Source organism: Homo sapiens, chromosome 4 (genome assembly GCF_000001405.40).
Source record: "Homo sapiens chromosome 4, GRCh38.p14 Primary Assembly".
Classification (NCBI taxonomy): domain Eukaryota; kingdom Metazoa; phylum Chordata; class Mammalia; order Primates; family Hominidae; genus Homo; species Homo sapiens.
The window spans coordinates 182,834,671-182,889,815 of record NC_000004.12 but is presented as its reverse complement, the minus strand read 5'-3'; the positions used below and the strand labels follow the sequence as shown (position 1 = coordinate 182,889,815).

At 48.0% G+C, this 55,145-nt stretch overlaps 1 long non-coding RNA gene across 1 annotated transcript, besides 2 other annotated features; it reads left to right on the top strand.

Annotated features, from left to right (window-relative positions):
* Positions 1-10,278: 10,278 nt before the first annotated feature.
* On the top strand, positions 10,279-18,693 carry LOC105377576 (uncharacterized). The gene is made up of 3 exons (XR_007058403.1): positions 10,279-11,161; positions 12,056-12,305; positions 14,938-18,693. It is a non-coding gene; the product is annotated as an uncharacterized LOC105377576 (long non-coding RNA).
* Positions 26,719-27,292: an enhancer, noted in NCBI's record as "H3K4me1 hESC enhancer chr4:183783677-183784250 (GRCh37/hg19 assembly coordinates)". NCBI's record gives its function as "activates a minimal SCP1, AML or CMV promoter by ChIP-STARR-seq in naive H9 embryonic stem cells {active_cell/tissue: H9 hESC(naive)}" and the evidence as "EXISTENCE:reporter gene assay evidence [ECO:0000049][PMID:30033119]".
* Positions 27,293-27,868: an enhancer, noted in NCBI's record as "NANOG-H3K4me1 hESC enhancer chr4:183783101-183783676 (GRCh37/hg19 assembly coordinates)". NCBI's record gives its function as "activates a minimal SCP1, AML or CMV promoter by ChIP-STARR-seq in naive H9 embryonic stem cells {active_cell/tissue: H9 hESC(naive)}" and the evidence as "EXISTENCE:reporter gene assay evidence [ECO:0000049][PMID:30033119]".

Genomic DNA, 55,145 nt, shown 5'->3' with positions numbered 1-55,145 from the left:
CCCGGAAGGCTTCAGTCCTGAGTTCTGCCCTTTGCTGACTTCTCACCTTATCCTCTTTCCAAGTCTCTCTTCTCTTCTCTCCTAAATTTCCTTCTCTTTTCTCCTCCAAACTCCTCGCCCTGTGTTTGCTCCAAAATACATAAAACAAAAGGTATGTGGAAAAAAGAATCAGTAGACTTAAAGGTAGAAAATTAGAGATTTCTCTATTGCCGCAAGTCACAAGAGTTGTGAGTCCTGTTAGGATGGAGTGTGTCATTTTCATCACATCACATTGATAAATATGTCTAGGGGCTGATAAGCCAGTAGGGCATCTAATTTATGTAATTTTGATACTATCTTATATCTTGTCTGGTTGTTACATTCAGTTTCAGTGAAAAAAAATTGACTTTTTTCTTTTTCTGTCTTTGAGGGGAGGTTGACAGGAAGGGTCCTTGCTAAAAGGGGAGTCCTGGTACTGAGGTCAGTTGTGGGTGTTTATTTGGGGGCAGATGCTGTCGCTGGGGGGTTGTGATGCTTCCACCTATGAACCGACCCTGGTCTCCTGGTGACTGGAGTGTGAGTGATTATGTCTTCGTTTCTAGGATCACTATAAGAATAGTAGAATTGTCCTATCCAGAGAATTCTGCAGATGTTCATGTTCCAGTTAATAGAGGTTTGCTTTGAACTGGTGCCTTGGGGAGAAGCTTTCCAGAAGGAGGGAGTTTTGTGCAGTCTTTTGCCTCGCAGGCATTACTAGATAATTGTGGTGAAGGGAGACTGTATCTGAGCCAATGTTGCTGCCTGTCATGGCTAATAAATGACAATAAGGAAACCATCTTTCACTGAACCGTTGGTAGAAGGACTACATTTAAAAGGCAGAATTTGTGAGTGAAATGATAGGAACTCCATTTCCCTGACACATTTTCTGCTTTCTTCCCTTTTACTCTTTTAGCAGTCTGTCCTTAAAGACTTCTGAAGCCTGACAAGACCCAGCAGTGAAAGTGATCTAATATATTAGCCATCTTTTCCTAAATTAAAAATGAAGCAAAATAAGAGAACAAGCATACAAGCTGAGCTCATGAATACAAATGTAGGCTTGCAAGCCCGGTGAGCTGAAGTTCCTGTGGCCCTGGTGTAATTTTTGATCTTCCAATGTCTGTATCTACCTGAGGATTAAAAATATTTAGGTTGTTGCAAAAGGGCCTGAGGAATGCAGGGAGGGAGTTTTCTCATTGGCGAGGCTGATAAGAAGTTTTAATATTTATAGTTCACTTTTGTTGTTGTTGTTAAAGTAAAGCCACTCTAAAAATGGTAGTTTCTACAAATCATTAGCCAGGAAGCCTGTCTAAAGCTCCAGGGAAGGACCAGAACTCAAGGTGGGGGTGCTTTGCAAGCTCTCTTGTCAGGGAACCGTGATGACTAGAGTTATGGATTACTGGCTGCAGAGGTGCCGGCAAAATAACCCTGGGCCCAGGAGTCACATTTAGAGCAGGGTGCCCCAGAATTGTTCTGGAGATACCTTTAGCTAGCTCGACTTTTATTTCGGAACTGTTGGAAGAATCTAAAGCCATTTCATCGTGAGGGTATATGAATCTCAAATAGTTACTGAGTACCTACCAGGTATTGGGTTCTCTGATGGCTCTTGGGTGAGAGTTAGAACAGAGTGGATAGCTAGATATTAGACAAGTTCCTTAGATGAAGCCCAAACTTGCCACCCGCATCCCTGAGCCGTGCAGGTGCCACCTGTACTTTATTTTCTGTGTGATTGGGTTGTCTATTATTTTGTGTCTGTATCCATTGGAGTAAGACCCTGGGGAGAGGGCAGGGACCAGACACGAAGTCCGCAGGAGCTGGGTTCTTACCCTGATTCCAAGGCCGAAGACTTTAAAAAATTCTACAAGTCCTGGCCGGGTGTGGTGGCTCGCACTTGTAATCCCAGCACTTTGGGAGGCTGAGGCAGGCGGATCACCTGAGGTTGGGAGTTCGTGACCCGCCTGACCAACATGGAGAAACCCTGCCTCTACTAAAAACACAAAATTAGCCAGGTGTGGTGTCGTGTGCCTGTAATCCCAGCTACTCAGGAGACTGAGGCAGGAGAATTGCTTGAACCCGGGAGGTGGAGGTTGCGGTGAGCCAAGATCGCGCCATTGCACTCTAGCCTGAGCAACAAGAGCAAAACTCTGTCTCAAAAAAAAAAAAAAAAATTCTACAAGTCCTTCATTAAATTAAAATGAGTTCAGTATTTCCCAAGAAAATCAGGGGAAGGGTTCTCTGTTGATGAAAGAAAAGCATACCGTCTGCTCACCGCTCGGGTGTGGAGCCCGAGGGTCTCAGGCCTGGGGCCTGAAGAAAGGTATTGCCCTTATTTTTGGTAGCCAACTGCCAATCTCTTCTCTGGAGCCCACTTTACAACTTCGCTTGGCTGCTGCCATTCTTAGCCATTTTTAAGATCAGTGGTATTAATTACATGCGTGTTGTGCAGCCATCACCACCATCCATCTCCAGAGCTCTGCATCTTGCAAAACTGAATCTCCATACCCATTGTACAGTAATTCGGTCTTCCCCCTTCCCAGAAATGACAACCACCATTCTACCTTCTGTATGAATTTCACCACTCTCAGTACCTCATATAAGTGGAATCGTACAGAATTTTCTCTTTTTGACTGGCTACTTAGCATCATGTCTTCAAGGTACATCCAGGTTGTAGCCTGTGTCAGGATTTCCTTCCATCTGAAGGCCGAAGAATCGCCCATTGTGTTCACATACTGCCTTTTGTTTAGCCATTCACGCACCAATGGACACCTGGGCCGCTCCCATCTTCTGCAGCCATCCTTTCCTGAATGTGCAGTGTGCCTCGCCAACCTGGCCCCGTCTGCCTCAGCCACCCAGCGGCCTTCCTCCCTGCACCAGTCACCTACCTTGAAGGATTTTTCTTTTTTAAAAATCAACATTTTTTTTCCTTCTTTTTTTTGAAACAGGGTCTCACTCTGTCGCTCAGGCTAGAGGGCAGTGGCGTGATCATATCTCACTGCAGCCTCAACCTCCTGGGCTCAAGTGATCCACCCACCTCAGCCTCCCAAGTAGCAGGAACTATGGACATGCATCTCCACACTAATTCCCTGGCTAATTGTTATTTATTTTTTATTTTTTGTAGAGACGGGATCTCACTGTGTTGCCCAAGCTGGTCTCAAACTCCTGGGCTCATGTGATCCTCCTGCTTTGGCCTCCCAAAGCGCTGGGATTGCAGGCGTGAGCCACTTTGCATGGCCTAAACCCAGCATTTTTAAGAGCCTCTTCCTGTGCTCCCTTTGACCATCCACAGTTTCCATGCATGTTTCAACACTGAGTTGGATCCCGCCCTCTCTGTAAAGTCTCCCCAGACCTTCCTGAGCTTGAAGTGATTTTTTCTTCTTTGAAATCCTGCAGCAGTTATTGTCAGCAACTGTCTTTCTGGCAATGAATCGTGTACTGTTTTATGATATCTCTTCTACTGTCTAGAACTGTTACTGAAACATGTCATTTAACTTTTCATATGTATCTTGTCCTGCTCTAACGAGGTTGGAAACTCCACAGAGCGCATGTGGCATCCTGTGTATCTTGGTGCCTGGCTACCATTTCTCTCCATGTCTGCACGGGACCCTATGCAGAGGGGCTTCATACACATTTTTAATATTTCCACTTAAAAGTTATAAACTTGATTGCACTTTAATTCAGTGAGGTAGCTGAGCAGGAGCCAACCTCCTAAATTATTTTTTCCATGCTGATTTCTTTGTGAATGGCTTGAAAAAAATTGTCATCTGGAATGTAAGAGAAAGAAATCTTCCTGTTAGCAGCCAGGGCTAATGGGCACATTTATCTTTAAGAGAGACAGGAGATTACTGTTTAAATGTCTTATTTTTGACTTCTGCGTTTCAGTTAAAGCATTCTTATATATGGGTTTGAATGAGGAATTTGGCAATAACAGACACTCTTGGCAGAACACCCAGAGACGATGTTTCCACTGAAACCCATCCGATTAGTGGATTTCTTGACCTTTCCAGGTCTTAAATCACTGTTGAATGCTTTCTGTTGTAGGAGTTCTGTATGTTAACTTTTGTTAATGAAAACTGTTAGAAACTTAAACATGCCATTTGGTCCAGGTTTTAAATGGGCATTCTGTTCTGGAATTGCTTCCTCTGCAGGGGTGGGCATGGTGTGCAGCCTTTTGATTTATTCTGCCTTTCCCCAGCCTCTGAATAAGTAGGCATTAGTAATGCATGTAGCTGTAAGTAACAGGCCCCTGACTCTCAGTGACTAAACAAGTAGCATATTTTTCCTCACATAACAAGTACGGTGGTAAGCATTTGCTGGAGTTGGGTCAGCTGGTCCATGATGTCTGCAAAGATCTAGGTTTTTTTCTTTATTTCTGTCTTTTGCTTTATATCTTCAGGCTTGTTTTGTCAAAAACTTCAGGCATCCCATTCACACTAAATGCAAGAAGGAGATGGGTGGCAGAGTGGGGATGAGGCTTCTCTGCTCTTGGCTATCCCTTTGATCAGAAAAGCAGAAACTTTCTCAGAAGCCCCAGCAAGTATTCTCTTCCATCCCTTGGGCCATAGCCAGTCACATGGCCACCCCTAGCTGCAAGGGAGGCTGACAGGGTCCTTGGCATTCCACATTCGATAGAGGAGGCTGCAGGGGAGAAAGAGGCTAGTAACTGCTGTCATTCATGCTGTTGGCCACAACATACCCCTTGCTTGGAAAATTGTATAACAGTTTAATTGTGTAATTTCTACTCAGTGGTTCTTCGCATCCTCAGTGTTAAAGTTGTTGTTGAGTTGAAAAATGATACTTGCTTCATAGGAATTTTGTGACCTTCACGTTGACTTTCAAACTCCTGTGCAGGAAATCTTAGTTTCTTAGCTGGTCACAGCTATGAAAGAGTGATATATATACATAGGCACGCATACCACTTGAGGGTCAGTTACAACATGGTCTCTGGCCCCTAAATACTCAGCGTTTGTTTCCTAAGAATAGGGACATTTTCATATCCAGTATAGTTAAGTATAGTTATTGACAATAATATGTTTAACATGGTTAGAATATTTTAATTTATTATTCCTATCCCAATTTTGTCAGTTGACCCAATACGTTTCTTTCTGGTGTTTTCCATATGGGATACAGTCTAGAGTTTGGTATTGCATTTTGTTGTCATGTCTCGTTAGCCCCTTTAATCTGGAACATTCCCTGTGCTACTGCTTCTTCTGGAGCCTCTTTCTCCTGCTGCCTCATGCTAACATTTTTTTTAAACATTTTGGTCTCAGGGCCCCTTTACACTCTTAAAAATTACTGAGGACCCCAAAGAAACTTTAGTTTCATGGGTTATATTTATCAATATTTACATTAGAAATTAAAACTGAGAAATTTAAAAAATATTTTAATTCATTTAAAATACCAATAGTAAACCCTTTACATGTTAACATAAATAACATACTTTTACGAAAGAATAACTATTTTCCAGAACAACAAAAAATGTTTAATGAAAAAAGCAGCATCGTGTTACATTTTTGCAACTGTTTTTCGTGTCTGGCTTAATAGAAAACAGCTGGATTCTCATTTCTGTGTGTTTTCTATCTGTTGCAGTAAGTTGTTTTGGCTGAAATATGTGGAGAAAATCCAGCCAAACCCAGATATATAGTTGGAAAGGGGAGGCATATTTTAATAGCATTTTCAGAAAATTGTGGATAGTCTTTGATACCACACCACAATTTGATATATGAAAGTTTCTTAAAAGCTAGTTGCAATGTGAAATCTGAAATCATATTAATGAGTATTTCCTATTATCTTACATTAAAATCATTTGGTCTATCTTGTATTTTGAATTGATGTTTAACCCATGCATGATACTATTGGTCATTTGGAAACTACCAGTTCATTGAATGATGCAGATCTTTCAAGACTTGACACATTTCATTATACAACGTCCCCAAATCACTTTTGTAAACATCACCACTAATTTGAGAAAAATCTCTCTCTTTAAGTACTGGGAAGCTGTCAAGTTCACAGTGACCGATAACAAGTTTTCCAAAATTCGGATTTTATCTTGAAAGCGTGAATTTTATCATTTGATCACTTCATTTCCCTCAAAGTGATAAATAGCTTACTTTGTTCATTTTCAAGAAAATGTCTGTCATGTCCCCAAATCTGAGTATCCACAGTCACTCTTTCTTTGAAGTAAAAATGGCATCCCATGAACAAAGGGGCTAGTTGAGCTTGCAACTCAAACAGGAAGAGCGTGGCACTCTTCCTAAGGACAACGTGCAGAGGTGCTTCATGCACGCTTCCCATCTCACCCAGGAAGTGTGAAAAAGATGACTCGTCAACGTGGAGGTTCCCTACAAGTAATACTTTTTCCTGCCGGCATCGCTGAGGACATCTTAAGGGAAATGGTCTTTTTACTTCTCTGCCTTTGTTTTCTTCCCTGAGCATGTGGTGGTGAAGAGTGCACGTGGGCGCCACTGCCTCTGATTCCTTCACCCTCACTTTTCCTCACCATTGCTTTGGTTGCATAGTGCAAATGTCCACACAGTGAAAAAAGGCAAAAAACATCTTAGTATTATAATGAAGATCATTTTGACAGGGTAGACCCCATGAAAGAATCTGTAGGCTCATGCTTTGAGGTGCCAGCTGCCTTAGATGACAGTACGGTTATAGCCCGAAAGGCACTTTGGAAGTGTCTGTTCGCTGTTGACTTTGTTCGTTCGTTCTCTTTCTTTCTTTCTTTCTTTCTTTCTTTCTTTCTTTCTTTCTTTCTGTCTGTCTGTCTGTCTGTCTGTCTGTCTTTCTTTCTTTCTTTCTCTTTTTCTTTCTTTTTTTTTCTCTGTCTCTCTCTCTCTCTCTTTCTTTCTTTCTTTTTGACAGAGCTTCACTCTTGTCACCCAGGCTGGAGTGCAGTGGCACAATCTCAACTCCCCACAGCCTCCACCTCCCGGGCCAAGTGATTCTCCTGCCTCAGCCTCCCGAGTAGCTGGGATTACAGGCACGCACCACCAAGACTTTGCCCCTTTCTATGTCTGCATTTCTTGGCCCGGATGACATCACCTGATGGGGGAAGAATTAGATTTTTTTTTTTAAAGAATTGATCATTTTCTTTTTACCTCTATTTTTATCTCCTATAATATAGTGAATATGCAAGGTATGATTAATATCATTGCTTTAAGAGAAGAAAAAAAATAGACAAACTCTTGGTATATACCAGGCTATCTTGGTTTGCTGCAGCTGATCAAATGAAACAGTTTGTTATGGTTTTACGAATGAGAATATCACAGACTCTCTTCTAATTTAAAGCCCCTGTGTGAAAATGTTCAGTCAGGTCGCAGCAGTATATTTCAAGAGGATGAAATATTCAGCCAAGGTCTCTCTGCAGTCCAGGCAGACAGCTGGAAAGGTGCGCTCTGAGTTCTGATTAAACTGTGTCCCCATACCAGGGGCTTCCTGTTTCTTGCATCCTTTACACTGAGAGGGGACAATAGTTCTTTCTAAGCTTAGCTGAGGCTGATTGGCCATCTTCGCGGTAGAGCTTTTAATTACGTGTGGCAGCCCTAGAAGGGGTGATGAGCAACAGAGCAATCAACACCTGAGCAGCACATGTTGGCGCTGATTAGCGCGGCTGGTTAGAGCCAGGACTAATGAGGCTGAGGTCACGGACTCGGCCCCGTAGCCCAGGTAGCCCGGCCACCCTCCAAACGGCCGCTCCGCCTGGTCAGCTGCCTCACAGATGCTCGCTGCTGTCTGGAAAGGGGCCAGGGAGGCTCGAGCCAGCAGCCAGCACGGGCTCTTTGTGTTTAAAACCAAACAAAATAAAAACAGGTTCTCTAATGTACCACCCCCTGTGATCCTCTCTAGGAATATCAGACTTAATGATTTAAATTTAATTTGTTAGCCATTTGGTGGTTAATTTTTTTTATTAAAAAAACTAATGATTTATTAGCATTCTTATAATAAGCAACATTTAATATCTATTCATGAGAGTTCAAATGGATCAACTATTTAATTTTGTAATAAAATGAATCAGAAAAGTATTACTTAGAAGAAACTCCATACTGTGAGCGTGTTCTCTGCATGTTTTCTGACCTTGATTCTCCTGTATTGTTAGAGTCAGGAATGGAGGGAAATGAAGCTGATTTCAGCCTTTCCCCCCGCAGCTCTGCCTTCCAAGAGGGAGAGGCTGAGTGGAGGGCACAGTGGACTTTTCATTTAATTTCCCAAATTTCACAGACTCATAACGACTCTACGTTCCTCTCCTTTCTACTGTTTCCCTGGTGCCGTTGACAGAAACAGGCTGGCCCCAGGTCATACCCAGGAGGCAGAGGAAGGCGCACACTGGCATAAGATAAGTGCCTGACAAAAATACACATATAAATACATCCAGCCCTTTGCTACCGACTCAGAACATCAGTGCTCATGGGCACATTTTGATTAAGCAGCTACTACTGTCTTTAAAGGGGTGGGAGCAGGGAGGAGAGGGTTCTGAAAGGTTCTTACGAGAATCACAGGAAAAAGAGGTGAGGAGCAGCGTGGCCACACATGCCTCCCCCCCCCACCCACGAAAAAGTGGGGCTCTTTACCAAACAGCAGCAGCAGATTGATGAGAAGCGTCATGGCCGAGCATCTCTGAGTCACGGTGAGCACGCACAGAAGAGACCAAGGTGGAGTGTGCCCCTCCTGCCCCAAAGCACCTTTGGCTAAACATTGTCTGTTGGGTCGTGAGTAGGGAGGAGCAAAGTGAACAGTCACTAAATCCATAGCAGGGCTAAGTCCAAGCAGCACATGCTGAGGCCTGGGCGGGGGCTCCAGGCTTGCTGGGTTTGCAGCCCCAGCTGCGGGTCTCAAAGCCAGCACAGATCACAAGAGCAAGGCCAGCAGCTCCTCCAGGGAAGAGCAAAACGCTGCCTTGGAAACACATTTTAATTGATGAAAGGATTCTTTGTTTTAGCCGCTGATGGCAGTGCAAGTGAACTTCAGGGCACTCGAGGTGCTTTGGCCCAATTAGGAAGTCAGCCGGAGCCTCCCGTCACAGGCAGCCATGGTACCTGCTGTCTGATGTTTTGCCAACTTGCTTTAGTGCAATCACCCCGCTGCACCGGGATGTTTCAATTTAGACTTCTGCTACGTCAGGACTCTGAAGACGCTCATTGTCTGGGAGTGGGCTTCCTGCCTGTTACCTCTTTCCTCCTGCCTCTCCTCTCTTGGACACAGCTGTGACATTGCTCACTGGCCAAGTGAGTTGTTACTGTCCCTCGGCTGCGGGTTGGCAGGTTTCCACTCTCGGAGGAGCAGCAGCAGGGTTTGCAGGCGAAGATCCTGGACTCTGTCAATGCAAGCCCGGCACCTTGGCATTGGGAGTGCTGGAGTTCTTTGTGAGTCATCTGTGTGGCCGGCATGGCACAGTCGTTGCTGGAGAATATTAGAGTTTAGAATCGTATCTCCAGCATTGCTTTGTAGATAAGGACATGCAGTTAGGACTTAGGCAGGCTTGCACAGCTCTAGAGGTAGAACGGGGCTGAGAACTCAGGTTCCCCAGCTTGGAGGCTGGTGCCCATACCAAGACACTGGGCCAAGTGACATGGGGTCTTGGGACAGCTCATGAAGCTGGGTGCTAAGGCAGGCAAATGGGAGCCGTAGTCTGTGGCCCTCCACCACAGCTGGCTTTCCAGCCTCTCTGCTCCTGCCTTCCGATTCCTGATGCCCTAGCCTTGCCGGCCTGTTTTCCTTCTCGAGCGTTCCTTTCCAGATCGGCAGCTGCACTTGCTATTTCTTCTTCCCAGGTGAGAATTCTCTCCGCCAGCTCTTCCCACAGTTTCCTCCTTCCTATTTCCAGCACTTCCACTCAGAGTCCGCTCCTCAGAGGGGCCCACCCTGGCCCACCCTGTCTACCAGCACCCCCAAGACCCCCACCTCCCAGTAACCATCAGGTCACCCAGTTTCTTTCTTTACATAACTCTTTTGTCTATTTGTCTTACTGTTTTCTGTTTGTGTCCCCCCAAAACAGCAGGGCCAAGCCTGCTTTATTCCTCTTGACTCTCTAGTGCCTAGAACAGTGCCTGGCCCAGGGGTTTTGGGTTTTTTTGTTAGTTTGTTTGTTTTCTGAGATGGAGTCTCACTCTGTCACCCAGGCTGGAGTGCAGTGGTGCGATCTCAGCTCACTGCAACCTCCGCCCCCCGGGTTCAAGCAATTCTCCTGCCTCAGCCTCCCAAGTAGCTGGGACTACAGGTGCGTGCCACTACACCCAGCTAATTTTTGTATTTTTAGTAGAGACGGGGTTTCACCATGTTGGCCAGGCTGGTCTCGAACTCCTGACCTCGTGATCTGCCTGCCTTGGGCTCCTGAGTGTTTTCAGATAAGTAGATATTAAGTGACTGACTGAGTAAAGGGATACACTGGATCTATGGAAGTCTTGATCCAAAAAGCTCTCCATTGTCCAGTCAGACTCCCTTTTCCATCTCCAGGGCAGACCAGGGCATGGTATAAACTGACTCCACTCCTTGTGTGTAATACAGTGTCTTCCTAGAGAGGGCGTCTGTCATTCCACCCCCAGGGACTGCTTGGCATCTGTGTGGCAGGGGCCATGCTGTTCCCCGCTGGGAGCACCATCCTACAGTAATCTCTGTGCAGGATGCTATTATAAGAAAGACTTGGGACTTTGTCCCCACTCTGCAACCTCACACCCCAAACTGGGAAGGTGCTGAGAAACCGAAGATTGGCTCGGACAAGTCCAGCTTGGCCAGTAGATGACTCTATTGAGGGCCCTCCTGGGTGGCGGCAGGACAGCTCTAGAGGTTCGCACTGCTGCCATCACTAAGCAAAGTCTCTGGTTCCTGGCCTGCTGTGTGTGATGGGACTGCCTTCCTGGGTAGGTTCCCAGATACTCCCAGGGACACACGCTCCTCGCTGGGCCCCCCTGGCCTTGGCTCCTTGCCTGGCCTTCAGGGTTCAGGCAGTGGACATCCACCCCACGTGACATGGTGGGACACCTGTCACACCACCGATGCCCCTGCAGATGGGCCACGCAACAGCCCTCGGGCCTTCCTGTCTCAGAGCAGGGCTGATCACAGTCAGGCCCACTGCAGTGGAGAAAGACTGTGCAGAGCTAGACGCTGGACTCGGATCCTCTCTAGCGTGGGACAGGCACTGGGCACCCAGGTCAGCTGCAGTTCCTGAGAGAGGGCAGCCCCAGAGTCAGAATCAAGGTGTCAATAATAGGAGAAACGATGGTGGGGAGGAGACCAAGGCATTAATATAGGAACTCTGTATACTTTCCAGTCAATTTTTCCATAAAACTAAAACTGCTCTAAAAAAGGAGTCTGTTAATTTTTTAAAATCTCAAAAAGAATGTGGCTGGTGCCACAATGAACAATTTGAGTGAGAAGCTACTCAACGAGGTCAGAGGCATCAGAGAGGAAGAACACAGCAGCCTGTTTTCTTTGCTGCTCTTTACCGTTAGAAAGAACACTTTTACAACAGACTCTGTTTGAGGACAAACGCTCCACATTTTTGCCCGCTGGCAGCAGTCATAAATTATGAGATTTCTGAGGGGCACAAAACTGCAGCGGTCTAAACCAGGCAACAAAAATCAGCCAAGTCCTTATCAGGATCCCCTACAAATTCTATTGACTTTTTTGGATCTGTTTGTCCCTAGGTGTGAACTAGGGAAAAGTCAGGCGAGTCTGCCTTGCTAGTATATTTAAAAGAGGATCTTGGAGAATTTGAAAGAAAATGTGGAAGAAGAAATGACAGTGCTTGGTGAAAGTCAGCAGAAGGGCTTGATAATGGAACAGACTAAGGGTGGTGGATAGTTTTAAGGTTGAGAGAGAAATGGAATTAAAAAAAAGGGAGATATTCCTGGGGGCTTGAAGCAAGAAGCAGCAGCCGAGAGCAGCGCTGATCAGGATGTGAAGGGAGCTTGGTGCGGAGGGCAGTGCTTCCTATGAGAAAAAGTCCAGTGGTCAATCTTTTGGGAAGGAGCTGGTGGGATGAGGGGGCAGCTGGACTGACCTGAGTGCTGTTGTACTGTCTGACCATCTCCTTTGTAAACAGACGCTCCACACTCATGCTCAGAGCAGCATTATTCACAGCAGCCAGGAGGGGGACGTCGCCCAGGTGTTCCTCGGTGGATGAATGGATAAAGAAAATGTAAACACACAGTGGAATCTTACTCAGCCTTGAAAAGGAAGGAAAGTCCATCCAACACATGCTACTGCATGGACGAACTTTGGACAGTGAGCTAAGTGAAAGGAGACAGTCACAAAAGGACAAATACCAGATGATCCCACCTGCGCGAGATGATGTGAGTGTCAAATACATAGAGACAGAAAGTAGGATGGTGGGTGCGGGGCCTGGGAGAGGGGAAAATGGGAGTTGTTTAACAGATACAGACTTTCAGTTTTGTGAGATGAAAAGTTCCGGAGGTTGATTGCAAAGCAGTGTGCATATAGTTAACACTGCTTAACTGTACACTTAGAAATGGTTAAGATGGTAAATTTTATGTTATGTGTTTTTTTTGTTTTGTTTTGTTTTGTTTTTTTGAGATGGAATCTCTCTCTGTCGCCCAGGCTGGAGTGCAATGGCACGATCTCAGCTCACTGCAGCCTCCACCTCCTAGGTTCAAGCCATTCTCCTGCCTCAGCCTCCTGAGTAGCTGGGACTACAGCCTCACGCCACATGTCCGGCTAATTGTATTTTTAGTAGAGACAGGGTTTCATCATGTTGGCCAGGCTGGTCTGGAAATCCTGACCTCAAGTGATCCACCCGCCTCGGCCTCTCAAAGTGCTGGGATTGCAGACGTGAGCCACCGTGCCTGGCCTTATTATGTGTGTGGTTGTTTTTGTTTTGTTTTGTTTTTTTGTTTTCTTACCACACACACACACATACAAAACAGCTGCCCTGGCCCCTAGAGTAGTGAATTTTCACCAGCAGCCACCTAGGGGGTGAATTTTCTGATCATTTTGGGCTCAGTTCTGAAGTTCTGACTTTGAGCCCCACCTCACTCTGAATCTACAATCATTCTCTCTCCTGTCATCCTGTTGCAGTCTGCTCAGCTGCCCATAACTAAATACAAGGGACTGGGCGGCTTAAACAATAAGCCTTTACTTCTCACTGTTCTGGAGGCTGGGAAGTCTGAGATCAGGTGCTGGCATGGCCGGGTTCTGGTGAGGGCTCTCTTCCTGGCTTGTGGACGGCCGCCTTCTCACTGTGGGCTCACCTGGCAGGGAGTGGGGCCGGGAGCAACGGCTCTGGTCTCTTAGAAAGCTACTAATCCCATCGTAAGGGCGATACCCTCATGACTGCATCCAAACCTAATTACCTATAAAGGCCCTACCTCCAAAAACCCTCACATGGAGGGTTAAAGTTTTGACATATGAATTTGGGAGAGGGACACAGCTCAGTCCCTAGCACACCTTTCCTCCAACCCCAGAATTCAAAGGAGCAGCACACATTCCTTCAGCTCCGTCCATTGTAGCCTCCATTCCTCCTACGCTGTCTGAGCATCCTGGACTGTCTTGGGAACACCTGTCCTGTTTCCACCAGCTCCCTGGGATCTGCGGTGCAGACACCCCCTGAGAATGCCCACTCGGCTCCCCTGGGTCTTTAACCCAGGGACCGGCCAGATGTCTTGCTCACATGTCATAAATATGATTGCAATGTGGCTGTGCGTGGAACCCTGGCCCACTCTGGACCCTGAGCTCCAGAGACTCCGAGGCAGAGCTGCATTTCTATTATCACTTAGTAATTGGAGTTTTGCAGGCTTGGGATTACTGCTAATGGAAAGCAAATGGGCCAAGAATCAAGAAATAAGCACTTGAACAGCCAGCAGCACTCGGTAAAGCAAAGAGGCTATTATGCCACTTTATGTGGATAGAGATCATCATTTGCAGAAAGATTTGCAAAAATCTTTCCAGCCCATGGAAACAATGCCCACCAGGCCTTCTGGTGGCCCTGCCCTCCCTGCCTGGTGCAGCTAAGTGGCCGCCCAGGTAGGGAGCCTCACCTGCAGCACAAATTACCACCCGAAGCCAGCCTCTCCCGCTTGGCAGGAGCAAGGTTTGATCTTGCCTTCGCTGCCTGCTTTCTCGCTGGTACACAGAGCTCAGAGAAGCTCTTGGAACCAAAAGCCCTCCCACACACCCTGCCTCAGACTTCCTCGGCCTTCTCACCAGCCCCAGCCCAGAGAACAGGCGGTGATAGGGCTGCCATGAGCTGCTGTGACGGAAAGCTCGGAACAGTGGCTCTTGACTCAAGGAGAGAGAAGTGGCTGTAAAGAGTGACGTTTCCCGGGGTTTGCTGACCCCTGGTCTCCGGGTTAGTCTTGCCCTTTCTCCTCTGTGGGGTTGTGTCACCATCATACATTTACATGAGGGTCCTTTTCTCCATAGATCACGCCACCCCCTTCCCAGTGGCTAAAAGGCAATTTAATATGCAGAAGCTCTGCTAGAACAGCATTAGGTTATGACATGAGGAAATGGAAAAAAAACATCTAAGCCCAAACTCTGCCCTTCAGCCGTCCTCCTGAGACAGCGTGCTGCTGTCAGCCAAGGACAGAGTGGGCACGCTGGGGTTCTTGGGCTCAGCAAACAACAGGAAAACTGAGGCAACTTCAGCTGCTTACAAGAGAGAGACACAAGATTCACATGAGTTCCTAAGTTCAAGTTGGCTGAGGGGCTCAAGGGACTCACCGCGTCCCTCCCTCACTCCGGCAGATGCTGGGACGCTTCCAGACAGCCCCGGACATAGGGGGAGAGGGAGAGGCATGGAAACCCTCTTACCTTAGCCCCTCAGAAAGGTGCCTCCACTCATTGGTGACTCCCTCACTTAGCCATTAAATGTCACTACAGCCCGTTCGCACAGGGGAGAGAATCTACATCTAGCAGTAAAAAAAGGTGATGAAATGAAAGAAGTTGTGAAATGACATTTTTTTCCAGCAGGTTTGTCATATCTCCTGCATGGAGGAAAATTGCTTTCTGTAAATCTTGGTCCAACAGAACAAAACACCTATTTCTTTCCAGTTGGGAGGACAGCCATTCTCATCGGTATAATGAACGTATTGTAAGCTGTGACTTTTACAAAGTCTGAGGGAAACCAATCTGCAATCTTGACAGATACGATCTTTCCAGATGCACTGTTCGTTTACGGCGGCAAGAGAGCTCAATTAATTTCTGAGGGAGGACGGCAGGATGCGACCCCTTGTGCGTGGCCTAGGAGGAACTGTCCCTGTGTGAATTTATGTTCTGGTAATTTAAAAAGATTTATATTAAGCTTTTCTTTCATTTTGAGAGTAGATTAAAATTCTAATGGAAACCATTTGTATGCATTTGTTGAATTGAAGAGTATTTATGGCTGTGTAAAAAAAATGCTGCAAAATTCTGCCGATAATAAAGTCAGTGAAGCAAGAATAAGTGTAAAAACAGGAAGGAAATACGCGATAGAAACCATACTGTATTATACAAGTATAATGAGGGAGGCAAGCCGAGCAGAACGGGGCAGGGATTAGGCCCCCGGATGGGATAGTTTTTCTTATTTAGTGTAAGGCTTTTGTAGCCCTTTTATGACTTAAAACAAAATTTAAATTTTGAAACAGGCCAGGTCAGTCTGCACAGACCCCATGGCCACATCACTGTGTCACATCATTCTTGAACTCCTGCCGGTGTCTAGGACAAACAGGCAGGAAAGAAAATCCAAGCGGCGTCTCAGAGAAAAGATGCTGATGGCAGGAAAAGAAGACCCATGAAACAGGAGGCGGGGGTCAGCGAGCAAGGTGAAAATCAGAGCCCCGGAGTGCAGTGCAGGTGGAAGAGAGGTAGCAAAACCAGGGAAGTCGCCGTGCTCGGGACAGTCCAGTGTGTCCCTGGCATCCCCAGTCATTGCCGTGGCCACCTGATCAGAACCTGTACAGAAGCTGCCCCATCTCCTCCACGGTGAGGGCCAAGTTGCATGTGCCACAGCCCTGTCGGTGACCTTTCTGCGGGCTGGGGAAGCAGAGACAACGGCCTGACAATCTGCAGGCACAGCCATCCAAGGGGACAGGGTCCATGCAACAGCCACCAGAGAAAGCTCCTCACTGCCACCTTTGCAGAGGGAGAAAAGCAGAAAGCATCGTGGAGGCCCTTTATCATGTTGGAAGGCCAGAGACATTTGGCATTCCGTCAAGGTCCATCTTAGAGTTGAGAGAGAGTTTCACCAGGAAACTCACATTCTCTCAGAACTAGCAGCCGTGATCGCATGTCGAAGTCAGGCAACGCCAAGCGTGATGGTTAACAGCGCTAAGACAGGAGAAAATGGAAATTCCCTGAGAGTCCACTGCTCTGCTCCTGCGGCGGTGCTTTTCCCCCTCGTTGTAAGCATGCTCTTTACCAGAGCTGCACGGATGTCATAAACTGCCTCACGATGCACTAGAGCAGAATCGTGCGTTAGCAAATTTCACAGATGCAAAGTGGGATTTCTGTCAATGGAAGCCTGCATGGAAAATACGGAACAGCTTAAGAAAGTACTGTCTTCTCTCAAAATTCCACAGGAGCCTGAAATGCAGGGGTTCCGGCCTAGGCGTTTTTTGAGGCAAATAACGTCGCCACACGGCCGAGATACAGGCCCCTTTTTGCCCCATGAGACTTACTGGCCTCAGAGTCCGGCCGCTTCTGTTTTGTTTCTTCATGTATCCTTGGCTTCTAGCGCAGTTCCTGGTACACAGCAGGCGCTCAATACATATTTGCTGAGCTAAGCAAATATGTCCTAGGCCCTGTGGAAGATACGACATGAGGAAGACCAGGTCCCTGCCAAAAAGGCACCGAGGGCCCAGGCTGGGGAGGGTAGTGCTGACATCGAGTAGGCCTTCAGCTCTGACCCCAGCTTCATTTTAAGTGACTAGGAACAAATTCTCAAAACTTCTTTTCTATCAACTCTTCTTCACCCCCAATATCACAGCACAACTGTCTGTCATTGATGGAGTTCCTGCAATAAGACAAGCGCTAGAAGTTTACCATATTTGTATCCTTACTGGATTCCCAAATTAATCCTAGTAAGCAAGTGACATGATTGTTTTTAGTAGAGACAGGGTTTCACTTTGTTGGCCAGGCTAGTCTTGAACTCCTGACCTCAAGTGATCCACCCACCTCAGCCTCCCAAAGTGCTGGGATTAGGAAAATGAATACTTTTGCAAGCACAATGACAGGAGTGTCAAAGGAGGTAGGCTCCACACTCTGATGTCTCTTTATCAGTGAGGCCTTTTCTGACTCCCTCACATGAAGAGCAAACTCACTTCCCTTGTGCCAAAGCACTCAACATATATGACATCCCACACGGGGTAGGCTGAATCGTGGCCCTTAAAGTATGTCCATGTTCCAATCCTTAGAACATGTGAATGTATTACCTTATGTGGCAAAATGGACTTTGCAGACATGATTAAGTTAAGGATCTTGAGATTTCAGGAAAATTATCTTGGATCATTCAGGTAGGCCTGACATAATCACAAGAGCCCTTACAAGAGAGAGGCAGGAGGCCAGAGGCAGAGAGCTACACTGCGGAGCTGCTTTGCAGATGGAGGAAGGGGCCACCGAGACCTGAGAAAGTCAAGGAGACAGATTCTCCCCTGGAGCCTCCAGAGGGAACCAGCCCTGCTCACACCGTCATTTCAGCCCTGCAAGACTTGTTTGGGCTTCTGACGTCAAGAACTGGGACAGAATGAATTTGTGATGTTTTAGGCCACTAGATCTGTGGTAATGTGTTATAGCAGAAATAGGAAACTAACACAACTCATCTCTACTTGTGTATATGTTTGTTATCCGTCTTCCTCTGCTGGGACATGAAATCCGCAACAAGTGGAGGCAAAGCCAGGGACTTTGTCTATTATGTTGACTGGCATCCTTAGTGCTCAGAACAGAGCTCAGAATAATAAATATTTGTTGAATGAGCAAAGACGGAGGGGGCAGTCGCAGGAAGGGGGCCTACCGCGTGGCTAAGGGCCCTGAGGTATGAAAGATCTGAGATGCTGGTGGACGTGGCTGCTTCCCGAGCTGAACTGGGGAAGTGGTGGGGAGGTGGGAGATGTCGGGGAGCTGATGCTGGGGCAGTTTATACTTTATTCTGCAAATGAAGAATTATTGATGGGTTTCATGTAGAGTCATGATCATATTTCTTGATTGCGTTTTTTTTTTGTTTTGTTTTGTTTTGTTTTTTTGAGACAGAGTCTCACTCTGTCGCCGAGGCTGGAGTGCAGTGGTGCGATCTTGGCTCACTGCAACCTCCGCCTCCTGGATTCAAGCTTCCCGAGTAGCTGGGATTACAGGTGCATGCCACCATGCCCGGCTAATTTTTGTATTTTTAGTAGAGACGGAGTTTCACCATGTTAGTCAGGCTGGTCTCAAACTCCTGACCTCGTGATCCACCCACCTCAACCTCCCAAAGTGCTGGGATTACAAGCGTGAGCCACTGCGCCTGGCCTCCTGATTGCTTTTTAAGTAATTTTTTAAAAATAATTTTTCTCTTTATTATTAAATGTTAGAAATATATGGAAACGTGGGCAAAAAGTAAAAATCACTCAAATCTCATTCCTAGAGTTAGTCACTATTAATATTTTGGTGTATGTGTATTTCTTCCTTCAACATTCAGATTATATACTTTTTTGAAACTGGCTTTTTTCTCTTAATGTGAATTTCTCCATGTCATTAAATATTCTCCTAAAAACATGGTCTTTAGTAACTATATCGTATTCTATCATCCAACCACAACTAAGTTCATTTAATCAATTCCCTCTAACTGGACAGTTCTTTTACTCCCCCAGTATTTTGTGATTTTAAGTAATAATAATAGCACCTGGCATATACTAGGCATTCCATATTTGTTGAATGAATGCATGGTTCAGAGAACATTTCAGACATAAACCTTTATATGTATGTCTAATTGCTTCTTCAGGAAAAAAATTCTTGCGAGTGAAAATGTTGGGTCAAAGGCTGTATTTTTTTTAATGGCTCTTGATACATATGGCCAAATTGCCTTTCCAAAAGGTTATAAAAATTATAACTCCACCAACAGTATATGGGTGCATAATTTCGCTGCTCCAAGGGTGGTATTGTAATTTTTCAAACCAGTATTTGCATTTTAGAAAAGTTTCCATGGGGACATGAAGGTAGTAGTTAGCCGGTCTTGTGAAGTCCAGGCAAACAATAGAAAGAACCTGAATTGTAGCATTGGAGGTTGTGTTAGAAAGAAGACAGATTCAAGCTGTACAGGATGTGACATCCTCAGGACTTGAATGTAGAAGGTTGAGAGAGATGTTGGAATGACCAACTCCGGCTTAATTAACCAGACCTTTATTGTAAGCTCATGGGGCAACCCACAGAGTCAAAGCTAAGGTGTCAGGCTCCAGAAACACTGAGGCAGCATCATTTGGGATCCAAGAAGCAGAAAGGAATGGATGGTATCTTCTCAGGACCCCACCCCCAGAATGAGACTGTTTTTGTGTCACATTGCTTAAGGTTCAAATTCCAGAGAGAGGGGCGAGTCTGGCCTACTGTGGGTCAAGTGTCCATCCTGTGGCCAGAGGCAGGGGGTACCTTGATGGATAGTCCTTCCAAGAAGAGGGAGGGGTCCGTACTGTTTCCAGCAGAAGACCATCTAAATAAATACCAGGTATGCAAAAATCTATGGCAGTCTTCTCCAAATGTCAGTGCTTCCCATATTTAACAGTTCCTGCTCATATTCAGCCTTTCCTTGAACACAAGGATAACTCCTTTCTAAGAAAAAGAGGAAATAGGAGGGAGACAGAAATATCTTCTGACCTTGCTGGGATCCTGGCTCAAATCCCCTGTAACCCCGTGCCCTCTGGCTTCCTGGACCTTGGAGTGGCAGTCAGCTAGCTGACCACCAACATCTGTGCTTCCTCTCTCATGCCATGAGGTTGCTTCTGGGAGCACCTGCCCCTCCAGAGGCAGTGTTTCCCAGCCCCACTTGCACTGGCTTGGGGCCACGTTCCTACCAATGGAAAAAGCTGGGCCAGGGTTTTCTAGAAGCAGATGTCCCTGGACCCGGAATTACCACAGAGGGAAAGCTGCGTGCCAACCAGGAACACCCTCATTGGACTGAGATGTGAGTGAGAAACAAACTTTGAGTATGTGGCTCCATTGAAATGTTGGGGTTTATTTGTCACTGTGGCTAATTTATAACCTTCTAAACACCTCTAGATACTTGTTTAATAAAGGCCTGAGAAGAAATAAATGAGCCATGGGTAAAAAGGCCCCTACAGGATTCCAGAGTAACATAATTCCTTAAAATATAGGAAATAGCCCAGCAATTCCAGTCTTAGGTCTATATCCAAGAGAAATGAAAACATGTGGCCACACAAAAGCTTGCGCATGAACGTTCACGGCAGCATTGTATGTAACAGCCAGCAGGTGGATACCCAGATGCCCATCAACTGATAAGTAAAACTTATATCCATACAATATTGTTTGGCAATACAAAGAATGAAGTACTGATACAGATGATACTATGTATATTTAACATCATGCTAAGTGAAAGAATCCAGTTACAAAAGACCATGCGTTGTATGATTTCATTTATATGAAGTGTCCCAAATAGGCAAATCCATAGACTCAGAAATAAGTTAGTGGCTGCCTGGAGGTGGGAGTGTGAGGGGGTAAATTGGGAGGAGATGGGCAGTAAATGCTAATGCATATGAAATTTCTTTTTGGGGTGACAAAACTGTTCCAAAATTCATGGTGGTGATGGTTGCACCATTCTGTGAATATATTAAAAGCATTGAATTATATGCTTCAAATAGGTGAATTGTATGGTATGTGAGCTATATCTTAATAAAACTGTTATGATTTCTTAAAGAGAGAAACATAGAAAATAACAACAAAATGAGATAATGATGAAAAGGAACACAATAGACCATCTTCACTCCTTCTAGCAACCCAGTCTCTCATAGGGCAAAGGAAAAGCAAAGTGACAGCTTCCAAATGAAATCAGAGATGTCTCCCAGCCCTAAATAAATAAACCCGTACTTGCTTCACAGACAGGGTGAAGACTCTGGATTCCATATGATAACAAAGCTTTATTTCCAAATAAAGTATGAATATGGAGATCAAAGGACAGCTGACCAGGGCCAGTCCCAAAAAGGTTCAGAGAGGCTGTAGGTCTTTGCTGGCAAAAGTATTAAAAGTAAAACAACCAAACCAAAGGCAAGTCACAAGAAGCTGAAATGTCAAAAAATGAGCTCATCGGCACCAAGAGAACAGAAAGGAGATCCATGCTGGCTCAGAGACATAGGTTGGGGCAGTGGAGCTGAGTGAACCCAGTGCCCATGAGGAGGGAGAATCGCTGGAACCCAGGAGGCAGAGGCTGCAGTGAGCCGAGATCATGCCACTGCATTCCAGCCTGGGCAACAGAGCGAGACCCCGACTCAAAAAAATAAAATAATAAAATAAAGGAGGGAGACAAAATACCATATGCAAGAAAGGAAATCTTTTAACATGATTTAAACTTATAACAAAAAATTGGAGCTGTTACCAGCTGTTACCATTGTTACCAATTACCATTGAAAATGGTAATCAAAAACCACTCTGAAAAGCATAGCGTGCTCTCTGAGGGGTGGTGTGATTCGGATTTGTGAAAATTATTTTTATTTGAATGGAAAAATAAAAATCAAAAAAACACCAAAGGGCCTTTTACGTATTTTACCACAAATTCATAATTTGATAGGACAATAAGAAAACTGAATTAAGGCCAGGCGTGGTGGCTCATGCCTGTAATCCCAGCACTTTGGGAGGCTGAGGAGAGAGGATCACTTGAGCCCAGGGGTTCAAGACCAGCCTGGGAAACATAGTGAGACCCCATCTCTACAAAAACATTTAAAAATTAGCCTGGCGTGTGGTGCACACCTGTAGTCCCAGCTACTTGGGAAGCACCTGCAGTCCCAGCTGCTTGGGAAGCACCTGTAGTCCCAGCTATTTGGGAAGCACCTGCAGTCCCAGCTGCTTGGGAAGCACCTGTAGTCCCAGCTACTTGGGAAGCACCTGTAGTCCCAGCTACTTGGAAGCTGAGGCAGGAGGATCACTTGAGCTTCCAGTTATGCCACTGCACTCCAGCCTGGGCAACAGAGCAAGACTCTGTAGCTTAAAAAAAAAAAAGGAAATAAAATAACTTATAATGACTGATTAAAAACTTATTGTTGCTTGCTAATGTAGATAAAAAGCTGGCAAAATGTTGGTGCCTTAAATTTGGGGGAACTTTGCTTGCCCCAGTTGACAGATCTGGGACCTCTGAATCCCCTGACTGTATCAGTGCCTGGGAGCTCTGAGCCTCTTTCTCCCTCCCCAAAGCTCAGGGACCCTGGTTTCTGAACCCCAGGCCAGAGCCCCTGCTTAAGACAGGCTTATTGAGCAGATTTTCTGCTTTGTGGTGTTAGCAAATATTCAGATGCTCAGCAAGGTCTGGCTGATTCTAGACCAAAAAACCTGGAAGATTTCTGGCAGAAGAGAGAGGCAGGCAGCATTGCTACAGCATTTCAAGTTCAACCAAAGTCAGAGAGAGAGGAAGAAAGGCTAGCTTTGCTCCTGACAAGCACACAATTTTATTAGTTTTGCCGTTTTTTTCTCTTGAAAAAGATACTTCTCACCGCCTTCCTTGGTGAGGAATCCCTCTGTTTTATTATGAAGGAAGGGAAGAGCACCATGCGGGTGGGCTTTTTTATCTTCAAGCACTCTGGCAGGTCAGACATGATTTTATAGATGAGGGGACTGGGGCTGGGAAAGTTTATGAACTCTCCCTGGGCCCCCATACTGAGCGAGCGCCGGGGTCTGACTTCCAAGTTCATTGTCTCTGCACTGCTCCCCAGGGCTTCCTGAGAAAAATGGCTTCTTCTTGTTCCCTTGACCCCTCCCAAAGAACTGAGTTTTCCTTGTTTCCTCAAGCAGGGAAATGACAGGGATAAAATTAGCATTACTGTGTTTTAGTAGATAATTCATGCTGCTGGTCTCACTGAATCATGGTGATAGGTCCAGGCTGTCGACTTCCAGAGACTTTTGTTTAGGGCCCATTTGCTGGTGCAAGTTGAGGATAGAGTTGGGGTCAGTTCTCTCTGGTTACTCCAGATGCCAAATTGCGCAAAAGCTGAAGGGAGGCTACGCAGCGGGATTCAAACTCACATGTGCCACCCAAGGTCCTTGCTGAGGTGCAACACCTTGTGGTACTTGAGATTTGGGGAGAAACCTGGGGCTCTGGGACTGCTTTTCTCCAGGGGCTTGAATCGTGGGTTAGAAGAAGCTGGAGAGCGAGCGGCATGCCTGTGTTTGAGGCTGGTGCATTTGCTAAACACGGGAAATGCTGCCCTCTTCACTGAGACCCAGAGTGTAGCCAGCAGGTCTCTGGGAGAGCGTTTGCTGCCCTCAGCCTAACTCATGCCACTTCTCTAGTGTGGGCGGTGAGTTTTCACTCCCTGTAGACGCCGCAGCCTGCTATCACCATGAACAGATAGAAAGTTTCTGGAGTATGGGTTTAAAGCAGGGATTCTTAAAAAATTTTTTTCACCATGGACCCCTTTTGCAGTCTATGGACACTGTTTTACAACAATGTTTTTAAGTGCATAGTATTGTATTAAATATCAGCCAGGCACAGTGGCTCACACCTGTAATACCAGCGCTTGGGAGGCCGAGGTGGGACAATCAGTTGAGTCCAGAAGTTCAAGACCAGCCTGCAACACAGCAAGACTCTTGTCTCCACAAAAAAAAATTAAGAAAATTTGGCCAGGCACAGTTGCTCACGCCTGTAATCCCAGCACTTTGGGAGGCCAAGATGGGCAGATCAGGAGGTCAGGAGATCGAGACTATCCTGGCTAACACGGTGAAACCCCCATCTCTACTAAAAATACAAAAAAAAATTAGCCAGGCGTGGTGGCGGGCACCTGTGGTCCTAGCCTACTCGGAGGCTGAGGCAGGAGAATGGCGTGAACTCGGGAGGCGGAGCTTGTAGTGAGCCGAGATCGTGTCACTGCACTCCAGCCTGGGGGACAGAGCGATACTCCGTCTCGAAAAAAAAAAGAAAATGAGCTGGACATGGTAATGTATTCCCGTAGTCCGAGCTACTTGGGAGGCTGAGGAGGGAGCCCAGGAGTTTCAGGTTACAGTGAGCTATGATGACATCACTGCAATCCAGCCTGGGCGACCGAGGGAAATGCTGTCTCTTAAAAAAACACAGAGGATTACAATGAAAACCAATTATATTGATATACAATTATCAATATTTTAAAAAACCCATTTGTGATAGAGTATATATGTGCTTTTTATTAATGTGTTACATAACAAGATCTCATGCAGGTTTAATAACCACCATAACTTTGAAGTAGTGATAAGGGTAAATAATATTTCAAGATATTTGCAGCGACTGGTAATGGGATATGAAAATATCTGTGATTTCTACTGGGAACAAACCACAGGAACTGCTAATACTACTGTGGTTCAGTGGCCACATTTATAATTAAAGGAAATGCTAAGTTTCAGCTAGAGGTTAGTGAAAATAAGAGGTAATTGTTTTTCTACTCAAGTCTAGGATCCCCCTGAATTCACAGCTTCCTGAGTTCCTGTAAAAAGAAAGCCTAGCTTTCTTCTCACAAGATGCATTTTAGAGAAATCACTAACTTGCTGTTGTTCTTGTCGTTTTACATTTCTTCGTTCTTTTAATTTCCCTCTTACTTTGATTTCTGTTGTTCATTCTCACTGCAGTCCCCAAATGCTTTTCTCAGTCTTTCTAGACCTCTCCTTTCCTTTTTAAAAGGTTCTCTCCTTTCCTTTTTAAAAAGGTTTTCACTTCTCTCTGTTCTGTAGACTCAACGACAAATCCAAAGAAACACCTTTAAAATATTGAACAGGCAGAAAACGGAGGTCTGGTGGGGAAGCAAATGTGCGTGTCCCACAATCTGTAAGGAGGGGCCCTTCGAATCTGAGGTCTCTCCCTCATCTATCCTCCCGGGCTTTTCAGCTCTGCACTACTCCTCCTCGGGAGATGGCAGGAGGCTGTGCTCCTCCCCAGTCTGGCACCCCTTGCCTATGAATTCATGCAGTGGCCCCAATCTATTTTCCTGTATAGACCCTACAATAATTTTTGAAAAACTATGTATCACTTCATACATTTTTAGGTAAACAGGTCCAATTTTTTGTTATAAGTTTAAATCATGTTAAAAGATTTCCTTTCTTGCATATGGTATTTTGTTTCTCTCCTTTATTTTATTTTATTTTTTTGAGTCAGGGTCTCGCTCTGTTGCCCAGGCTGGAGTGCAGTGGCGTGATCTCGGCTCACTGCAGCCTCTGCCTCCTGGGTTCAAGCGATTTTCCCGCCTCAGCCTCCCAAGTAGCTGGGACTACAGGCACCCACCACTACACCTGGCTAAATTTTGTAGTTTTAGTAGAGACGGTGTCTCACCTGTTGGCCAGGCTAGTCTTGAACTCCTGATCTCAAGTGATCCACCTGCCTCAGCCTCCCAAAATGTTGGGATTACAGGCGTAAGCCACCGTGCCGGGCCTCAAGGGTCTTTCTGAAGCTCTCCCTGCCTTGACCTTAAAGAGTCCTCAAGAATAGTGTATTCAGGAATTGTCTCTTTTTTAGTGTCCTAGAGGTGTTTGCACCCCAAGGCAATTCAGGATGGGTGAGAGGAAGGACTTTCTTCTGTTCATAGAGAAGACTGTTGTGGAAGGGGGTGGGGAGGGGAAACGACCCTGCAGAATGCTGGCACATTCTTGGCAGATCAATTTTAGGAAGTTGAGAACCTGGAAATTGATTTATTGATTCCTTTAAAGCAGCCTGTGTCCACTAAAAAGCCTTTGTGGGCTTGGGTTTCATTGAAGACCCATGAAATTAGGGAAGGGGCTCATTCCCTTTGGGTGAACCTCTTCATTAGGTCAGTCGTGACCCAAGCATTGTGTACTTCTTCCATCACCAGGACCTGCTGTGTGTCACACCATGTACCGGCTGGTGAGGGAAACACAGCCACAGTCCCTGCCCTCTCTGTGGAGCCCAGGAGAAGGGGCAGTGCTCTGGAGGGGAAGTGGGGGCACGGCTGCCAGGAGGAACTCAGCTCAGGCTGGCGCTGGGGTGTGGTCGAGGCAGAGGGAGGACTTCACGGAGAGGGTGTCCTCTCTGAGGCCTGGAGGAGGCATGAATGAGCAAAGAAGGAGGTGGGTGGTGACTGCCAGAGGAGAGCAGGGAAGGGCTCTGCAGCCTGGAGGCTGGAGGGGAAACTTGCCCAAATCCGTCAATCCAGACAAAGAGCAGGAAACCATAAGGTGATTTAGTCAATTGCCTGCATTGCAAAGAAACAGAAATATGAAGGCCACACACTAAAATTAGTGACTAGCCTTGAATTATGATCCAGACATCTGAGCCGAAGGCCAGGGCAGTGACTCCTCTTCACCAGAGGTGCTGTTTATTCCAGCATGCTTCGACTTCAAGGCATTCAATCACTGTTGATTAATTAAGCGTCCGAAGACGCATGAGTACGTGGTGGGATCATCTCCAGTTCAGAGACGGGGAAGTTAGGGTTCAGCAATGCAGTCAGCTCAGACACGCTCCCACGCTGGGGTCAGGCAGCCTAGGACGCTGCCTCTCGGTGGGCATCAGTGGCTGCACCTCTGCGCTCCTCTCAGGTGCTGCTGACGTTACCAGGTGTGAGTGCAGCCACTTCTGTGGAGAAAGGAAATGGTCTTGGCCAGGTGCCGCCACCATGGAGCGGGGCCAGCCACCTGCCCATCAGCCGGGCGGCACAGCCAGGCACCTTTGTTCTCACATTTGCTTTTCTTTCCTGAACTTGGCACAGCAAAGCCAGTCCCAGGAGGAGAACTCCTTCCCAAGAGGAGGTTAAGTGCTTTGGCTTCAGTTTCCAATATGACTTGCTTGACTTTTTTTCCACTTTACAGAGATAAGTGAAAATCCTACAGGTAGGATTCGCTCTGGCCAAAAAGACTGGCGTGCTCAGGCCTGGCAGAGGAGGTGGGCAGAGAGTGGGCCAGCGGCCAGTGACAGCCTGGGAGGCCGCCCACTGGAGCCACCGGTCAAGGACACAGGCACCCAGGGAAGGCTGGGGGTGGCAGGAAATGCTTCCCAGTGACCTGGAGGGCTGTGTGTGTGAGTGGAGGGTCTCCAGAGCCCCGGCAGCAGCAGTGGTTTTTGCCATTTTATCTGCTGCAGGCTGTCAGCTGGCATGCAGCGGGGCTCCACTTTGATTTCTGGTTTGCTAGAGCCTTTCGGAGGACGGCGTGAGCTGAGAACTACCCAACTCCTGGTGGCTGTGCTAACTCGAGTGTGACAGAGCCACGCTCTGCCAGGACTCTGTCGTTGGCATGGGGGCCTTGTGAGGAGGTGTTCTGTTAGCCAGAAAGGTGCATTTTTCTCCACTTAGCTTCCAAGTTGTGGGGAAGCAGACCTGTCTTCTGGGGATCATCCTGGCCCAGGCGGGCCCCCTGCAGGGCCTGAGTGTGGCTGCAGACAGGCTGCAGAAGGTGTGAGCTCCAGGTGGGGCCGGGAGAGGAATGGCAGGCTCCCTCTTGCTTGCTTGCTTGCTTGCTTCTGGCTAATCACTGTGATGAGCTTGCAAATGGCTCTTTACACAGCGGCTCTCCAGGAGACGGGCAGGTTCTGGAATAAAATATGATGCCAAGCTCCCTTCTATCCATTCTCCCGGCTAATTTTCAAAGCCTTGACAAAAACATCCCATAGCACCTCATGCAAAGTAGGTGCTCAATAAGTATTCAGTGAACCACCAAGCAAATTAAAATAAATGACATGGTGGCATCAACATACTGATCTTGGACTTGATGTCCCAGAAAATAAGGGCTGTGGCTTTTGAATCTGCCTTGTGGAAAATTAGAAAAATTTTCTAATATTTTTGTGATGATGGTGAATCTAGCGCCTGAGTCCTGTGATCTGTAGAGTGGAATAGTGAAGCTTGAAAAGTGAGAGTTATGTGTATTCATCAGGAAAAGTGGGACAGAAAGTTTGAAATCACAGCATCCTGGGAAACACCTGGCCATGCCTCCAGGGGAGTCTCTGATGCTTTTCCAGCAAACTCACCAATACAAGAGATCCCTGGGCCTGGGAGGCCCCCAGAGAGCGCAGAAGCTTCTTTCTCGGTACCAGTGGATCCCTTTCTATCAAAAAAGTTAGTGGGAACATGTGTTTGTTACCTAGGGCTCCCTAACAAAGTACCGCAAACTGGGTGGCTTCCACAACAGAAATGTATGGCCCCGAGTTCCGGAGCCTGGAGGGTCAAGGTATCGGCAGGGTTGGCTCCTCCTGGGGCTGTGAGAGAGCCTGAGCCGTGCCTCTCCCCAGGCTTCTGGAGATTCCCTGGCGATCTTCGGTGTTCCTTGTCTTGGAGAAGCCTCACCCCAATCACTGTCTTTTTCTGTGTATAGTGCTCCTCCTACGTGTCTGTCTGTGTGCAAATTTGTTTTTTTAAAGAGAACACTGGTCATGTGGGATTAGGGCCCAACCCCCCCAACCCCCACAACCCCTGCCAGTATGATCTTATCTCAGCTTAACTAATTACACCTGCAACAACCCTGTGTCCAAATAGGGGCACATTTTGAGGGACTAGGGGTTAGGATTTCAACATATGCATTTTGAGGGGGACACGGGCCTATAACAGAGAATTTCCACAGCTTTGAGAACGAGAGTAAGGGGATCATCCGTTGAGCGATTGTATGTGAGAGGTGATGAGGGAAAAGGAGGGAGACGGGAAACGAAGGACAAGAGCAATTGTGGGGAGCCTTGGTGGGCAGGAAGGAGAAAGAGCCCGCAGCATCCGACAGCGGGGTGTTTTGTTTTGTTTTGTTTTTTTGAAATGGAGTCTTGCTCTGTCGCCCAGGCTGGAGTGCAGTGCGCAATATGGGTTCACTGCAAGTTCCGCCTCCCAGGTTCACACCATTCTCCTGCCTCAGCCTCCCGAGTAGCTGCGACTACAGGGGCCCGCCACCACGCCCGGCTATTTTTTTTGTATTTTTAGTAGAGACGGGGGTTTCACCGTGTTAGCCAGGATGGTCTCGATCTCCTGACCTTGTGATCCACCCGCCTCGGCTCCCCAAAGTGCTGGGATTACAGGCATGAGCCACCACACCCAGCTACAGCAGGGTTTTTTATGGGGCTGCTGGCCTCCACGGATTCATTCATTCATTCCTTCATTAGTGAACCCCTGCAGTTTGCTAGCACTGTATAGAATACACATAATACAATATATAATGTGCGTAATTTGGGGGAATGGGGTCCAGTCCCTCAATGAGCTTCTAATTTAGCTGAAAAATGAGAAGTGTAACACTGGAATAACGCATTCATTCATTCTGCAGATGACATTGCATGTGTCTTGTGGACCAGGTATCGTCCTGAGAGGGGGCTTTTTGAAGCCAGGGGCTACTTCTTACTTATCTTCCTGTCCTCGGAGCCAGCCTATTGGCTGATTTGTTACAGTAACAGCAGACTGACCTGATTTGTTAAGGTGATAGTAGTTGCTCTAACAGATAAACTCCAAAACCTCAGTGGCTTAACATGGTGGGTGTTAATTTCTCTCTCACATAAAGTTTCTGATCAGGAGCAGGGTGTGGCAATAGGATGTATGCTCTGCTCCATGCAGTCATTCAGGGCCTCAACCTAACAGAGCCTCCACCGTCTGCAATAGGTGGCTCCCAGGTTACCCTCAGTTTCAACTTCCAGCTGGCAGATGAGGGAAGGGCTACAGCCGTGCTGTCCAACACAGTAGGCACTGGCTGCATGTGGCTCTTTAAACTTACATTGGAATTAAGTAAAATTAAAAATTCTGTTCATCAGTCTCATTAGCCACATTTCAAGTGTGGCTTGTGGTTACCATATTGGACAGCGCAGATACAGAATATTGCTGACATCATGGAAAGTTCTATTGGGCAGGAGTGGTCCAAAGGATGGTGCATGGGAAATACAGGGGGAGGGAGGGAAGGCCTGGAATAGGCACACACCACTTCCACAGTTCTAGTGTTCAGGGAATGCTTAGCAGGTAGGAATGTGAGGGAAGAAAGAATGTGATTGGAAGAAAAATGTCAATGGGTTGAAAGTAACTGAAAAAAAATAACAAGATTTATAAATTGAGAAAAGGAAACCTTATAACTTTGTTTATTTATTTATTTATTTATTTGAGACAGGGTTTCTCTCTGTCACCTAGGCTGGAGTGCAGTGATGCAATCTCGGCTCACTGCAACCTCCACCCCAGGCTCAAGCAATTCTTCTGCCTCAGCCTCCTGAGTAGCTGGGATTACAGGTGTACATTACCACACCCCACTAACTTGTATTTTTAGGAGAGATAGGGTTTCAACATTTTGGTCAGGCTGGTCTCAACTTCCTGGCCTCAAGTGATTCGCCCACCTCGGATTCCCCAGGTGCTGGGATTACAGGTGTGAGCCACTGCGCCTGGCCAGAAAAGGAAACCTTATTTCTTATAAATGGTTATAGCCTGCAAGAAGGCCATTCTGCAGGCTGGAAAGTACAGCCTCTGGCCAAGGCCAGAGACAGGCACTTGGAGGTTGGAGGAGCTGGGGTAGGAGATTTATGCTGAATGGGTTGGCTAAACAGACCTAGTCAACAGATTACAGGAGGAGCTATTAATATTCATGAAGGTGGTCCCAACACATGTGTATTAAACAAACATGCATGTAACATACAACCCATGTTCACCTTGGGGTGGGGACGTAACATTTCAGTGTATTACAGTTAGGCCCTATGAATCCAAAGATCTTTTTAGGACATGAAGGCACTCAGTGCACAGCCTCTGTCAACTGGACAGAACAGTTCATAGTCACTTGGTGGTCTTCTTATCAGGAGAAAGTTATTGAAATCAGTCTCTTGTCCAATCAAAGCTGTAGTCGTGGCTGGTGGAACAGGGGCTCAGTTAGCATCTGGTGGCTGGTAAGCTGCAGTTGCTTCAACATTGCTTATCTCAAGGCCAGTGCTTGTTTAGCTGCTAGAGAAGAAGAAAAAGCTTGTGGCAGTTAGATCATGGTTTATTTTTGTTCTTTTTTTTTTTTTTGAGACAGAGTCTCATGGTGATGCCCAGGCTGGAACACAATGGCGCGATCTCGGCTCACTGCAACCTCCACTTCCAAGTTCAAGCGATTCTCCTGCCTCAGCCTCCTGAGTAGCTGGGATTACAGGTGTGCACCACCACACCCAGCTAATTTTTGTATTTTTAGTAGAGATGGGGTTTCACCACGTTGGTCAGTCTGGTCTTGAACTCCTGGCCTCAGGTGATCCTCCCACCTCGGCCTCCCAAAGTGCTGAGATTACAGGCATGAGCCACTGCACCCGGCCCAGAGTATGGTTTATTCTTTAAGTGTAGAGTTGCATGACTTAACCCTTACCTGGCACGGCCAGGTCTTGTTTCTAACTTGGTATCTTATTGCCATGGAGAGTCCATTGTGTCAGTCTTATGATCTCTATCATATGCTGGTCAGTTGTATCTAAAGTGTGAAAAAGAGGGAGTCTAGCGAGGTGTGTTTAACTTCCCTTCTTGTCATGGCCAGGAACTCAGGTTTTATTAGTTAGTTAGTTTGTTTTGTTTTGCTTTGTTTTGAGACGGAGTCTCGCTGTGTCGCCCAGGCTGAAGTATAGTGGCGTGATCTTGGGTCACTGCAAGCTCTGCCTCCCGGGTTCACGCCATTCTCCTGCCTCAGCCTCCCGAGTAGCTGGGATTACAGGCGCCCGCCACCATGCCTGGCTAATTTTTGTATTTTTAGTAGGGACAGGGTTTCACCATGTTGGTCAGGCTGGTCTTGAACTCCTGACCTTGTGATCCACCCGCCTCAGCTTCCCAAAGTGGTGGGATTACAGTCGTGAGCCACCGCGCCCGGGCCGGCACTCAGTTTTTAAGGTTTCTCAGGGGTCTGCTTGACCAAGAGAAGGTTCAGTTGGTTAGAGAGCTTAGGGTTTCATTTTTAGTTTACAAAAGAAAGAGGAAGAGCATTCTAGACAGGGCCATAGTGAGGATAGGATCCCAGAGGCAGGAGGGCGCTTGCAGGGTTTAGAGTTCAGGGAGGAGGCCAGCATTGCCTGGTGGGGAGCAATGGGCCGACCGGTGATAGGTCAGGTGACCCTGGTGCTGGCCTTCATCGTACAGCCTGCTTCGGAGAAGCTTCTGCCTCATCTTCATTATCGACAACGCTCTCAAAATGTCCCAGAGCCTCCAGTTTGGGAAACGGTGGCCCAAGGCAGAGCAGAGCAGGAGTGCTGGGCACTGGCTGGCGCGTTGCTTCCTCGAAGCAGAAAATGTTTGCAATTTGGTGCTCACTCTAAGGCTGAAGGAAGTGGGGAGGCCCCTTCTTCATGCTCCTGCAAATGCCTCCATGTTGGCCAGGTTCCGAAGACAGGAGGAACAGAAGTCACCGTAACCCAGTTAAGTTAAACAAATGCTTGATGAATAATAAGGCGTCTTTCAGTAATAACATGGATAAATGCTTTAGAGGACTGAATGCACGCCGTTTTATGCAGATCCCGGAGGGAGACAGCACTCGGCGCACAGCCTCTGTCAACTGGACAGAGCTAGTTCATAGTCACTCAGTGGTCTTCTTATCAGGAGAAAGTTATTGAAATCAGTCTCTTGTCAAAAGACAAAACCTTGGGGGTTATTGGGTGCCTAAAGCAGAATGTGAGAGCTGGCGCTGCTCTGAAATTGACAGAGAGAGCGAGTGTGGCCGCGCTGAACCGAGAGGACATGGCATCGCCAGGGAGCAGCCGTCGGGCTGTGCACATGCAGCGGAGGTCAGGCCCGGTGATGCGGCGGCGTGCCGTGCTTTGCTGCCTGCATTTTAAGAGCAATACAGTAAAACTGCAGAAAATCAAAAGCAGAAACGAGCAAAGGTTACAAAGGAGTTGGAAGTTGTTTAACTTGTTAAAGGGAAATGTAAGAACTGTATAATACAGGCTTATTCTCAGGTGGATGAGAACCTATGACAAGGAGAGCAGGAGTCCCTTCAACTCCACAGAGGACAGCAGAGGTGAAAGCGAGCCTCAACTCTTGATTGAAAGGGTGAGTGAATGCTGTGTCCCTGAAGATGGTTAACATTTTAATTAATAACCATCTCTTATGGAGAGGGGAGGCTGTCCGCTACACAGAGGCAGGAGCTGGGACTGGCCAACACAGTGCCTATTTTTGAGTCTGTAAGTTCTCAGATGTTCTCTCGAGATACTCTCCGTTTTCATGACAAACATCTCGCGCTAACCCACCGGCACCTGGGGCAGAATACCTCTCCTCTGTGCCTGTTCCCTTTCGAGCAGAGGAGGCTCAGTTAGCTTTACTCCTGGCCCCTCCCTGCCCCTTTACCCCTCCACCTTATGACTGGCTATTTGAAAAATGTGGAGATTGGCCAGGTGCGGTGGCTCATGCCTGTAATCCCAGCACTTTGGGAGGCCCAGACGGGCGGATCACGAGGTCAGGAGTTCGAGACCAGCCTGACTAACATGGTAAAACCCTGTCTCTACTAAAAACACAACAATTAGCCATGTGCAGTGGTGCACGCCTGTAATCCCAGCTACTCAGGAGGCTGAGGCAGGAGAATCGTTTGAACCCGGGAGGTGGAGGTTGCAGTGAGCCGAGATCGCACCACTACACTCCAGCCTGGGTGACAAGAGCAAATGAAAAATGTGGGGATTATGAGCTGGATGTGTCTGTTCAGCGGTGCCCGTCCTTCCTCCCTTGGGAGCACTGCCTGCAGGAGCTGCTGCTCTCTGCTGCTCCTCCAAGGGCACCTCTTCCTCTCCTCGGGGATGGAGGACTGTCCGCTTCTGCGGCCGTTGTTAGGGAGTCTTTGGTTCTCATCCCGAGCCTTATCATCGAAGTGGATGCTATTTTAACCTCCATTGCCACTCCACTGTTTATTCTCAAAAGATTCCAAACTCAGGCAAGAAAGAGAGGTGCTGTCTGGGCCGGGGAGGGGGTGCCCTGCAGGACCCCAGCAGCCTAGCTGCAACATTGAGCTCCCCACTTTTACACCCCAGAATCCATTCTCAATGCCTGTGTGCGCTGTTGCAAAACAGAAATTGAATCACGTCGCTTCTTGCTGAAAATCTCCCACTGGTTTCCATCGCAGCTGGAATCAGACTCCACTCCTCTCCATGACCCCAGGACCTGGACTCTTGCTCTGCAGTGGCCACTCTCCCCTTGCATTCAGGCCTCCCGCTGCGGGGACACCAAGCTTGGCCAGGCTGTCAGGATGTTGCGGTAGTCTGGAACGCGCTTTGTTGTCATGCATGCCTCTGCCTGCTGCCCCAGAGAGCCTCCTCAGTGCCTGCTCCTGACTGGCCCCTGTCCCCACGCTTCCCCATGACCTTTGTTCTCTTGACAACACATAGCGCTGACATTATCACGTGTATGTATTGGCTTCCTCGTGTATTGCCTGTCTCCCCCACTAAAACAGGGAGCCTTCCACGACAGCAGATCTGGTCCAGCCGCATCTCCTTTGCATGCTCAGTGCCTCGCATACAGTGGTCACTCAATAAGTGTCTGTGCAATGAGGGAAGGAGGAAAGTGTCCAGTGAAGGCAGCCTAATATACAGGACAAACCCTGAACAATGAACCAAGACATGTTAAGGGAGGAGACCACCCCACATATTGTCTTATGCCCAATTTCTGCCTCCAAAGAGAGAAGAAATAAAAACTAAAAGGCAGAAATGAAATCCACAAGCAGACAGCCCCGTGCCACACCCTGGGCCTGGTAGTTAAAGATCGAGCCCTGACCTAATCGGTTATGTTATCTATAGATTACAGACATTGTATAGAAAAGCACTGTGAAAATCCCTGTCCTGTTCTGTTCCGTTCTAATTACCGGTGCATGCAGCCCCCAGTCTCGTACCCCCTGCTTGCTCAATCGATCACAACCCTCTCACACAGACCCCCTTAGAGTAGTGAGCCCTTAAAAGGGACAGGAATTGCTCACTTGGGGAGCTCGGTTGTTGGAGACGTGAGTCTTGCCGAAGCTCCTGGCCGAATAAAGCCCTTCCTTCTTTAACTAGGTGTCTAAGGGGTTTTGTCTGCGGCTTGTACTGCTACTATGTGGGACTTCAGAACTTGCTCACCACGAATGATTTGTGTGTCCTTGTGCTTGTCACCAGCCTGTGTTTACTCACTTCCTTCATCTCTGAGATAAGGAGCTTCGACCAGCACCACTGTATGGGCTTTGCACTGGGCAGAGTCTTGGGCAGGGCAGACAGAGGTCACCTTGAGGCTCCTCTTACTCCTCGTTCTCTCTGGTTTACTTACTTCTTAGGAAATGCTGTTTCCCTGGCCCATGACTTCTGATGGCTTTCTCTCTGCCTGCTCCTCTCCAGTATTTAGTGTGGCCACTGAATTATTTAACTGTGTGTTTGGAGACCAAGTTTGAAGGGCAAATAAGATAACAAATGAAGCAGCGCTGTTTGCATCATTCCTTTCGCTGCTGGGGATGCTTGAGCTTTTATTTTTCTTGAGCATCTTGACTCTACTAACATAAAGAGTAAAACAAATCACATACACAAATCAAACCCCCAGCCCTGCCAGAGCCGCTGCGGCCGAACAGCAGCGATTTTAAATGAGAAGATTACAGCCGCAGCTAATGGAACAGGAGCGAGAAGCACTTGACTGGCAGCACCAAATGCGCCTTATCACCCCCGAAGAGTGTACTATTTTAATGTTAAACACAGTAAATTGCAAACTAGTAAAGTCACATTCAGACTTTCCTCCCCTCTGGTTGTCCGGTGACAGGCACGTGCATTAACAAGTTTCTCCTCGTTGTGAGGCTTCTCAGCAGCCCGCTCCAGAGGCTTTATCTACTTCGGTACCTTTCGTTGAACCATGCAATAAAGTCTCCTTTTAAAATACAATGCATTTCCCCCAACCCTATTCTTCTGGGGCTTTTATAACTCACAATTGACAAAGGCCTCACTAATGGAAATGCAAATTTCCTACCTGTCAAAGACTAAGAATGCTTTCTGAAAACACTGGTGGGGCAGAAAGTACATTAGCATCTGCGTATTAGGGAGAGAAGCTGCTTCCCATAAATTTGTGGGACAAAAATGTTTATTTGATGCTGGGACAGAAATCAAATAGTACAGATAACATCTCCCGTGCAGACAGGACAACTTCTTGGTAATGTTAAACTTTTGTATGTCTTTGATTCCAGCCCATGTATTATTTAGAGTTAAATAACACCAATGTTGCTTTTATAAAGGCTTTGATTTGGGGACCAGATGGGGCAAGAGGGTTGGGTGCTCTGGGTCTCCCTGTCTTTCTGCCATGCTCTCCACCTTGTGGAGTAAAACCCAGCTGAAGGTCCAACCGATGTATGGCTGCAGTGGGCATCCTCACTTCTTAGCGAGTACCTTTCTTCCTCTGGTTCACCACTGCCCTTTTCAGTCATATTCTATTATTTATTTATAGAGACAGGGTCTTGCTCTGTTGTCCAGGCTGGAGTGCAGTGGCACGATCATGGTTCACTGCAGCCTCCAACTCCTGGAATCAAGCAATCTTCCTGACTCAGCCTCTTGAGTGGCTGAAACTACATCATATTCTATTGTTACCATCACTTAAGAGTGTGTGTGTGTGTGTGTGTGTGTGTGTGTGTGTGTGTGTGAGTATTTGAAGAACACAGAGTGAAATATGGTATTTGCCTGGGATTTTGGTGGGGAGCAGGCCCTGGAGACGGGTCCTGGAAAGCCAGGCTAGTTTGCTCCAGCTGCCGTAACAAAGTACCACAGACGGGGGTGCTCAGACGACAGGAATTTATCCTCTCAGTTCTGAAGCTGGCGTCCAAAAATCCAGGTATCCACTATGTTGACTTCTTCTGAGGGCTACGAGGGGAGGGTCTGCTCCAGGCCTCTCTCCTTGGCTTGTGGACAGACACCTTCTCTCTGTGTCTCTTCACACCGTCTTCCCTCTATGCCTGTTTGTGTCCAATTTTCTGCTTTTTGAAAGGACACCAATTGTATTGGATTAGGGTCTGCCTTAATAACCTCATTTTCACTCCATTACCTCTGCGAAGACCCCATCTGGAAATGGAGCAGGGACCTCTCTTAGGGGGCTGCCACGCACTTCCCCCCCACCCCAACCAAACATGAAAATAAAGGAAAATCTTGAGTTCCTTCTAGGGAAATTCCAGGCATCCAGCTCGCCCTGAGAAGTACATGAGCAGCTTGATAAACAAGAAGGTAATAGTAGCTTAAAACAATAGCCAAGGGAGTTAGCGTCCTGAGATGTTTGGTTCCCTACAGAAACCAAAGATAACATCTTTTTAAATTATTTATTTATTTATTTTTATTTTTGCAGAGACAGAGTCTCACTACATTGCCCAGGCTGGTCTCAAACTCCTCGCCTCAAGCAATCTTCCTGTTACTGGAAAGGAGACCTGATCCAGACCCCAAGAGAGGGTTCTTGGACCTCACACAAGAATTCGAGATGAATCCATAGAGTAAAGTGAAAGCCAGTTTATTAAGCAAGTAAAGGAATTAAAGAATGGCTACTCCATAGGCAGAGCAGCCCCGAGGGCTGCTGGTGCCCATTTTTAAGGTTATTTCTCGATGATGTGCTAAGTAAGAGGTGGATTATTCAGGTCTCGTTCTTTTAGACCATGTAGGGTGACTTCCTGATGTTGCCATGACTTGTAAACCATCACGGCGCTGGTGAGAGTGTATAGCAGTGAGGACGACCAGAGGTCACTCTCATTGCCATCTTGGTTTTGGTGGGTTTTAGCCGGCTTCTTTACTGCAACCTGTTTTATCAGCAAGGTCTTCGAGACCTGTATCTTGTGCTGACCTCCTATTTCATCCTGTGACTTAGAATGCCTAACCTCCTGGGAATGCAGCCCAGTAGGTCTCAGCCTCATTTTACCCAGCCCCTATTCAAGATGGAGTTGCTCTGGTTCAAACGCCTCTGACACTTTCACCTTGGCCTCCTAAAGTGTTGGGTTTACAGGTGTGAGCCACTGCGTTTGACCTAAAGATAACATCTTAACATAAGTCCTTGAGTTGTTTTTCAGAAACCCAGACCCCCACCAAACAGATCCACTGGCCTGTAGACCTCACAAAAGGGGGAGCTGAGGACTGAACTCGGACTGGCATTCTTTGTTCTAAAGTTCTTCCTGAGGGGCCCGGAGGAGGTCGTGCCCTTGAGTCAACCCTAACATATCTTTCTGCTGACTCCAGCACACGTAGACAAAGCTCTGCCTCCTTAACCAACTGCAAATCAGAAAATATTTGAATCGAACTGTGGGCCCCTGCTTTGAGATGTTCCACGTTTTTAGGCCAAAGCAATGTACATCATGTGTTAGCCTCTGATTTTGCCTGTAACTTCTGCTTTCCTGAAATGTACCCCTGCCTTTGAAAACCCTTACTTGCCAGGCATCGGAGAGTGCAGGTCTTCAGTGTTGCTTGGTGCACTGCAATCTGTGCCTCACTTCATTTCACCAGGATCCCAAAGCCACTGATTGACCTTGCTGGGCCAGATGAGCAGACCCCACTTGGGTCAGTAGCAATCTCCAAATAAGGTCACACTCTGAGGAGTGGAGGGGGGGTTAGGACTTCAGCATATGAATCTGGGAGTGGAGGAAGAGAGAATTCACCCCAGCAGCACTATCTATCTGGAAATATGCGGGCGTCTGATCAGCTGAGCTCTCCGTCAAGGAGTGCAGGGACAGACTCGAGAGTGGTGGCTGTCCCTGCCCTTGCCCCCGCCCGCCACCCCGTTCCCTTTCACTGTAGTGTGCCAGCAAAGTGACTAGAGCTTTCCAAGGACCCAATTACCGGCTTCTCCTCAGTGGCCCTGCACGAGTCCTAATGTTCAACACAACATTTTAATTACTTTTTAAATGCACCCTAATCATGATGACACTGTAGCGGAGAGCCTGATGACAGTGGCTTTTCCTGCAGAAGGCTGTTCTCCGTGAAACAGACTGCTCTCAGCAAAGGCGGAGAGGCCAAAGCGCGGGCATTTCACGTTAAATGAGGGCAGGAAAGCCTCACCTCCTCAGTGGGCAGTAGAACTTTTTGGATTCCCCCTGGTTTAAAGGGTGGCAGGGCTGTGGGATGTGGCTCAGTGAAGCTGCAAACAGATGGGTCCGGTTTGGTGTATTCTTGGTTGGCGCACAGAGCAAGCCAGGGTGACTGACCCAAGTCCCTGTTGCATCCTCTGAGGCAGAGTGATTTGTCAAAAATTTAGAGCTGATGGAAAAATTAACTGTATCTCATTTACTTGCCCACGTCCTCACAAATGGGAAAGAAAGAGAGACCATTACCCTCCTTCAATTCTGGAGTATCCCTAAGAAGAGTTATAGGACATCATCATCACCATCATCATCATCATCATCACACTGGCTTAAAACAACAGACATGTCTCATAGATGTGCAGTCTAGAAGTCTGGATTCAAGGTGTTGGCGGGCCCTGCTTCCTCTGAAATCTGAAGGGGAATCTGTCCTTGTCTCTTCCCGGCTTCCCATGGCTTGCTGGCCATCTTTGATTCTCCTTAGCTTGCAGATGTACCCCTCGATCCTCCATCTTCACATGGTGCTCTTCTGTGTCTCTGTCCTCACCTGGCTGCCTTTTTATGATAATGACCCAGAACATTATTTTACAATGTCTGGGCTGGGCGTGGTATAATCCCAGTGCTTTGGGAAGCCGAGGTGGGAGGACTGCTTGAGACCAGGAGTTCGAGACCAGCCTGGGCAACATAGTGAGACCCTGTCTCTACAAAAAAAAAAAAAAGATACAAAACTTAACCAGATATGGTGGTGCACACCTCGAGTCCCAGCTACTCAGGAGGCGGAGGTGGGAGGATCGCTTGAGCTGCCTGAGCCCAGGAGTTCAAGGCTGCAGTGAGCTACGATCATGCCACTGCACTACAGCCTGAGTGACAGAGGGAGATCCTGTCTTTACAAAATAAAATAAAATTATCTGAGCCAGAGGCTAGAAACTCATGGCCTGCATGTCAAATTTAGATATTGCTGGCCGAGCACAGTGGCTCATACCTGTAATCCCAGCACTCTGGGAGCCCAGAGTGGGCGGATTACCTGAGGTCAGGAGTTCAAGACCAGCCTGGCCAACATGGCGAAGAAACCCCGTCTCTACTAAAAATACAAAAAGTAGGTGGCCGTGGTGATGGGGGCCTGTAATCCCAGCTACATGGGAGGTTGAGGCAGGAGAATCGCTTAAACCCAGGAGGCAGAGGTTGCAGTGAGCCGAGATCGTGCCATTCATTGCACTCCAGCCTGGGTGACAGAGCGAGACTCCGTCTCAAAGAAACAAACAAAAAGATTTAGATATTGCTGTGATTTTTATGAAGTAAATTCAAATGCTTTTAGCAGGGATGGGTCTGTTCCAGTTTGTCACAGTCACCACCTGCAGCCACAGAGCAGGCCATGGTGACTGTCCCCATTGTCACTGTTTTAGTGATGTTTGGCCTTGGGTGTTGAGATTCTAACCTGTCAAGGCTTGGAGGTGGAGAGTGCCCCTCAGGTCTGGAGAGGGAGGGTGTGGGAGAGGCGCCAGAAGGACACCAGCAGGACTGTGGGGATGGCAGGAATCTGCTCCTACCCTCGGGAAGGTAACAGAGACCCTGTGTGCTACGCGTGGCCTTGGCAGCCTCTGGGAAGGCTTTGTGGGTGACTTGAGCCTGGGGGACAGGACTCGGGAGCAGAGGAGCCACAAGACTTGGGCTTGTCCATGAGTTTCCCTGAACCCCAGGGGGCTAAAGACCAAAAGTCTCCTCCGAGTTTCCTCGATTGCACGAATGCTGGAGGGGCTTTTACAGACCCGAAGAAGGTGTCTGGGGCCCAGAAAAATGACTGAGATAGGAAAGATGAGAGGGGCCCAGCCAGATCTATTTATATGTGGTTTATTGATTTTTATCTTATTTTTATCTATATATTTATCGTATAATATATAGATTATTATATACAATGTATTTATTACATAATATAGAATATGTTTATTATAACATCGTATTTTCTTACTTAGAATATAATAATGTATTATAGAATAAATCTATAAATATCACTAAATAATATATTTTTAAATTTTATGATATAATTCCTCACAGGATTTTTACCATGGGGAATTCTGAATGAGCATGGAAGCAAATAGTGGAAGGTGGCCAGATGCAGTGGCTCACGCCTGTAATCCCAGCACTTTGGGAGGCCAGGGCAGGAGGATTGCTTGAGCCCAGAAGTTCAAGACCAGCCTGGGCAACATAGTGAGACCCTATCTCTTAAAAAAAAAAAACAAAAAACTTAACTGGGCATGGTGACCCGTGCCTGTGGTCCCAGCTACTCAGGAGGCTGAGGCTGGAGGATCACTTGAGTCCAGGAGGTCTGGGCTGCAGTGAGCTGTGATTGCACCTCTGCACTCCAGCCTGGGCAACAGAGTGAGACCCTGTCTCAAAAAACCAAACCAAACCAAACAAACAAAAACACTGGGACGATCTGTTCTCAGCACACCGTGACGAAGGGAACCCCTCGCCCTCGGCCCTACCCTTCAGGCAAAGCATGGCCGGGGCCTCCCGGGCTCCCCACGTTCATGGCCCTTTCCTCTGGTGCATTGATGGTGGAATCTCCTCTTCTGTCTTGGAAAAGCCAGGGCAGGTTCCTCCCTGAGCTCCTGGGCGTGGGGTGGAAGGGGCAGTGCCACAGCGGCCTCCTGTCCTTGCCCACACCCAGGCTGTGGAGGCGCAGGAGTGCTGAACGCCACGCAGTCCCCGGCTTGGCCAGCCTCGGACCAGTGAGGTCTCCAAGCAAAAACCTAGAGCTTTGGCGAAACGTAAGCAATTTCTTTTGAGCAAATTCCTCCAGCTGTCTGTCCTTCGTCTCTAAGCTGTGAGATCAGGAACCTTTTCTTTGTTGTTCACCTCTTGCTGGGCGGTTAAGAACAGACCTAAGCCAACTTGTCCATAGTCTGGAAGATATCGCCAGCCTCCGACAATGGCGGGGAATTTCGCCTTCCCCACTCAGCCTCCCTGCCAGGTGGTGTGTATGATGAAAGCTAGTCTCTAGCCGATTGCTGACAAATGTACAGGTCGCAGCAGGCACAACACAAATCCACGCCTTTTACCTCTGGGCTTGGGGAAGCCCCTCTGCTCTCTGCCCTTCTGGAAAGATTCTCTGTGAGACACAAGTGAGAATATTCTGACAGCAGGATCAAGTTACCTTCTAAATGAATCCCGCAACACATGCTCTGCTGAGTGGCTCTGGGGCAGGGAGGAGAGGTATACCCAGATGCAGTCAGGATTCTAGACCTACGTCTTTCTCCCAAAGGTGAGAGTCTAGGGGCTTACAACTTCCACATCCCGTTCAAGCAAGAGCAGAGGACTTGCTTCTAGGCCACCAAGTGTCTCCAACACCACCAATTTCTTCCTTTCTTTCTTTTTCTTTCTTTCTTTTTTCTTTCTTTCTTTCTTTTTTTTTTTTTTTGAGACGGAGTTTCGCTGTTGTTGCCCAACTGGAATGCAATGGCATGATCTCAGCTCACTGCAACCTCCACCTCTCGGGTTCAAGTGATTCTCCTCCCCCAGCCTCCTGACTACCTGGGATTACAGGCGCGTACCATCACGCCTGGCTAATTTTTTGTGAAACGGGGTTTCACCATTAGCCAGGCTGGTCTCGAACTCTAGACCTCAGGTGATCCGCCCACCTCGGCCTCCCAAAGTGCTGGGATTACAAGCGTGAGCCAGCACGCTTGGCCACCACCACCAGTTTCACAAGGGAAAGAGAATTGCTAACACCCCAATACCAATGAAGGAAGCCTGTGGTACAGATTTAACTAAAACACGGAGCCTCTGCCCCTTCCTAGAGACTGGATTGGAGTTAATTCTCACACACACACACACACACACACACACACACACACACACACGATCTGTACTGTTTTTACTGATCTGTCTTAACATAAATTATGTGCACTCCAACGCCAGCACTGTGCCTAACAGATATTTGTTGAACGAACCAACATAATTTCCATTTCTTGAAATCAGGAAACTGTGTCAGAGGGCTGGGAGGAAAGAGCAGGCCATGGGGTGTGCTGGTCTGTGGAGCAGGTGACAAGGGGATCTGTGGGCAGGACAGGCTGGCATGATGATAAGTCGCCCTCACTGGTGGAAAGAACGCTAATTCCGAAGAGGCCAAGAACAGATTTAGCCTCCATGGAGGACATTTAGGGAAATATCTGGAACCCCCTCCTCACTTCCCACGGCTCTCCTTTGGGGGATCTTTCCTCAGCTCCTGGACAGGGTCTTGTCACCCTGCTGCTTAGACAGGCTGAGTGGCCCTTATCTGAAATGCTTGGGACCAGAAGTGTTCCAGATTTTGGATTTCGAGATCTTTGTGTTACACTTACCTGTGGAACATATGAAAATCTGAAAAGCTCCATTGAGCACACAAGATTTGGATTGGGGAGCATTTTTGGATTTCGGATTTTGGATTTTTGGATTTAGGGAAGCTCAGTCCGCAAAAGCTGGTGTTGATAAAATAAGAAGTTGAGGGACTCCAAAGAGTTGAAGCGTCTGGAGTGTGCAGGGTGAATGGAAGAGTCCCTGAATGAGGTGGAGAGGGTGGCGGGCCAGGCTGGGGAGGGACTTGCCAGCCCGTGGTGAGGATCTGGAAGCTCCCTGTGGCGGACCGACTCGTGTCCCCCCAGACAGACATGCTATGTCTTGACTCCCTGTACCCCAGAATATGAATTTATTAGGAAATAGAGTCTTTGCAGATGTAATCAAGTGATTATTAGGGTGGGCCTTAATCCAATGTTACTAAAGTCCTTATAAAAAGGGGGAAGTTTGGACACAGAAAAGTGGAGGCTTTGGAAAGAGTCACAGTGGGAAGATGGCCCTATGAAGACTGGGGTGATGATGCCACCAGCCAAGAAAGGTCTGGGCTGCCAGGAGCTGGAAGAGGCAAGGAAGGGCGCTTGTCCTACAGCTTTCTAAGGAGGCGTGGCCCTGCTGACACCTGGATTTCCAACTCTGCACCTCCAGGGCTGAGAGACGGCTCATTTCTACTGTTTCCAAGCCACCCAGGGTGCAGCTCTGTGTTAGGGCAGCCCTAGGAAATAGACTCCCTGTCACACCTGTAATTCCAGCACTTTGGGGGGCTGAGGCGAGCGGATCACCTGTGATCAGGAGTTCAAGACCAGCCTGGCCAGCTGATGAAACCCCGTCTCTATTAAAAAAATACAAAAAAATAGCCAGGTGTGGTGGCATGCGCCTGTAGTCCCAGCTACTTGGGGGGCTGAGGCAAGAGAATCTTTACAATCCAGGAGGTGGAGGCTGCAGTGAGCTGAGATCATGCCGTTTCATTCCAGCCTTGCTCTGTCTCAAAAAAAAAAAAAAAAAAAAAAGAAAGAAAAGAAAAGAAAGAAAAAGAAATACAGTCTCTGCGGACAGTGGGAAGCCAGAAAAGGACTTCAGGAAGGGAAAGGACTGCATGTCTGATCTTGAAATTGTTAGAGCGCTGCCGGGGTCAAGCTGTCAGTAGCAGTTCTTTATTTATTCACTTACTGGGAGTGTAAGCAAAAGACCAGAGGGAGGCCAGGCCGGTGCACCCAGTATTCCGTTCCTGCCCATCCAGAACAGCGCCAGGCCGGTGCACCCAGTATTCCGTTCCTGCCCATCCAGAACAGCGCCAGGCTAGGGCCAGAGGGACTGGGGGAGTCAGCTGGGGTGGCCCCTTTCACTGCCCAGGGAGTGTCAGCAAAGACTCGACATTTTATGGATGTGGGGACCCAGGGAGGGAGGGAAAGGGCTAGGAGTGGAGATGTGGGGAGCCCTGGGCTGGAGTGGGAAGTGTCTTGGACGGTCCTGAGAGGAGGTCTCAGCAGAGGTGCTGGACAGGATCCCAGCCCCAGTCCACATAAGGTGGCCTCTGAATGGAGGCGCCAGCCGGGAAAAGATTCCTGTAGGGTCTGGCTGAGTGGGCAGGGGCGGTGAGTCCTTGACCGCAACCCCTCCAGGCTGCAGTGAGGCTTAGTGCCACATCTGAGGTGGGGAGGGCAGCCCCCTGCCCTCCCTGAAGCCTCTCAGGTGGAGCCACTGCAATTGCCTGCAGTTGGGCTGGAAGACCACGCATGGGATTTGGTCCTGGAGTTGGACTCCTCCAAACCAGAGAGAATGTCAAGGTTGACAGCAAGTAGATCACATGGAAACGTGTCTGAGGTCCAACGGGGACGGTGGGGGGAGGGGATTTTGGATTGGCTGGTGCGGGTGGACAGAAATGCTTGATTGGAGAGGTATTTGGGAGGTAAAATTGATGGGGTGTTGAAATTGTCTGGACCCAGGAGCCAATCAGTCCCAGGGTCTGGAACTCAGGAGGGAGCTCTGGAACTCAGGTTGGAGAAAATAAGATAAGTCAAGAGCACAAAAATGGCAATGATGACCTGTTAAGAGACTGAATGTGGGAACAGACAATGCCCAACCATGTGTGCAAACAGATTCTGACCCACAGCCTGCAGCAACCTGCAAACCCATTGTCTGCAAGCAAGGAGCAAACCCATTGTCTCCAACAGTCAGTCCAGGAAGCCAGTGCTTCCAATCAGGCTGGGAGGGCACCAGGCTGCGCACAGACCACTACCCCATAACAATCTGCCTAAATGGCCAGGACTTGACTAATAACTGACAGCTCGCCTAATTTTTATCCCTGCTTCCAACCAGAGAAAGCCAAATATACCCGCTTAACTAACCACATAGGATGCCTGCCTCTAGCCAGCCCGCCTGCAGCTTCCCCAGGCCACAGCCTCCATCAGGCCACGCCTGACGCCTTCCCTTTTTTCCACTCTGAAGCTTTTCCATGTCCCTGCCTGCCTTTGAGTCTCTGCCAGAACGTAAGTGATGGTGGCTGACTCCATTGCTATGGCAAGCTCTGAATAAATAGCCTCTGGCTGTTCTCGTTGCTTTGGTCTTCATTTATTTCTCCACTCCCCACACTTCCCTTTTCCTCTTTCATTTTTTGGAGACAGGGTCTCACTCTGTCACCTAGGCTGAAGTGCAGTGGCGCAATTACACTTCACTACAGTCGTGACCTTGTGGGCTCAAGCAATCCTCCTGCCTCAGCCTCCTGAGTAGTGGGCCTACAAGTGTGTACCACCACACCTGGCTGAATTTTCTTTCCTATTTTTTTTTGGGATGGGGGTCTCATAATGTTGCCCAGCCTAGTCTCAAACTCCTGGGCTCAAGGGATCATCCCACCTCAGCCTCCAAAGTGCTGAGATTACAGGCATGAGCCACCGCACGACCCCCTTTTCCTCTTTAATTCTTATTTCCTGGGGATGCAAATGGGCATTCCTTAACTTCACTAAGAAGGGATGTTCCCAAGGCTGGCACTCGCAGCAGAATCTCTCTTTCTTCCCTCACGCCCTCTGCGTTCCCCTGTTCACTCTCTTCCCCTTGTCTTTTCCACGTTACCTGCTCTTTTTTTCTTCTCCCTGTATTCCTTCCTCCTTTACTCATTTCTCAGTGGTTACTTAATGAAAGGACAAAAGAGCTGGATGAGGTTGGTTGCTGATTCCTGGTCAGTGGCAGCCTTGCAGGAGCGGAGGGGTGGGAGACGGGGCCAGAGAGGAGCACGGCTCTGCTGTGACCCACGAGCACGTTGTCGCCTGGCGTGCGCTGGCTGACCTAACCGGCCTTTGGTATCTCTGATGTCTTTGGTGATGTGGACATTGATTTCAGTTTGTAACTGTCACTTTTGACTAATGTGGCTCTGGTGATGAACACGTTTTGAAGGGAAAGGAAAAACGGGACAATTGACTTGTTACTGAAAAATAATTAAAGCTAGGTTCCAGCAGAGGAGAAGAGGAGGAAGATGTCAGAATAATTTAGAGACGTGGTGAAGGCAGTGCACAGAACGCTCAGGTTCACAGCGTGCTCAGTCATCACCATAAAGAGAATAAGCACTTCCTGGGCTTGGCAAATCCAGATTCTCCTGCAGTCCAAAGAGCCCTGCGAAAGGATCAGCCAGAATCAGATTTACTCACTTTACCCGGGGATACAACTTGCTCAATCATTTTTAAAATAAAGACGGGTCAGGCTCTCCTCCCTCACCTGGGATGTGAGTGCAGGTTAGTTTTGCCCAACTTCTCCGTTCCTTAACAAAGTGCTTCCTAGGAAAAGCTGAGACGAGAAAGTATCACGTTTAGAAACAAGATAAACATTTCTAATTTGGACTTGTCCTCTTTAGGCGGTCTTCCAGAAGGCTCCAGAGCCCTTGATAAATTAGGGGTCCAGCTCAAATTCCAGGAGTGATTGTAAGGGAGATAAAGAAAAATGCTTGAGAGGACAGGAATTTGGAGAAACGTTTGTTTGTTAAGGCCAGGTTTGAGCACCTTGCCAAGTGAGGTCCTGGCTGCCTTGGCCTGCCCTCTGGGGTGCATCCTTGGTGGCATTCGAGCAGGCGAGGGCCGGCCAGGCCGCCCCTGCAGAAAGCATGGGGTTTCTCGAGTCAGATGGCCCTGGGTTCGATTCCTCGCTTTACCACTTCTGTGACGTCTGCACTCCAGCTGCTGACGTCACCTCTGAACCTGAGTTACTTCATCATAAAATGGGGATAATCAGTGCATCTACTTCACACACTTAGTAAATGGCTGAATGATAACGGACAGATAAAATATTTAGAACAATGATCCCCTTTGCAATAAGTGCTAAATTAAAGTACATCCCTTTCTGTCCTGCACAAACTGAGCAGAGCTCACTTGTCTGTCCTAGATGAGTGATGCTTTTTATTTATTTATCCATTCAAGCAAAAGTTTTGAGGCCTACTATGAGCCAGACACTGTTTTAGGTGTGGAGGCGGAGCAGTGAGCAGACGGGCCCTTCCATCGTTGCTCATGTGCCGTCAGGGAGCCGGGCAACAGGTAAGCAGACAAAGGAATAAATCCCATCATTTCCCAAGGTAAATGCATTAGTTTCCTATGGCTGTTTTAACAAGTGATCACACACCGTAACTTAAAACAACAGAAATCTGGCCAGACGCGGTGTCTCATGCCTGTAATCCCAGCACTTTGGGAGGCCGAGGAGGGTGGATCACCTGAGGTCTGGAGTTCGAGGCCAGCCTGGCCAACGTGGTGAAACCCCCGTCTCTACTAAAAACAAAAACATTAGGCAGGCGTGGTGGCCAGTGCCTGTAATCCCAGCTACTTGGGAGGCTGAGGCAGGAGAATCACTTGAATCCAGGGGGCAGAGGTTGCAGTGAGCCAAGGTCGTGCCATTGCACTCCAGTGTGAGCAATAAGAGCGAAACTCGGTCTCAAACAAAAACAAAGCAACAGAAATCCGTTCTCTCACAGTGCTAGGCTGGCGGTCTGCAGTCAAGGTGTTGGCAGGGCCCTGCTCCCTCTGGAGGAGCAAGGGAAGGGCCTTCCGGGTCTCTTCCAGCTTCTGCTAGTTGCTAGTTGCCAGCAGTCCTCAGCTTGTGGATGCATCACCCCAATCTCAGCCTCCTTCACCTGGCGCTCTCCCTGGGTGTCTCTGTGTCCAGATTTTCCTCTTCTGTTTTTTATTTCTATTTTTAGAGACAAGGTCTCTCTCTGTCATCCAGGCTGGAGTGCAGAGGCACCATCAGAGCACGGCAGCCTCAACCTCCCGGGCCAAGCAATCCTCCCACCACAGCCTTCCAAGTAGCTGGAACTACGCAGCTCGCGTTTTCTTCTTCTGAGTGATATTGGCTTTAAGGCCCACCCTAATCCCCTATGACTTCCTGTTAAGTTGATTACACCTCATGTTAAGTTATTTCCAAATAAGGTCGAATTCCCAGGTTCTGGGTGGACATAAATTTTAGGGGAACTTTATTTAACATAGTACAGCAAAATACGCTATGAGAACAAGAAAACTAGATAAAGTGCCAGAGAGTGGGGGTGGAGTTACTGTTGCTGGGGGAGTGAGGTGGGGGTCAGGGGGTGTCCCTCTGAATAGGTGACTTTTGAACTCACATACAAAGACAATAGGACGTCAGCCCCGGGAAGAGTAGTATTCACTTCTTAGGGTAAATTTCTTTCTTTGTTTCTTTTAATATATATTTTTAGTAGAGACAGAGTTTCACCATGTTGGCCTGGCTGTTCTTGAACTCCCGGTCTCAAGTAATCCGCGCACCTCGGCCTCCCAAAGTGCTGGGATTACGGGCGTGAGCCACCACACCCAGTCCTAGAGTAAATTTATTTTCAGACAATTAGTTTTCATCCTAAACCAGGACATCTCCATACAGACGACAGACTAAAATCAACTGGGAAGCTCAAAAACTATATGCAGTAATTCTCAGACCAATTAAACAGAATCACTGGCGGTTAGGCTTACACCTGGGTATTTCTGAAAGCTCCCTGGGTGATTCTGGTGAGAAGCTGGGATTAAGAAGCCCAGTGGAATCCCGGGCACATGGTGGAATCATATCTTCTAAATGCTTTATATGGATGTTCTCACCAAACCTCCTACTGTAATAGGGATTACCCATGCCTGGGTCCCAGGGCGTATGACGCATGCGTGGGGATGCACCCTCGGCATCAGGATTTCTCAGGCTCCCCAGGTGATCTTATCATGTCCCGTTTAGCCCTGGCTGTGTCCTGAAGATGTTTGGGGGTGAGGCATGCAGAGGAAGGCAAAAAATCGGGCTAGAAAAGGACCTCTGTGATTCCAAGAATGTAAGCCCTTGGAAGTCGCACGGTAGTCCCAGGGTCTCAGGCCCCCGATCAAGGAGTTGTAGAGAGAGGTGTTCAGAAAAGGAGATGGGAGGCAGTGGAGGGCCCTGGCTCAGAGCAGAGGCATGGACGTGGCCTGGCCCCAGTTCAAACCCCAGGCCATTCGGTATAGCATTTTCTGTGACCTTGAGCAAGCAGCTTCACCTCTTTAGCCTCAGTTTTCTCATCTGTGAAATGAAAGGAATAACAGTACCTGATCCACAGGGTTGTCATAAAACTGAAATTCAGGAGCACACAGAAAGCATCTCCCACAGGGCCAGACAGCTGTCAGCACTCAGTCAGTGGGAGCTGGGATGTTTCCTGAGAGGCATTTGTCCCCGCCCTACACTCTGGCCTAGTGCCCTGGGAGCTGCAGGATCTTAGTGGGGTGCTGGGTGACCATCAGCTGACCAGCTCAGCCCAGGATGCGGATCCTCCAGGTTGGAAATAATGCCAAGGATGGCATTTCTGACCTCGCTGACACCAGCGAAGGTTCTAAAGCGATGACTGGGTACAAGTTGCTGAGCTCCAGAGCTCTTTGTAGAGGGAGCTTCTTCCTTGATCTTTAGACAGAGCTTGGACCTGGCTTTGCTGCCTGTCTCTGGGGTGATGGGACCAGCCCGGAGCACCTGTCAGCACAGGGCCTGGCCAGCGCACAGTTTAGCCTTGATGAGTAGACGAACCCCCGACCCCTGTTGTGAGCATAGGTGGCAGCTGGGCTGTGGAGACCCCTTTTTTGGGGGGACCACAGATGGGCCGCTCCCTGGGATGCCACAGGCCCTGCCTTGGGGCTCCAGGATGTGCTCTACCACCCTGCCTGGCTCAGGGGCCAGCCAGCACCCTGAGCTGTTCCCGGTAACGCTATGAAGTGGAGCTGTCTTTTCCTACAGTGTGCTGCATCTGTCTTCATTGAAGCATACGCTCTTAGTAATTTCATCGTGGGGTTTTCCATTACAAAGTTTTGATTAATTCCATAAATATTAAAATAAGACAGATAATTAGAATCCAGGTACTCGCTGTTACACAAAAGCAGTAAAGTCGGCACTAAATTATTATTATTAATAATAAGCACTCATACAGCACTGGTAATAAGTGCACAGGAAAAGAGACTCACAGTCATAGTTATTAATATTGTTCCCCCCAAGGCAGTCTTGGGTAGTGGCTGAAGCCCTGTGTCCTAGGAGTGGGCTGAAGCACAGTGAGGTGAAGTGATTTGCAAAGACAAATAGGGTGGGAGCCTCATTTTTGCCTCAAGCCTGGGGGTGCGCTGACTTACTAGTCTCCTGCTTCTGGCCTCAGGAGGTAATTTCTCCCACTGGCTGCTTCCTGGCTTCCTCCTGTTCGGAGGCCGTTGGCAGGTCCTCCGTCTTCAGCAGCTCATGGTGGGAAGGCTGGGGAGAGGCGAAGGACTCGGTCCCGTGGGTGTTGCTTGAGAGCCGCAGCTGAATAATAGGGGTCTCCAAGCCTCTATATAAATCGTGTAGACAAGTTTAAACTATGAATCATTAAGGTAGGAGGGAGGGTACACCAAATCAATAAATAGCAAAGTAAGGGAAAAGCTCTCATTACACTGAAGTTGAAGCACCAATTTTGTTGTGTTCGGTCACAGCTGTAATTGTCTCACTAATCACTTTATGGTGGATTCCCAAAGTGGCCACCTTGGAGAATGAACAAAGCCCTGTTCTTATTTTTAATCAGAGGAACAAGTCAACTATACCTAACACTTTTTCTTTTTCTTTTCTTAAGTACTTGTTGTTAAAAAAGCCTTCCTGGCCGGGCACGGTGGCTCACACCTGTAATCCCAGCACTTTGGGAAGCTGAGGCGAGCGGATCACCTGAGGTCGGGAGTCCGAGGCCAGCCTGACCAACGTGGAGAAAACCTGTCTCTCCTAGGAAATACAAAATTAGCTGGGCGTGGTGGCACATGCCTGTAATCCCAGCTACCCGAGAGGCTAAGGCAGGAGAATGGCTTGAACCCAGGAAGTGGAGGTTGCGGAGAGCTGAGATTGCGCCACTGCACTCCAGCCTGGGCCACAGGAGCAAAACTCCGTCTGAAAAAAAAAAAAAAAAAAAAAAAACCTTCTCAGCAGCTAACCAAGGAAATGGCACGGACTTTGCTCTTTGGGCTTCAGGTGGGGCTTTTCCCCACGCTGCGGGCCACGATGGAACATTGCTGATGTGTTGTTCAGACCTGGCACCAGGGCAGACCCAGTGGAGATAGGGACCCCATCTTTGCAGACCGCGGCTGTGAGATTCATGCGGGCTGATGTCACCCCTTCTCAGAAGGGCCCAGAACTGACAATGGGAGCTGCTACCCTGAGCCCATTTCTCACCAGTGAGGAGTGAAGTGGATAGGATGGAACACCTGGGAGAAATCTAGCGTCTGATTTGAGAGGTCCTGGGAGTCGGCAAGAAGGGCGTGCTTGGCTTGAGGAAGGATCACGAAAGCAGAAAGGATTCCGTGAGAGGGAAGACACACAAAAGCTGTGCAGAAGACAGTGGTGATGGCTGCACAGCAATGGAAACGCACATCACGACATGGAATTGGACGCTTAGAGATGGTTAAAATGGTAAATTTTACATTATGTATATTTCACGACAATGAAACAAAAAGGCTATACTGGGTCGTATTGGAATCTAAGGCAAAAGGAAAAACTAGTAATACCAATCCTGTCTGTAGTTAAAGTCTTGATATTTTATTCAAGGATTTTTTGCATAAATTTAGATTTTTAAAACATGATTGTGTTAAAATTGTATCTCTCTTGATTGCTGTGTGTTTTGGCTTAGAATTTTTAGCCTTAATCTAGGTTCTGCACAAGAGGGATGGGCGGTTCTCAGAAGGAAGCAGGGTCCTTCACCAAGGAGGATGGAAAGAGGAGGGAGGAGGTGTCTGTAGAAGCCAGGAGAGTTGCACAGGGGTGCTCTGAGCAGCTCAGGTGGACAAAGGACATTTCCTAATGCAGGAAAGTGGGTGTCTTCTCAAAGGCCATTGCCCACTGGAAGCTGGGCTTGCAGGAGGCCTGTCAGAAGACGAGTGAGCTGAAGTACTCCAAAGGCCTTGGAAACCACTCCAAGGGGTGTTAGAAGTTAAGCAAGATGGGGCGTGTCAGGAGCAGGAGCATGGCTATGAGGATGCCCCTGGAGTGGAGTGCAGGGGCCTGTCCACATGAGCTTTCTCTCTAGAAGAACCTTCAGGCAGAAAAAGGTGGAAGGAGCACCAAGATAGGGGAGGAGGTTAAGAGCTTTGACAGCTCTCAACGTGCTCTTGCCTCCTGAGGGGCCAGGGCTGTGGCTGGGGTGACATCCTGAAGCCCTGAAGGATGTGCAGCTGCTGGCAGTCTGTGAGGGCCTGTGAGGACGGGACAGGACAGTGAGGCAGCAGTGAGAATTGCTGAAGGATGTGCAGCTGCTGGCAGTCCGCGAGGGCCTGTGGGGACGGGACAGGAGAGTGAGACAGCCGGTGAGAATTGCTGAAGGATGTGCAGCTGCTGGCAGTCCGTGAGGGCCTGTGGGGACGGGAGAGGAAAGTGAGACAGCTGGTGGAAATTGTGTTGGTCCTCGGGAGCTACTAGAACACCTCAGCTGAGGATCAGGAAGGGACGCAGGGACTGATGAAGGTCAGCATGGGGTTAACAAAGACAAATTTAGCCAGATACCCCTGCATTTGGGGGAGTTCCCTGCTTAGTAGAGGAGAGGATGTGGTAGACCTGGCATTTCTGAGTTCTCACTTGAGCCTCCTTTCATGTGCTTATTTATTTATTTTCATTGTTGTTGTTGTTTGTAGAGACGGGGGTCTCACTATGTTGCCCAGGCTGGTCTCAAACTCCTGGCCTCAAGAAATCCTCCTGCTTTGGCCTCAAAGAGCTACAGGCATGAGCTACTGCACCCAGCCTAACTTAAGCTTTCCTAATTGGTCTCCTATTTTCACACTTGCCCCTGCTACAATCTCAGTTGTTATTTTCTTCAAAGCGCTGTCTAAAATTATCTCATTAATATTTTCTCACTAATTAATGTGTTTATTGACTATTCCCTGTCCCCCCCATTATATGAACTCCATAAGGGAAGGAACGGCATCCATCCTGTTCAGTTGGGTCTCTCCAGCACTTACAGAAGTGCCCAGCACATAGCGGGAGCTTGGTGTGTCTGTGTTGCATAGATGAATGCATGAGCGAATGAATGAAAATCTGGATTTCAGCAAAAGGCTTTGGGCCAAGTATTATGCAGAAGGTGAAGAAAGTGACCTGGAAGATGGCACGCTGATGCAGACAGTTACCTGGGTAAATAAGTGAATACTGCCTCATGGATCAGAGGGGTCTCTAGTGGAAGGCCACAGGTCTCTTGGCACTATCCATTCACCGTCAGTGACTGATATTTGAACATCTTCAGGTGCACTTAAAGTGTGGCATTCAGAGCAGGAGGCTGATGGCCTTGCTCTGTTCCCACCACTCTTAGGTCACTAGGCCAAGTTTAACGGAAATGGATGGCCCTTCTGAATGGGTAGGTCTCTAGAGGAGAGCGACTGGGCAAGGGCAGACTTGGTGGGACGGTGGCTGGTGCAGGTGGTAGTGGACAGATGGGATGATGCAGACATTTGTGGGAGAGGGATTAGGTTTAGTCCACGTGGCCCTAGGGAGCGAAATGAGGGGTGGAGGCTGGAAGTTACAGGCACGTGTTTGGCCAGTGCAGGGGAGACGCTCCTAACCGCTGGCACTGGCCAGCGCCGGACTAGAAGCCCTCATGAAGGTGAAAGTGTCTCCAAACAGGGCATCCAAACAGGGGGCTTAGTACAGGGCCTGGTCCGAGGTGAAGTTCAGAATAAACACGATTATCATTTCCCTCCGATGAAGGTAATCTGAGGACTTTCACTGACTGCCACCAGGGGAAGCGCTGGCCCAGTTTCCGCCCGAGGGTCCGAGGACAAGTGCATGGGGCCCTGGGAGAAATGAACCGCAGCGAAGAGGAATAGAGACAAGGTGGTGGTGGGGCCGGGGGAAGAAATGTCAGTGGATGCCCGGGACTCCAAGGCGCGTGCAGAACCCGCTGGCAGTGACTGAGGGGTTCGTGGCCAAGACATCTCTGGGCACAGCCAGCAGCCTCTCAGAGGAAGCCTGGATTCTGCAGGCGGGTGATCTCCCTGCCTTATCCAAATTCCCAACACCCCAGTGAGCAGAGATGTTCACGGAAGCCATCGAAAAACCCCAGAATTTTTGCGATGGTCTCAATCTATAGATTTGACTTGAAATACGTGGTTCTTATTAATTAGCTTTTTGCTCTGATTGTGTTTTGCAAGCTTATGGCAGAAGGATGCACTGTGCTATCTTGTCAACGGTGCCACATCTTGGAATTGAGAGTCATTGTGAGCAAGTGCATCCTCCGGTCACTCACCTCTCTCACCCCTAACGCCATTCTCCTGTTCTCGCCACGTCTGGGACTCTGCAAAGGGCATTTCTCCTTTGGCAGCTGACTCTTA